The 72,089-nt window shown below is 35.8% G+C and overlaps 1 protein-coding gene across 2 annotated transcripts; it reads left to right on the top strand.

Moving 5' to 3' along the window:
- The first annotated feature begins 31,886 nt into the window (after positions 1-31,886).
- Positions 31,887-61,241, top strand: LOC149843268 (DNA repair protein recA homolog 3, mitochondrial-like). 2 transcript variants are annotated; one of them, XM_090001761.1, is made up of 8 exons: positions 31,887-32,082; positions 33,253-33,310; positions 33,406-33,623; positions 34,890-34,977; positions 35,217-35,389; positions 35,903-36,049; positions 58,798-58,932; positions 60,454-61,241. In XM_090001761.1, exons 1-8 carry the CDS (start codon positions 32,029-32,031, stop codon positions 60,835-60,837), a joined length of 1,257 nt encoding a protein of 418 aa, XP_089857887.1. In that variant the 5' UTR covers positions 31,887-32,028; the 3' UTR covers positions 60,838-61,241. The 2 variants fall into 2 exon arrangements, with proteins under 2 accessions (XP_089857887.1, XP_089857888.1); XM_090001762.1 differs by lacking the exon at positions 58,798-58,932.
- Positions 61,242-72,089: the final 10,848 nt, after the last annotated feature.

Genomic DNA, 72,089 nt, shown 5'->3' with positions numbered 1-72,089 from the left:
ATTTGGTATGTTTCCTTTGCCACTAAGCTCGGCTTTCAACCGGCTTAGCAGCAAAGAGGGGCATCTGTAAACACACCAAATTTTCACCCTCATCCAGTGTTTGTCCATTTCATAAGTCATTACAGATCATTGCATGTATTCTGCATAGCATTGCATGTCATTGCATCTCATTTTCGAGATTCAGCACTCCTATTTCAAAACATTCAATCCAGATTTGAATTTTAAAGCTTTTATTTCAAAATCAATTTCAAAACCTGGGTTTTTATTCAATACTCTGTCATTTTCCAACCCCAGGACTTTATATCTGGATTCATTTCAAATTCAAATTTTAATCGATTTCAATTTACAGATGAAACCCATTGAGGTGGTGTCGCTTCTGAATTCCTCTATTCATCAAATTCTCAAAATTTTGAAAGTTTCAGTCCGATCAGGACTCTGTCTCAGAGTCCTGATCCGGTCAGGAGTCTGTTTTGAAGTCTGTTTTACTTCCATTTTTAATCTTTTTCGTTTGTTTTCGAAATTTAGGTCATTTTACAAGAGTCCAGTTAGTTCAGGATTCTATTTTAGAGTTCGGTCGAGTTAGGAATCTAACCCTGACTGTGTTTTCTGACTTATTTCATCATTTCTTGATAAAATCTTTTGAAAATTCTTTCATTTGGATGTTAAAATTTAAAATTTCAGAGTCCTAAGAGTTTAGGACTCTAACCCGGAGTTCCAGTTCGCATGAGACCCTATTTTCTAAAAATCTTGAATTTCAAATGTCAATTTTAACCCTTTTTTAAAGCCATTTTCAGTGTTTATTTCAAAAATGTTCAAAATTCGATGTGGGCCCACTCAGTTGGCACCATATCCAGAGGAATTCTAACTCAGTTAGGACCTTATGCCATTTCAAAAATCCTAATTTTAAGTTTACTTTTGAAAATATTTTGAAAATCTTTTGAAAACTCCTTCAATTTCAAGTTTTAAAATCACTTTTTGAAAAACTCAAGTAGGGCCCACTCGGGGTGGCGCCATATTCGAGTAAGTCAGGGCTAGACTAGGGTTAGTCAATGTCTTGGTTAGTGTCAGCAGTTTAGAAGAGTCAAAACCATTTTGAAAACTCATTTTGAAAATTAGTTTTTAAAACTAGTGTTTTTAAATGTTTTTAAAGGTGTTTTAAAAACCCAAATGTGAAAGATGCCAAGTGGCATCACATTTGGGGGTTTTCTAGGTTTAGTTAGGGGCTAATTAGGGATTAATTAGAGTCCCACCTAGGCTAGAAAACCACAAAAAATCGTTGCCTTTAGTGGATTTATTAGAAAGAGTCCTAAAAAAATGAAAAACCTCTTAATTAACCCTAATTAAGTGACTTTTGAAAAACTATAAAAAGGGACCTAAGGGGGGCCAAAAGGAGGGCTCTTTTCTCTCAAATTTTCGTGGCCTCTCTCTCCTCTCCAGCACCTCCACCCTCCTCCATTGCAGCTGCAAGCACCAAGGTAATATTTTTAATATTTTTTAGTTTTATTTAATACTTTTTCATGTTTTAAATCAATTTTAGCCATTGGTGTCATCCCCTTCATGGATTAAACCATGGATTCAACCTCAAGAATCATCAAGAATCAGCAAGAACAATCCAATAAGGTGATCTAACCCTGTTTTGGATGATTTACAGAGATTTTAATCCATTAGAATTGATTTTAACATGATTCTTTGCATTATTAACCAATAAAATATATGATTTACCCTTTTTAATGGGTTAAATCTATGTTTTAAAGGTGATATCAAATTCCAGCCATTGATTCCCTGTTTTTAATTTATTTTCATGGTTTATTCATGTTTGTTTTACGTTCTATAGCATAGAAATAAGTTTTATTTACTGTTTTATGGTTTATTTTATTTATTTACATTAGTTAATGCATGGTTTTTCAAGTTTCTTAAATTTCTGTGTGTTCTGGGTTTAGAACAGTAAAGATGATGTTATTTCGGATTGAAGCACTCGTTGTTTATTTCTGATTTCTTTATATGTGATGCATGCATGAGTTATTGAGTTACTGTAGAAAAATCAGAGGTTTTGAATCTCGGGAACCCTGTCAAAAAAATCAGACATCAAATCGAGTTTTTAAAGCTTTAAAATCATGGTTAAAATCAAGAAGGTAACTTGATGTTATGATATTTCTCTCATCTTATATCCGATTTTAGATCTGTAAAGTGATATGGATTCACATTGAGTAGATCTGTCTTCTGTGAAATTTTCGGATTTTTTTATCACTGTTTAGTATTTTTCCCCTTTTAGAGAATATGTTTTTAAAGTTTAAACTCGTTAGGGTTTACCAAAACCCTAATCAGACTTGTATTAGTCATAAATCCCAAACCACAGATCCGATTTTAGATCTGTAAAAAGTGAGTATTATTATTTTTCTGTCTACGGTTCATCACTAAAATTTCAGAAATTTTTGTTTAGTATTGCTATTTATTCCTGTATTTTCAATCTGGAATAGCTGTTTTAATCCCTGTTAAGAGTGATATATTTTAGCTCAGATTGCCGGAAGGGTTTCTCCCTAACCGGAGATGATTTTTATGATCTGTAAATTGGGAAATCTCTATTTTCCTTCCTAGTTAGTTTCTGTAAAATTTCATAAATTTCCATGGAGATTTGACCCCTGGTTCAGGTCTTGGATTGAGACTGGTTGGTGAATTAGGTCAAAAATAGCATATTTTAGGGTTTAATGCAATTTTCGGATTAATTTAATGTCAAAAAATTATTTTTATAATTCCAATTCGACATTAGGGTTATAACAAGTGCAGGTACCAATTTTTATGGATTTTGGAATCCATTTGATGGCTGAATCAAGCAAATTGCAAAACCGGGTTCCTGAAAGATCCAAAAACACTGCAAAAATCACAAAATTTGTGATATTATTGGATTTTCGTGCATAAGCATATATTTTTAGGGTTTTATTATGTTCATAAGCATCTTAGGATACTTTAGGTTTAATTTTGTGCTCATTTTATTTCATTTAGTGCATAAAACCTAAGTTTTTACCAAAATCTCTTTTTGAAAACCCTGATTTCAAGGCCATAGTCTTGCTATCGGGGGCAATTTGGTCATTTGACCTAAATTTCGAAATCCCTAGCCCTAATTTCATATTTTTAATCATGTCATAGCATATTTGGTTTGAGTTTATTCCATTCAAATTTCAAAATTTGCATTTTATCAAAATATCTTTCTAAAAACCCTAATTTCAAGGCCATAGTCTTGTTATTAGGGGTATTTTGGTCATTTGGACCCCAATTTCGAAATTTCATATTTTATCTTCCTTATTTATTCAATTTTATTTCATACTTTATCATTTTTATTTAAGGGAATCAAGGAAGAGGCTTATATCTAGCAAAATCCAACAATTTCCTGATATTGTTGGATAAATCTAGAAAAGCCAACATATATTCATTAACCAAGTTTTCTAGTTTTGCAGGTACATTGAAGACTTTATTTTTCATGTATTTAAATTTCAATAGTGATGTAATTTGTAATTAAACTTTGGAATAAGAATTTACATTTCCTGCTTAGCTTAGGTTGCATTGCATATAGCTTATATTTTTTTTAATAATGTTAATGTGTGATGGATGATGATTCATGCATATTTTTACAAATTCACCATGGTCTACACGAATGGCACATGCACTAGCTTCTATGAAGTTTATAAACTTGGTGGAATTTGTATATATGGCCATAGTCAGAATATGAATGATACTTAGATTTATGATCTTCACATTAGCCACATTCAGCCTACACTCTTAGGCTAACTTCAAAATGCACTGCATTTCTCAAAAATACAAAAAAGTATTTCTCAATTCCTCAAATCCATATTCATTCATTTCATGCATTTTCCAATTCCCATTCAAATCTCAATTCAAAGAATTTCATTTTCTCAAAATTTTCTAAGTCATATGGAGAAATCGATTTTCTCAGAATATGAAAATCTCAAAGTATGTTTCAAGTGTTTCTCAAGTTCAAAATTCGAAATTTCAAGTTATATTTTCAATTTCAAAGTTGGAGTTCAGAGAAAACAAGTTTTCTCAGAATTGATTTTCATAAAATCTCAAGATTTACCCAGAAATCGATTTTTGCTTTCCTCATAAATATTTTTCAAGTTCTAATTCACGATTTTCCATGTGATATCATTTCCAAGATTTACAAAGCAAACATCATGTTTTCAAATGTGCATTTTTTGAAAATTCATAGCACATGCCTGATTCTATGTGCATTTAGAAATTAGAATATGATTTAGACAAGTTGAATAGAGTAGAGCATAAGATTGATCCTTGGTTCAATTACCCCTGTTAAAGGTGGCAGGAACGGTTGAATCTCGTACCGACAGGCGAGTCCCATTCTACGGAATTTTCCCGCATTTTAAAAACGGAGGCGAGTTATATTCAAAATCTTTTTCAAAGGTCAGTTTGATTTGCAAAAGCTAAAAATTTTGCGATGATAACAATGATGCTACCCACGCTGAGAGGAGCCCCCAAACCCTCCTCCTGTAAGGGTAAAAACTCTGAATCAGGCTCCACAACAGGTAATGTGCAGGTCAGTCGGTGCTTGATGGAGCAATGTATGATCTTCTAATGGATGTGCACAAAAGCAGAAATAGAAGGGAGAGAGAGAGAGAGAGAGTTGAATGATGCTACCCACGCTGGGATGAGCCCCCAAACCCTCCTCCTGTAAGGGTAAAAACTTTGAATCAGGCTCCACAACAGTCAATGTGCAGGTCAGTCGGTGCTTGATGGAGCAATGTAGGATCTTCTGATGGATGTGCACAGAAGCAGAAATAGAAGGGAGAGAGAGAGAGTAAGAGGGTTAATGTTCATGGCCTCCTCCAGGGGAGATTTCTTTTTCGGATAATCCTCCAGTACAGAGACTGGGTCTTAAATAATCATCTTCGGGGCACTTAAGTCTTTACAACCACTCCTTTTCAAGAACCGTCATTTTTTTTGCACCATTGGAAGAGAGGGTACTTAAGTTTTTGCAATCGCATCAAACTCCAACGCTAATTAATGCTGACAAACATGGGGATACGAGACGCACATGCTTACATACGTGGTGCTCTTTGGGACCCCCGATCATGAGATGTAGCTAACTGCCCTGTTCGGGGGGGAACATATAACCTGCTTCGGTCTAGAATGGTAGGCTCTGCTCACCCTTAGTCTCGCAGAAAAAGCTTACGCCGGCTTCTTGACACTTGTCATTTCAATGGCATCAATGTCCTTCAAAGGGACGGTCGAGTTTGAGACAACACAGACGAAAACGGGAGAACAATAGTGCGAAGTTTAGGGCGTAGTAAGGGGTCGCTTAACATGAGTGGGCATACTCGGACACAGACACGTATAAATAATATTTTAATATTATTTTAATACTTTTAAGTTTTAAATTATTATTTAAATAAAATTTTATTTTTTTAATATTAGAATATCAAAAAAATAAATTTTTATGAATTAAAATTTCATGTACTTGTGTTGTATTTTTTAAAAGAATTTCGAATTTGTGAGTTGAACCAGCGTCACTTGTCCTCGTGTGTTCAAGTATGACAGTTTGTGGGGTAGAACTCTTTTTGGAGACATGGAATAACATTGCATGCTTGCTTTGGATTGTCTAGCAATTGGTGAAATCCATGCCGGCTGTTTGACATCAAAGCAAGTCAATTATATCTTGGTTAGTTATTATAGGCAAAAGGCGTTAAGGGGTTTGAAAGGAGGTCGTTTTTTTTTATGCAGTGGCACCAAGCATGCAGCTTCGATACTGTTGTCATCCATCTTGACAAGATCTCGAGAAATGTCAAGATTTTTTTTTTTGGGGGGGGGGGTGGGGTGGGGGGAGGATTTATAAAAGAAATTGCACCCGACACAAAGACTGGTCGCGCTCCCTTAGCCTGATACCTACGGTTGTCGTGACGGCAGCGTAAACTTCTAGGCATGGACCCCTGCCTCTAGGGCCAATGCTGTGCATTGGCTTGCACAGAGGAGCGATGCCTATGGGAATTGAACCTTGGCTGCCAAGATGGATGGTTCCATAAGAAATTAGCTCGGTTGTTGTATGCCCACCATGCGGTGATGCTGCATACAATTTGAACATTTGAAAATGCCCCTTTTCTATCATGTTGAAAGTGTCACATGGACACGGCAAGAGGACACAAGGACTAACTATTCTGATGAGAGGCCACCAAGCTCAGTTCAGCAGCACGTGGCTGGCCCCACCTAAAGGTATGGTATCTTCATGTAGCATGGAGCCCACCAAAACATGTGGGCCATATACAATGACACTAAGGGCACATTCGAACATAAAATGTTAAGCTGTGAAAAAGTGAATCTCATTTGCCTTTGCATGATGATATTGTAAGAAATTGAACTCTACGACACCGGATTTGCAACGGGATGAAGACTTCGTAGTTACACTCGAAATTGCTAGAGAGTTCAAACTCTCAACTCATTTACAAACCAAAAATGCTTTTTTACTGTAATCGTGAATGCCTATATGATTTCTTGTATGTCATTCATACATTAATCATATCATTTAACTGCATTTTATACTTAGTGAAGAGTTCTAGTTTTGGGACATAACCCTTGAAAGAAATCCCTTTATCCCTCAAGAAACACGTCTCTTGAATTTGAATTTTGTAATTGTTGGAAAGCTCCTAACACTCACCTTATGGCCACACGATCTTACATCTCCCACTTGGCCATAAGAGATTTTCTCTGTTTATATGCTTGTTCTCAACCGGAACCTTGCATACACACTTCCTAAGTAATCTTTACTCTCATTGCATTTATATGTTTGTTCTCAACCAGAACCTTGCATATATACTTCCTGAGTAATCTTTGAAATTCCACTAGTGGGGGGGGGGGTGAATAGTGAAATAAAATAAAGATCGGTAATATAAAAATCAAAGGCAATCAGGCACAACACATAAAACACAAGATTTATACTGGTTCGGTCGAGTTACTGACCTACATTCAGTTCCCAAGCAAAACACTTGAGCCTTTCACTATAAAATCTGAGTTACCGGATAAATAATACAACACCCTCTTCCTCAGAGGTCTATTTCTCTCAACAGAGAAGGGAAACACCCTCTTTCCCAGAGGTCTACTTCTCTCAACAGAGAAGGGAAACACCCTCTTTCACAGAGGTCTACTTCTCTCAACAGAGAAGGAATACAGTAAATAACAGAAAGTTACAATACTTCCTATAGAACCTTTAGAATGATATGAATGCACGAATGAAGATTTACAGAATGTTTTTTTCTTTTCACACAGATGATTCTCTTTGTCAAAGAGCTTTTTTTGACTTTTTCTTTTTCTTTTTCTTTTCTCTTTTTTTTTCTAGGCTCTCTTTTTCAAATATTGAATAAGAATTTTTCTCTTTGTAAGCTCACTTGTTTTGTTATAAATATTATTTTGTTAGTGTATATATAGCCTCAAGAAAATAGTCGTTGTCTTTTTTAAATGAGTGTCCTTTTGAGATATGAGATGTCAAGTCATTTCAAAAACAACTTTGTGAAAAAAAGATATGTGTACTATATTTCTTTTTCGAAAAGCCTTCTTTCTATAAGTGTAGCATTTGGGGTACACTATTCGTTGTAGTATTTTAAATGTGACATAATTTGTAAAAGGTCTATTCTCATAATAAATGATTTGTAGTACAATGAACGTTGGAGTGTAAGTTATCATGTAGTTTTGTCTTTACTCAATTTAATGATTTGTAGTATATTAGTATTTTCTTACAAATCATCACTTCTTTGGTTAAATGCATGTAAGTACAATAAATGCTTTGTTGAGTATTTTATTTATAAATGGTCATTTCTCAAATGCTTTTTGAGGTGTCATTTAATGTTTACAGAAAGAATGATGACTTTAAGTAAGTCGACATTCTTGAGTGTATAAAGTCTTTCAAACACAATTGTCTTGTATAATAATATTTGTTTTGTCAATTCAAGATAGTCGATTATGTATTATGACTTAAATTCATTTTGTTTTTTGTTTATATTTGAAATCATTAGCTTTTGTTTCTTTTTAAGTTGTCTTTTTTATAAATGCATGTTAGAAGGTACAATTAATGCTTTTGAAATCATGAGCTATTATATCTTGTCAAAATACCTTTTTCATAAATACTTGTAAGAAAGTACAATGATTTGTTTCAAAAAAAAGGTGCTTTTTGAAATATCGTATCCTTTTATGAAGACATAGCTTTTTGTAAAATAGATGATTTGTATGATAAAGCATGTAATATGAAATATGCAATATGCATGCTTTTGAAGGTTCTATTACATATGACTCTAAAGAAGAAAAAAATCTTCATCTTGAAGTAGCCGATCTCCTTGGATGATCTTTAAGAATGTATGGCTCATCAAGCTTTTTCTTCAGAGAGTATGATTTCATCAAATAGTTGTACTTGAGCAGGTTGTCTCCATTCTTTTTAGGTGAAATAACCTTGCATCAAATACTCGTTAAATACATGACAAATCATATCTAGTCATAATATAACATTTTTCATGAAGGCATATCATCATATCATATTAAAGCATATATGACAATATATCATATTATGTGTCATCAAAACATAGTTTCTCGACATTCTCCCCTTTTTTGATGATGACAAAATATGCTCCCCCTGTCAAAAAGCCCTATGCATGATATCATAGAAATGCATAAAACATAAGCATAAAACAAAAAGTTTTAAGTATAAGGTATGATCAGAGTATTTTTCGCCAACAAGGGAGAATTAGAGTACTTTTCTCCAACAAAGGAGACATGTTTTTCTCCCCCTTTGTCATAGACAAAAAAGGAGGGGATCAGAATATAAAAAGTATTATTATTACAGCCTAAATAGAAAAGTTCAGTCGGAATCGGATGTGGGATTGAACTTCCGTAGTAAAGTGTCTTGGCCTATCTTCAAAGATTCAAAGGCTTGGTGCAAGGAAGCTTGGTTCCTTAGAAGGAGATCCTGGGTATTCTGGACGTTGACAAGTGCTGAGAAGATGTCTAGTTCAGAAGTTGCTGCTGGATCTGCTTCACCATGGCCTTCGTCGTCAAAGCAGTATTGAGGTGACCCTTCCTCAGGAAGGTAGGAGTCATCAAAGACTTGTATGGAATAGGAGACGACATCATTTCGAAGTGGCACTTGGAAATACTGAAGTATGTGTGTGATGAAATACTCGAATGGGAGAGAACGGAAGGTGCAAAAAGTAAACATGTTGTTGAAAATAATGTTGGACCAATTTATGGGGAAGTTAGAGAAGATCGCATAGAGGAGAAGAAAAAATTTGTTTGCGATGAATCCCTTGGATGGTGGTTTAGGGAAGACATTTGAGGATAGGATCTGTGACAACAGTAGAGCATGAGGTTTCAAATTGCTTGTATGCCACGGGAAGTGGGTTGAACGAGTGGAGTGGAGAATCTTCTTAAACACGCTACGATCTATAGGTACTATGTTGAGGAGTTCGATGTCATAAGAAGGAATGTTAAGAATACGTACTGCCTAATAAAGGAATGTCGAAAGAAAAAGTTTTTCCATGGACCATGGATGTGATAGTTGACTGGTCATGGTTGACTAAAAGGTTGGTGTAGAAAAATTTGATTAGCTGAGGATAAATGGATATGGGGTTGGATGATCCTAATATGCAAACAAAATCTTGAAGGGAGGTTTCTAAGTCGAAAGAAGGGAATGCCTCAAAGTGGACAAGCTTACCAGTTTGGATGGGCAGAGAGTTAATGGAGTTGAAGTGGTGAATGAGATCAGGATATCTCAATTCGGCAGCCTCAATCATGTTGACATCAGAAGTTCTTGAGGAGGATGCCATTGCAACTAATCCTGAGAGAATAAAGACTTGGAGAAAATGAGAAAATGGAGAGCATAAGAGCTTGTGGGATGATAGAGTTTTCAAATGAATTTAGTGATGAATGAATCATTTCATTAAATAGAGGAATGAAAATTATTATGATAGCAAGTGAATGACAATTGAAGTGAATGAAGGTTAGCTTTTAGTTGAATTGGAGGACTCGTGAGTTGTAGCTTAAGACTCTTGTGAATGATAGATCAAATCATTCTTTAGAAGATAATGTTTATGAGAGTATATTATATTAGGAAAGATGACAAGAAGAACATAGTTTCAAAAAAAAAATCTATAAAAAGAAATTTTAATATAGGAAGGTCTATCGTAAAGAGAAATATGTCATAGTTTGAGTATGGAGTGCTTATTGGAAGTAGTGTGTAATAAAAAATATGGATGAAATAAAAAAGGATAAAAGAGTAGAGTCAAAGATGTGTGTTTCACGATGTAAATTATGATCCATAGATTTTAAAGATTTTCATGTGAAGATGTGATGAGATGAAAAAGAAATGTGAAAGGAAGGTGAGTAAAAGAAATATCATGTGAGATGAATAATGGCCTAATAAAACAAACAAGTAAAAGAACTTTTTACTAAAAGAAGATAAAATCTAAATTCATATGGGATGCATAGAAGGAGACAAAAAAAAAAAGACTAATGAGAGAAGAGTGATGATTGCTTATATAAAAAGTAGTTTTTATGGATAGGCGTGGAAGGAGCAAGAGTAGACATAAAGAAAAGGTGATGTCATACATGGATTTTTGAATAAGATATGAATGGAGAATAGGACAAAAATAATTGATGATTGATATGAGATGAATGACATAAAGTAATGTCATGATTGTCTAGAATTAAAATATATTTGAAAGACATAGTTTTTAAGAAACTCGATATGAAAGAGTTCATAGTTTTAGAGAATAAAAAATGTGGTTTTCATATCTTGTCAAGGGGCCAAATTCGTGGTTTTGAGATGACAAAAAGGTGGATTCAGATTTCGTAGAAGAGAGAGAGAGAGAGAGAGAAAAGAGAAGGATGAGACCAATGAGAAGGACACTTAATAAAAAATATAAGAGGAAAGATAGTTTTGTCGAGAATGAGATTTTGTATGAGTTTTTACAAAGAGGTGTAAAAGATAATTGGTCATAGAGGTGAATGTACTTTGAGAGAAATGATATATGACATAAAGCATTAACTTTGAAAAAGGTGGTAGAAGGGAATGAAGACAAAATATGACAAGAAAGATAAACACTCGATTTTGTTGATAGTCTAAAAAGCAATTAGTAAATGAATGTAAGAAGACAAAAGATGATTTGACATAAAGTGTTTTTAACATTCTTACTTGTTAAGCTTTAAGATTTTGTTGAATAAAGTTTGTAGCTAAATTATATTTTATTATTTGAAAAAGGTGAACTCGTGTAGACTAATTTTACTTTGTCCTAATTGGTCATATGGATTTATAAATCACTTAATTTATAGATTCCTAACTCTCTTCTAATTCTTATAAAGTCTTCATTTTTTAAAGGTTTAGTGAAAATGTATGCTAATTGTTTATTAGTGGGTATAAATTTCAGTTTGATTATGTTGTTTAGGACTTGTTCTCTTAAAAAGTGGTGTCTAATTTGAATGTGCTTAGTTCGTGAGTGTAAAATAGGATTTTTAAATAAGTTTATAGCACTAGTATTATCACAGAAAATAATTGTATTTTCAAATTTTAAACCAAAATCTTTTAAGGTTTGTTTCATCCAGATGATCTGTGTATATGCTAGGCTTGCAGCTATGTATTCAGCTTCAGTAGTTGATAATGATACACAGTTTTTTTTCTTACTGAACCATGAAACTAGTAAGTGCCCTAGCATATGACATGTTCCACTTGTGCTTTTTCTGTCAGATTTACTTCCAGCGAAGTCAGCATCATTGTATGAGATTAAATCAAATGTAGATGATTTTGAATAAAATAACCCAAAATCAACTGTGCCTTTTAGATATCTCATTATTCTTTTTACAGCTTTAAGATGTGATTCTTTTGGGTTTGACTGAAATCTAGCACACAAGCAAACACTGAACATGATATCTGGACGACTAGCAGTTAAATAAAGTAGTGATCTTATCATACCTCTGTACAACTTTGTATCCACAGTCTTACCATCTTCATCTCTGTCCAATATAGTAGTTGTGCTCATAGGAGTATTCTTTGAAGCAGTTGAGTTCATGTTGAACCTCTTCAGAAGTTTATGAGCATATTTAGTCTAATTGATGAAGACTCTATCCTTGGTTTGCTTAGTATGAAGTCCAAGAAAGTAGGTGAGTTCTCCCATCATACGCATTTTGAATTCTTTCTGCATGGACTTAGAAAAATCTTCACAAAGACTGTTGTTAGTAGATCCAAAGATGATATCGTCCACATATATTTGAACGATTAGAGTATGATCATTCATTATTTTTATAAATAAGGTTGAATCTGCCTTGCCTACAAAAAATCCGGTTTTTAATAAAAAAGTTTTAAGTCTGTCATACAAAGCACGAGGTGCTTGTTTTAAACCATATAAAACACGTTTTAGTTTGAAAACATGATCCGGAAATTGTTCAGTTTCAAAACCTGGGGGTTGTTTTACATAAACTTCTTCATTTATAAAACCATTTAGAAAGGCACTTTTAACATCCATTTGATATAGTTTGAAATCCATATAGCTTTTATATGCTAAAAGCATTCTTATAGATTCAAGTCTAGCAACAGAAGCAAATGTTTCATCAAAATCAATACCTTCCTCCTGGTTGTATCCTTGAGTCACTAGCCTTGCCTTGTTTCTTACAACATTACCTGTTTCATCCAGTTTGTTTCTGAAGATCCATCTTGTCCCAATGATTTGATGATCTTTTGGTCTTGGTACAAGATCCCATACATCATTTCTTTGGAACTGATTTAGTTCTTCAGTCATGGCTAGCATCCAGAACTCGTCAATGATAGCTTCATCAATCTTCTTTGGTTCAAGTTGAGAGATGAATGGCATGTTTGCAATCCGTTCCAGCTGAGCTCTAGTTTGAACCCCCTTGGTCAGGTCTCCCAAAATCTGCTTTTGAGGATGATCTCTAATTTCAGCAAATGTTCTTTGAAGATCATCTTCATTTGGTTTAGCTGTGTTATCTAAGAAAAAATCTGTACTTTCAAGATCATCATCGTTAATCTGCTTATGAACAGATTGATTAATAGATTCACAAAAACTGACATGCATAGATTCTTCAATAGTATTTGAACTCTTATTAAAAACTCTGTATGCTTTACTATGACTTGAATATCCTAAGAATATGCCTTCAACAGATTTAGCATCAAATTTATCAAGGTTATCTTTTGTGTTAAGGATAAAGCATTTACACCTAAAGACTTTAAAGTAGTCTATCCTTGGAGTTCTGTCATAGAATAATTCATAAGGAGTTTTATTTAATAAGGGCCTGATAAGAACTCTATTTGAAATATAGCATGCAGTATTAACAACTTCTGCCTAAAAATATTTATCAAGATTATTATGTTGTAGCATAGTTCTAGCAAATTCCTGAAGGGTTCTATTCTTTCTTTCTACCACACCATTTTGAGGTGCAGCTCTAGGAAAGACAAAGTTATGTGAAATACCATGCAAGTTACAAAAAATTACAAAAAGATCATTATCGAATTCTCCTCCATGGTCACTACGAATTTTGATAATATAAGAAGATTTTTCATTTTGTAACTTTTTACATAAAATTTTAAATTCATAAAACGTATCACTTTTGTTTTTCAAAAATATTACCCAAGTAAATCTTGAGTAATCATCTACAATGACAAAAGCATATTTATTGTGATTAAGACTAGCTATTCTAGAAGGACAAAAAAGGTCCAGGTGGAGAAGCTCTAATGGTCTTTTACTTGTAACAATATTTTTTTATTTAAAAGTTGATTTTGACAATTTTCCTAGTTGACATGCATCACAAAAATAGTCTTTTTTAAATGATATTTTAGGTAACCCACATACCAAATTGTTCTTAGCTAATTTAGATATATATTTAGAGTTAACATGACCCATTCTCATGTGTCATAAATTTTGAGTCATTATCAGCTATAAGACAGTGTTCAGTAATATTTTCTAGGTATAATTCATATATATTATTTTTTTCTTATACCTTTTAAAATAATATTTTTGTTGGTGTCTGCTATGAGGCAAGCATCATGTTTAAAACTAACATTATAACCTGTGTCACACATTTGACTTATACTTAATAGGTTATATTTTAAACCTTTAACAAGGAGAACATCTTTGATAAGAGGTTTATCAATATTATCAATATTGTCAATACCAATTATCAACCCTTTGTTGTTATCTCCAAAGGTGACGGTTCCTCCTTCTTTATGATGAAGAACATCAAAAAGATCAGGATGTCCTGTCATATGTTTTGAACATCCACTATCTAGTATCCATCTGTTCTTCTTCTTTAGAGCCTGCAAAACATCAAGTAAAAATTCTTTGTGGTACCCGATCGGGTCCCTTTTTGTTAGACTTTGGTACCCATATCCATTTTGATTTGGGTTTGTCTACAAATTTAGAGTACATAGTATGAAAGTTGTGATACTCCTGCTTAGGTTCAGCAGAACCTTTGACAAAAACAGTCTTTTTATTCATACAAGAAGGTTTATTTATATGAGAGTAACCAATACCATTCTTGTAAAAAGAGAGTTTTTGAGAGGATAGGAGTTTATTCAGGTTCTCTTTCCCTTTGGTAAACTTGAAAACCGTTTTCATAAGGTTTTCAGTTTTGCTTTTCAATTCTGAAATTTCTACTTGAAGATTTTTTGTCTTGAAATTAGTAGAACTGATTTCAGAAGTAGGGATAAAAATTTTCTTTTTCAACTCAGAATTTTCAATACTGAGTTCTTTATTTTTCTAGAGAAGCTCTAGATTTTCAGATTTCAAACTTTTGTTTTTGAGAATCGTTTTTCTTTATTCTTCAAAAAGATCTTGAAAAGCATTTTGAAGTTCTTCAAAAGAAAAATCAAAGGATTCACTTACAGAGCTTTCTGCCATGAAGCACATGTTGGCGATTTCGGCTTCATCATCACTTGACTCTTCACTTGAGGATGGTTCTGAATCATCCCATTGAATATGCAGAGCCTTCTTCTTGAAAAACCTTTTCTTTGGTTCCTCAATTTTGGATTTTCTTTTTAGAATAGGACAGTCATGTCTCATGTGACCTGGCTTATTGCATTGATAGCACATGAAATCTTCCTTAGAATCTTTCTTTTCCTTGTGCTTATTTGACAGCCTATTCTTTCTTATGAAGCGCTGAAATTTTCGAGTAAGCAGCGCGATTTCAGATTCCTTTTATGAGTTCTTATTCTCAGAAAGGGCTGGGAAGGCTAGAGTTTTCTTTGTAGGTTGTTTCTCTTCCCTTCTTTCCTTCATATGGACTTCATAGGCCATAAGATTGTCTATTAAGTCATCAAGTGTAAGCTTGGATAAATCTTGAGCTTCTTCAATTGCTATTGTCTTTTTCTCCCAATCAGTTGTGAGAGATCTTAAGATTTTCTTCACCTTATCAGTCTGGGAATAGGTTTCTCCTAGAGATTTAAGGTCGTTGGCGATGTTTGTGAATCTTGTAAATATCTCTATGACGGGTTCATCTTTGTTCATTTTGAACAGCTCATATTTTCGAACCAGAGATAAGATCTTGGCTTCTTTCACTTTGTTGGTTCCTTCATGAATAACTTCCAGAGAATGCCAAATATCATAAACAGATTCACAAATAGATATTTTGTTGAATTCATTTTGATCAATGACACAATACAAAGCATTCGTAGCCTTTGTATTTAGATTGACCATCTTTTTTTCTTTATCAGACCTTAAGTTATAGTCTGAGGATGGAGATGTGTATGGATATTCAACAATTTTCCAGACAGCAAAATCTATAGACTTTAGAAATATAGCCATCCTGTATTTCTAGTATCCATAGTTGGAGCCGTTGAAGAAAGGAGGGCGAGATGCGTGTTGTTCTTCAATATCATGAGCATAAAAAGTAGATGTAATTTGTGCTGGAAGACTTGTTATGTCGAAACCAGCAAAACCTACTCTGATACCAAATAAAATTTCACTAGAGGGGGGGTGAATAGTGAAATAAAATAAAGATCGGTAATATAAAAATTAAAGGCAATCCGGCACAACACATAAAACACAAGATTTATACTGATTCGGTCGAGTTACTGACCTACATCCAGTCCCCAAGAAAAACACTTGAGCCTTTCACTATAAAATCTGAGTTACTGGATAAATAGTACACCCTCTTCCTCAGAGGTCTACTTCTCTCAATAGAGAAGGGAAACACTCTCTTTCTCAGAGGTCCACTTCTCTCAACAGAGAAGGGAAACACCCTCTTTCCCAGAGGTCTACTTCTCTCAACAGAGAAGGGAAACACCCTCTTTCACAGAGGTCTGCTTCTCTCAACAAAGAAGGAATATAGTGAATAACAGAAAGTTACAATACTTCCTATAGAACCTTCAGAATGGTATGAATGCACGAATGAAGATTCACAAAATGTTCTTTTCTTTTCACACAGATGATTCTCTTTGTCAAAGAGTTTTTCTTGACTTTTTCTCTTTCTTTTTCTAGGCTCTCTTTTTCAAATATTGAATAGTATTTTTTTTCTTTGTAAGCTCACTTGTCTTGTTCTAAATACTATTTTGTTAGTGTATATATAGCCTCAAGAAAATAGTCGTTGCCTTTTTTAAATGAGTGTCCTTTTGAGATATGAGATGTCAAGTCATTTAAAAAACAACTTTGTGAAAAAAAGATGTGTACTGTATTGCTTTTTCGAAAAGTTTTCTTTTCATAAGTGTAGCATTTGGGGTACACTATTTGTTGTAGTATTTTAAATGTGATATAATTTGTAAAAGGTCTATTCTCATAATAAATGATTTGTAGTACAATGAATGTTGGAGTGTAAGTTATCATGTAGTTTTGTCTTTACTCAATTTAATGATTTGTAGTATATTAGTATTTTTCTTACAAATCGTCACTTCTTTGGTTAAATGCATGTAAGTACAATAAATGCTTTGTTGAGTATTTTATTTATAAATGGTCATTTCTCAAATGCTTTTTGAGGTGTCATTTAATGTTTACAGAAAGAATGATGACTTTAAGTAAGTCGACATTCTTGAGTGTGTAAAGTCTTTTTCAAACACAATTGTCTTGTATAATAATATTTGTTTTGTCAATTCAAGCTAGTCGATTATGTATTATGACTTAAATTCATTTTGTATCTTTTTTTTTATACTTGAAATCATTAGCTTTTGTTTCTTTTTAAGTTGTCTTTTTCATAAATGCATGTTAGAAGGTACAATTAATGCTTTTGAAATCATGAGCTATTATATCTTGTCAAAATACCTTTTTCATAAATACTTGTAAGAAAGTACAATGATTTGTTTCAAAAAAAAGGTGTTTTTTGAAATATCGTATCCTTTTATGAAGACATAGCTTTTTGTAAAATAGATGGCTTGTATGATAAAGCATGTAATATGAAATATGCAGTATGCATGCTTCTGAAGGTTCTGTTACATATGACTTTAAAGAAGAAAAAAATCTTCATCTTGAAGTAGCCGATCTCCTTGGATGATCTTTAAGAATGTATGGCCCATCAAGTTTTTTCTTCAAAGAGTATGATTCCATCAAATAGTTGTACTTGAGCAGGTTGTCTCCATTCTTTTTAGGTGAAATAACCTTGCATCAAATTCTCGTTAAATACATGACAAATCATATCTAGTCATAATATAACATTTTTCACGAAGGCATATCATCATATCATATTAAAGCATATATGACAGTATATCATATTATGTGTCATCAAAACATAGTTTCTCAACAATCTTTACTCTCATTTTGTTTATATGCTTGTTCTCAAATGAAACTTTGCATACACACTTCCTGAGTAATCTTTACTCATTTACCACTTAGACATATCTGAGTTTCATCTGACTTACATGTCTACTGAAAACATCCTCAGTGATTGCCTTGGTTAGTGGGTTTGCTACCATGTCACTTGAAAGAATATAGTCCACTACTATTTCATTTTTCATAAGCATATCATGAATATATTGATATTTAACTTCAATATGCTTACTTTTAGAGCTCTCAGCTTCTGTTTATATTAGTTTTATAGCAACTTTATTGTCACAATATAGTTGAACTGGATCTTTTGGAATGTTCAATTTCAACTCATTTAAGAAACGATTTTATCCACACACCAATTGTGACTGTCATGTTACAGGCAATATACTCAACTTTTTGGGTATGTTTTGCCATACACCTTTGTTTTTTGCATGACCATACAATTGCCCCGCCTCCTAACATAAATAAATAACCAGATGTAGACTTTGCTTCATCTCTATCACCAGCAAAGTCAGCATCTGAGTAGCCTATAAGCTTTAAACTATCTGACTATTAGCATAGCTTAAGTTCCTTTATTCCCTTTAGATGTCGAAAAATTCTCTTCATTGCTTCTCAGTAAGAGAGCTCAGGATTACTTTGATATCTACTCACTAGACTTACAACAAAACTCAAATCAAGTCTAGTGCATAGCATTATATACATCATGCTTCCAATTGCTTGATCATAGGAAACATTCAACCTTTCTTGTTTATCTTTAGGCAGTCATTCTTAATTAGCTTCTGGTCTTTTACTATAGGAGTACCCTTTTCTTTGGTACTTTCCATTCTAAATTTTTTTGGAATGTGGTCAAGATACTTTTCTTGACTTAGACATAGCAATCTTGATTTTTTATCATTGTAAATTTTAATTTCAAGGATATATGAAGTTTCTCTCATATCTTTCATTTTAAATCGAGAACTTAACCATGATTTAGTCATATTTATCATATCTCCAAAGTTCAAACTCATTAGAAGCAATTGCATCTTCAAAACTCAAATTGTCAAGAGTTTCATCCAAATCTATGGAATAGCATAGTTCCTCACTCAAGAATGTGTAATAATCATTCAAATTGGATCGAGGAGTTCTTGTTATTTTCTATCCAGTTACTGGTTGTAAATTTTGTTCATTATTCACAATTGGATCGTTATACTCTAACTCTTGACTTGGTGCACCAAGATCATTTATGATATCTAGAAACACATCATCATCTTCAAGATGAAAAATGCTTTCTTGAGTTTTTAAGAATTTTATCTCTCTATTTTCTATAAATCTCTTTTTAAGATTATATAGTCGATATCCTTTTGATCTCTTTGGATATCTCATGAAGATGCATTTGATAGTCTTGCTATCTAACTTATCTCTCATTTGACTAGGAATCAACACATGAGCAGGTGACCCCCACTTTTGCAAATGACTCAAGTCTGGCTTCCTTCCAATCCATAATTCATGAGGAGTAAGCTCTACATCCTTAGAAGGAACCTTATTCAGGATATACATAGCAGTGAAAATTGCTTCTCTTCAGAATTTCTTGAGAAGATTTGTATGTGCCAACATGGATCTTGTAATATCCATTAAGGTTCTATAACTTCATTCTACTATACCATTTTATTGTGGTGTATAAGGCATAGTTATATGAGGAGTCATATTATTATCAATGCAAAAGTTTTTAAACTCATCAGAGTTATATTTACCTCCTCTATCAGATCTGATAACCTGGATTTTTCTTCCTAGTAATCCTTCAACTTCATGTTTGTATGCCTTAAACTTTTTTAGAGCTTTAAATTTCTTAGAAATTAGGTATATGTATTCATACCTAGAGTAATTATCTATAAATATGATGAAAATGATTTCCTTTCATGTTTCTATAGTTAAAGGTCTACAAATATCTATGTGTACCAGAACTAACAAGTCACATTACCTACTTTCCTTAGGAAAAGATTTTCTTATCATTTTTTCTGATATACATGGTTCACATTTTTCAAATTCTATATTTTTAAGAGAATGTAATAATCTCATGTGAATTATTCTTTTCATTTTATTGACATTTACATGCTCTAACCTTAAATGCCATAAATATGCATCAACATTAAATGCATAATCAATATAACCAAAAATATTTATTGTATTACTTGTAGAAGAAATTACATTAAGATGAAAAAGAGCATGGTCAACATCATAGCGACCCTTGAGCTTCACTTTTCCATCTTTTTCAATAGTGACATTGTCACCCCGAAAATGGATTTCGAAGCCCTTTTTAAAAAAATCTCTCACTGCTAAAAAATTTCTTCTCATGAAAGGTACATAAAGTATATTTGTTAGTAGGAAACTGGTCCATTCTACCTCAAGCCTGTAGGTCCTTATCCCGACCACATCACTACAGATGTTATTTCCCATATACACCTTATGATCGTGAGGCTTCAACTCTTTCATTTTCATAAGTCCTTTCTTTGTCTTAAACACATGTCGCGTCGTCCCTAAATCAATTCACTACCTTGAGAGATCGCTATCTGCGATCAATGATTCAGATACAATGCATACTAATTCTCGTTCTCCATTTACTTGCTTTTCTGGACTCTTTTTCTTGGTTCTATTTGGGCAATTATTTTTTAAATGCCTAATTTTTTCACAAGAGAAACATGCTCCCCGTATTGCAGTCTTGGAGTTTTTTGTTTGCACTGGATGCTTCTTGTTGAATTTATTCTTCTTAAATTTCTTGAAGAATATAACTTTAGACTTGAACTTGTGAGTGGTTGTCGGGAAAGACTCTTGAGTATTTATAACTTCTCCATTTTTGTCTTTTGACATGTGCTCTTGCTCAAGAGCTAATTGTAGAGGGAGCTCAGTTAGAGTCAGGTTTTTCCGGTTTAATCTCATGGCAATTGACGCCATTTTCATGTTGAACAAAGGCTATTTAATATAATAGAGATTTGTATGCGCTCAGGAATATCATTTCCTACTATGGATAAGTCTTTCACTATTACCAACATTCGATTCACATGATCAACTATGTTATCTAACTCTTTCATCCTGCAAGAATTGTATTATTTCAAAAGAAGTTGAATATGGGTCTCTAAAATCATATCTTACTTCTTCTTGACTTCATCCATCATTCTCTTTGCAGTATCAAAGTCCTTAAACACTCGGATGAGGTCATCTTGCATAAATGTTAGAAGAGTTGCTCGAGCAAGTTCATCGTCTTCAATAAACTTGTTATGAGCTTTCTTCTCTTCTTCAGTCTACTTATCAATTGGTGAAGATTCTATATTATTTAATATGTATAGAGTCTTGTTATGTGTCAATAGATATTTCATTTTTCTTCTTCATATTCCAAAATTCATCCCATTGAGTTTTTCGATTTTGAACAACTCAGCCGTGACTATTTGATTTTCTATTTTCTTAATTATAAATAAATATTAGAATTAATAAAGTTTTTTCACATAATATTTGTAAATATAACTAGTTTTGATCTTTTTAAGCTAATTTAGTATGCAATACGACCTTTAAGTATGCAGGAAATTCATAAAAAATGCTAAATTTAAGTACTTTTTGACAAAAATAAGTAGTAGGTGATTTTTCAAAACCCAAAACCATTTTTCTGCAATTTCAAAAAGTAATGTGAGAGGTTATTTTTAAATAAAAATCACAGAAACCTGTTTCTGCAACTTTCTAAGTTAATTAAAAAGTTTGGGCACTTTTCTGTAATATCAAAAAAGTTCTAAGACCCTGTTCTGCAAAAACTCAATAAAACAGAACACTTTCTAAAATTTCTAAGTTAATCAGAAAAGATAAACAACTTTTTTGTAATTTTCAAAAAATCAGGACTTATCTAAGTAAAAACTAAAAAATAGAAAGACTTTAAAAGAAATTGAGTTAAACATAAAAGAAAAAACACTTTTCTACAATATCAGAAAAGGCGTTATACCTCTAATCCCTTTTTATCAGAATTTTTACAAAAAATTGTGTCTAAATTGATTTTTTTTTAAGTAAAAGAAGTATACGATAAAAATGAAAGGGGAAAACCTGATTTAGGGTTCCCTATTTCGTTTTGTTCTGAAGGAGAGGAAAAACCTGCCGCCGGAGTAACGCCAGTTTATCTGACAGGAGACCTTCTGACGACCTCCTTCAGTTTATCTAGGGACACCCACACCTTCTTCACCCTTCTTTTCTATTTTTTTTTTATGTCTTTGCAGACGGAAAAGGGGGTTTATCAGTCGATGTTTCGGTGAGTGCACACAACATTCGACTGCACTCGGCTATCAACCGACGGCAGGATGCTGCATGGGATGAGGTGACCGGCGGTCATCGCACGTCGCTGCAGGTGGCCTGTCCAGTGGCACCTCTTATCAACGGAAATCAATCCAACCTCCGACCGTAAGGTGAGCAAAAAAAATTTTATGTATTCAGCTGATGCCTCTTTGGACGTCTTTCGTCTGGTTCGAGCCCCTTAGAAAAGAGAGAAGGAGGGAGCCAAACCCTCTTTTTCTTAAAATTTCTTTTTCTTAAATTTTTTTTCTCATTTTCTTTTTTGACACTATGACCATCAAAAATTGGATGGTCCAGTGCATAGAGGAAGACAGTCAAAAAGTTCGGGCCACCACCAGTATCCAATCATCACCAGTGGTGATTTTCCTTTCCTCTTTTCGAAAAAAACAATAATCTTGAAGAGGGCCAAACATGCTTCCCTTTTTTATGATTTTTTTTGCAAATCAGAAACATGATGGGTTTTTCAATTTGACTAAATAAAAGAAGATTGACCTCTCATTTTGTTTTTGATTTTCTCTATCTGTGCTCTTTTTCTGGCGATGAGTCATTGTCGTTTACCAGCGTTCAATTTTCTACGTCAATGAGTCTGTACACACAAGGGACTTTCGACGGTACCGTTAGAGATTTATCGAACCAGCTCTGATACCAATGTAAGAAATTGAACTCTACGACACTGGATTTGCAGCTGGATGAAGACTTTGTAGTTACACTCGAAATCGCCAGGGAGTCTGAACTCTCAACACATTCACAAACCAAAATTGCTTTTTCACTGTAACCGTGAATGCCTGTATGATTTATTGTATGTCATTCATATGTTAATCATATCCTTTCACTGCATTTTATAATTAGTGAAGAGTTCTAGTTTTAGGACATAACCCCTGAGAAAAATCCCTTCATCTCTCAAGAGACACATTTCTTGAATTTGAATATTGTGATTGTTGGAAAGCCCCCCAATAGTCACCTTATGGCCACACGACCTTACATATATTGTGCATCACATGAACTGTGCTCATAGGCACCTCATCTTAAAGAGGAAACAAAACAAGGAATGCCTGAGATGAATCATATACATTAATTTGGACATCTATTATCGTAGTTCTGATGGAATTAATAACTGGGAATGATAGTTTGTTTGCAAAACAAATTCAGATAATCAACTTGTAATCATTCTGAAAATCATTCTTTGTTTTTTTCTTTTTTCTATATTTAGAACACATTCATCTTGTGTGTGTGTGTGTGTTTTTGACTGGCACCATGAGAAGATGAGTGCTTATCTTTTTGAGTTCTTTTAGGGAATCTATATGCATGATGTTACCCATGACTCGGATAAGGCTTCATTTGTTTCACCCATTTCACACAAGAAAATAGGGGTTCACTTATGAAACCCCTCATTTTACACAAGAAAATGGGGGTTCGCCCATTTTTCATATCCACCTTGTCAGTAAAGTGAAATACTTTCCAATTTTCATTTATCTCACAACCTTTAGACCTTTCAAAATCATTTTGTTGAAAAAAGTTTCAAAATATACCTTCTCTTGTAAAGTTTTGGTGTTTTATAACTTCCCTCCAAAAGTGCTTTGAAATTGTTTATTCTCATATCTAAGAGGGAGAGATTTTTTTGGTGATTTAAATAGTCTTTGTTCTTTATTCTTTACTTTGGTAAACCTTGTGTGTTAGGGTGGCTTCAGACATTGTTGCACTTTGCGCAAGAACAGATGCGCTAATCGGTGTACGCTTGATGGCGCACTTTGCACACTTCACCCGCTCACAGTAGTGCGAGATGTCGAGTTCTGCTTTGACCTTAACCTTTGACCAAGCCATATTTGACTTTTTGTTTTCTCGAATGTTTTGGCAGAAAGACTTTAAAATTGCATTTATATAGTGTTTATGGGGCATTGTGATTGTTGGACGGTTTTGGAAGTCCTTGATCATTGATCAAAGGTGGGTGACCGTTCAAGGTCATTTTCGTTTAATTTTCAAATTGTTGGATTTATGACATTTTATTTCATTTATCAGAAAAAAATGTGTTGGCCTTCCAAAATTCTATAAATCTCTTTATTTTTGTCATTTGGTTCTTCAGATTTTCTGATTCTCAAGTTCTCTCATTTTATTATTTTGTCCTCATTTTGGCTTGCTAAGTTCATGTGTGGGAGAGGTCACCTGATCTTGCGAAGCAGTGACACTCTCGAGGTCCAAGCCTAGTTGTATCTTGAGAACTCAGTCGCAAACAAATCCTTTTTGCATCTTCAAAAATCTTGAAGTGGGGAGATTGAAATTATAACGATAGTGATTTTAAGAACTTGATGGTGCACTTTGCATACTTCGCACTTTGCATGCTTACAGCAGCGCGAGGCATGTGTGAGGCATCGAGGTCTGCTTTGACCTTAACCTTTGATCAAGTCGTCTTAGATTTTTTATTTTTTTGAACATTTTGGCTGTATAAAATACCTTAAAAACACATTTGTATAGTGTTTATGGGGCGTTGTGACTGTTGAATGGTTTTGGAGGTCCTTGATCATTGGTCAAAGGTAGGTAACCGTTTAGGATCATTTTTGTCTAATTTTTAAATCATTGGATTTATAGCATTTAATTTTATTTATCAAAAAAAAATGTTGGTCTTCCAAAATTCTATAAATCTCTTTATTTTCATCTTTTGGTTCATCAGATTTTTTGATTATTAAGCCTTCTCTCTTTTTATTATTTTGTTCTCGTTTTGGCTTGCTAAGTTCATGTGTGGGAGAGGTCACCTAATCTTACAAAACACTTGACGTCTAAGCCTAATTGTATCCTGAGAACTTAGTCTCAAACAAACCCTTTTTGCACCTTCAAAAATCTCGAAGTGGGGCAATTAAAGTTTTAAAGATAGCGATCTTAAGAACATGCCTCTAGGCTTGGGATCTTATTTTTTCTAAAATCTTGTTTTTGGCCACTGTTTATTACAATAATTTTAAAACTTCAATATAGCCTCTGGTTCGACATCCAATGCCATCAATTTGTTGAGCCGTGACCTTGAAAATCTCGATTGATTTGATGGATCAAACTTCAAGTAGTGAAAATTGAAGGTCTCCTTCATGTTGTATGAGTTGCATATCGAATATATCCTCAAAAAGTCTTGTTCCATTATTGTTGTTGGAGAAGTTGAGATAGAAGAACAAAAAAAAGAGCGAGAGAAGTAGCACACAAACAATTATCAATGCAAAGGGCATACCTTGAACACTTTTAGTTGATTCTCTGTTTGGCCTGTATTCTTCTTTGAAGTCGGCTAGAGAATTATGGAATGAGATCAAGTATAATGCCGAAGATGTTGGAAATAAACGGTTCCTCATAGACCAATATGTTAATTTTTTTTATTATTAATGATAAGTCTATACTTGCTCAAATTCATAAGATGCAAATATTAGCTTATAGGATTAAGAGAGAAGGTTTGTATCTTGATGATGACTTCTAAGTTGCAGTCATCATTGAGAAACTACCTGATTCTTGGAAAGAATATAGGAATCATAAAAATGATAAAATTACTTTAGATAGTCTTTTTAAGGACATCCGAATTGAGGAGGTGGCTCATGTTCATGACATAAAGAATTTGAGTCCTAAAGAGGGTTATCTTAAAGTAAATATTATTAGTAACAAAGGTAGCAAAATCATGAAAACCCAAATAAACAAAAAGAATTTTGCGAAAAGAAAAAGCTAACTGATAAAAAAAATCAACTGCTATGTTTGTAGCAAGTTGGGCCATTTTGCAAGAGAATGCAGAGAACAGAAGAGGACTGCTCCCAAGCTAAATGTCAGAGGAGACGCTTGTTGCTGTAATCTTTGAAACCTTCATGGTGGCTGTGAATAGGGACTGGTACCTGGATACTGGTAGCATTGTTCATGAGGCAAACAACAGAAACTTGTTCAAGTCGTATGAAGTAGTTGGTAGGGATGTAATATGTTTATAAAAAACTCTTCTTCAACTAAAGTGATGAGAAAAGGGAGTGTAAAAATTAAGTTCACATCTAAAAAAGTCCTAACACTTAAGAATATCCACTATGCTTCAAAAGTTCATAAGAAGTTGATCTCTGCAGATCTACCGTCATGAAATGGTTTCAAAATTGTTATTTAATTTGAGATTGTAACTTTGACCAAAGGCAAAATCTTTGTAGGCAAAGGGTTTGTCATTGGTGGTATGTTGAAGATGAACATAAATGAATCTGTTATTTCTTTTTACATGGTTGACTCCTATTTCATTTGGCATTCACGACTAGTTTGAGAATGTAACTTTGACAAAAAAAAATCTTTATAGACAAAGGGTTTGCCACTGGTGGTATGTTGAAGATGAGCATAAATAAATCTATTACTTCTGTTTACATGGTTGACTTCTATTTTATTTGGCATTCACGACTATGACATATTAATTCTCACACTATTCATAATATGAACAATTTTTGTCTACTTTATTGATATGTCAAAATAAAACATAATCATAATTGTGAGACACACATTCAAACTATGCTTATTAGATTCTCATTTTCTAGTGTAAAAAAAAATTATAAATTGCTTGAATTAGTGCATTTAGATATATGTACAATCAATAATATTATAAGTCGTATTGACAATAGGTATTTCATTACCTTTATAAATGACTTCTGAATTCTGTTATGTTTATTTGATGAATCATACATTTGAATCATTTTCTAAATTTTTTCAAGTATAAAAGAAATTTAAAACCAAAATTATACATTTAAGAATAGATAGAGGAGGTAAATACTTAGGTAAAAATTTTGATAAATTATGTAGAGATAATGGTATCATCATCAAATCTTTGCCTTTAAAACTCCTGAACAGAATGATGTAGCAGAAAGAAAAAACATAACACTTGTAGAAATGATGATTGCTATGCTTCTTAATAGGAGTCAACATCCCAACTTATGGGGAGAGTTTATACTTACTGCTTGCTATATTCTAAATTGTGTTCTTTACTCTAAATCTGATAAATCATCTTATGAATTATGTTTTGATAAACAACCTAATCTTATCTATTTTCGCATGTAGGATTGTTTAACATATGTTAAAATTTCAAAAAATAAAAGAAAAAAGGTTGGACCTAGAGCATTCAAATGCGTATTTGTTGGATATGTTAAATATAGTAAAGCATATAGATTTTTAGATACTGCTAATGATGTTATTATTGAATCTAGAGATGCATCTTTTATATAACATAAAAATGCCTTTGACTATCTTCTTGATGATAGTCGTACTGTAGTTTATGAACATCTGGTTAATGATATGATTGAATATTCTAATGATTGTGATGTTGAACCTAAAGCTGAAATTAGGCACAATAAACAGATTAAAAAACCAACTAATTTTGGTTCTAACTTTTATACATTTCTGATTGAGAATGATCTTGTATCTTTTTAAGAGGTTATATCTTCTCAAGATGTTGTCTTTTAGAGAAAAGCTATAAATGATGAAATTGATTCAATTATGTTTAATAATGTTTGGAAATTAGTAGATTTACTTACTGGTTGCAAAATTATTGGTTACAAATAGATTTTCAAAAGGAAGTTAAAAGCCAATGGTATAATTGATAAATTTAAAACTCGTTTGGTTGCAAAAGAATTTAAACAAAAAAGAAGGTGTTGATTATTTTGATACTTTTGCTCCTATAACCAAAACAACTAATATTATAATTCTAATTGTCATATTTGTCATATATAAGCTTAAAATTCATCAAATGAATGTGAAAACAACATTTTTGAATAGAGAATTAGATGAAGAGATATATATTGAGCAACCTAAAGGCTTTGTACTGCTAGGGTAGAAAAGCCAAGTTTGAATACTTGAAAAATCCTTATACAGATTAAAGCAAACCCCTAAGCAATGACATGAGAAATTTGATAGTTTTTTAGTAAATAATGATTTCAAAATACATGATGCTTATAAGTGTATTTACAGTAAAGTACATTGTAATTATATTATATGATTTGTTTATATATTGATGATATTATTATTTTAGTTTCTAATATTGAATGTGTAGGAATCAAAATTGTGAGAAATAATAATGGCATTGCATTATAAGAATAACATTGCATTGAGAAAATTCTTACAAAATATTGATATATTGATTGTTCACATGCATGTACTCTATATGATCCTAACATGAAATTGACTTCTAATGACAGTGTAAGTGTTCAACAATTAGAATATATGCAATGAATTGCACAAGACCTGATATAGCCTATGCAATAAGCAAGATGTGTAAATATACTAATAATCTTGGACATCAACATTAGAATATTGTGAACTGAATTCATAGATATCTTAAGCATACTTTAGACTACAGGATTCACTATACTGAGTTTTTTGCTTATATTGAAGGGTATAATGAAGCAAGTTGGACACTGAATTTCAAGATTTCAAATCAATGAGTAGCGAGTTTTTTACCCTTGGTAGAGGAACAATTGCATGGAGGTCTAAAAAATAAATCTGTATAAATTATTATATAATGAAATCTGAGTTTATTGCTTTGACATCTTCATGTAGAGAAGCTGAGTGGCTTAAGAATATGCTAGTGGATATTTTATTAGGTGATAAGTTCATACCTACTATTTCATGTTTTGTGATAACCAATTAGATATATGTAAAGTAGACAATTTGAAATACAATGAAAAGTCTAGACATATTAGTCAAAGATACAATTTTATAAGATAAATTATTGATGACAATATTATATCTTTGAAATATGTAAAGTTATGTCAAAATTTGGTAGACCCATTAACAAAAGACCTTTCAAGATATGTCATCATTAAAACATTGAGGAGAAAGAATCAATTAAGTCATCGTCCAAAGATACCCAATCTAGAGTGCTAGAGATCCCACATGCCTAGGTTCAATAGAAAACAAATTGATGATTAACAAGTATTAAACATATTCATGTGAGCCCATTCCTGATGTGTATTTGAACACCTTAAGGCTAGGATGTGTGTTACAGAACACCTCGACAAACTCACTTATGTGAGTGTAAAAGTGTGAGCCGCTTCTTATGAGAATTAGCAATTCTATAGAACACTCATAAATTCAGGCAAGTACAAGGCTTTAAATGTGCCAATTTGAAATCCACACAATTGAACTTTTAAAAACCTATGTGTAAATGAAAAATCAATTAATAATACAAAGAGCTAAGTTCAAGGTAAGTCCACTTAGCACTTTGATTAATTTAGGTTTTCTTTCACTAAGTGGCGGTTTAAGTCCCGTAGACACTCTCATTAATGCATAAGTTTTCTATGTAAGTCAAATATATTTTGAAACTAGTGGGGGATTGTTGGAAATAGTTTCAAAATATACTTTATTTTGTAAAGTTTTGGTGATTTATTGCTTCCCACCAAAAGTGCTTTGAAAATGTTTAGTCCCATATTTAAGAGGGAGAGATTTTTTTGGTGGTTTAAATAGTCTTTGTTTTCTATTATTTACTTTGGTAAACTTTGTGTGTTAAGGTGGCTTGAGGTCGTTATTGTGCTTTACGAAGGAACAGATGTGCCGTTCGTTCACACATATACGTGCGCGGGCACACGTGTGTATGCAAGGGTGCTTGAGGCACAATGTAGCATTTTGTTGGTGCACTTTGCTTCAGACGCTCACAACGACGCGAGGTGTCGAGGTTCGCTTTGACCTTAACCTTTGACTAAGCCATCTTTGTCTTTCTATTTTCTCAAATGTTTTGGCTGTTTGTAAGACTTTAAAAATGCATTTATATAGTGTTTATGGGGCATTGTGATTGTTGAATCGTTTTGAAGGTCCTTGATCGTTGGTCAAAGACGGGTGACCGTTTAGGGTCATTTTCATCTCATTTTTGAACCATTGGATTTATGACATTTAATTTCATTTATCAGAAAAAAATGTGTTGGCCTTCCAAAAGTTTGTAAATCTCTTTATTTTCGTCTTTTAGTTTATCTAATTTTCTAATTATCAAGCTTTCTCTCTTTCTATTCTTTTATTATCATTTTGGCTTGCTAAGTTTACATGTGGGAGAGGTCACCTAATCTTGTGAAGCAGTGACACGCTTGAGGTCCAAGCCTAGTTATATCTTGAAAACTGAGTCGCAAACAAATCTTTTTTGCATCTTTAAAAATCCTGAAGTGAGGTGATTGAAGTTCTATTCTTAAGAACATGCCTCTAGGCTTGGGATCTCATTTTTTTTAAAATTTTGTTATTGGCCACTGTTTGTTACAACACACTCTACATTATGGGGCATTTGCATGTTACAGAATGGGGTGCCACGACACCCCCCTTTTGTGGATTCCATTGATGCAAAAATGGAATCACACCCCCCCTCCCACGAAAAAAAATGAGATGCAACATATAAAATGGCACGCCCGTCAAGGGTTTTCTGCGAAAATGCACATTTTCAGTGATTGTGTTGTTACTATGGGCCTTGAAAAAATGCACGTCCATTGATGGATTTTCACGAAAAACAACCTACTTTTCGTGACACACAAGCATGCCCTTAGTTTTGCATGCCATCCATTTCTCTCTCATGTATTTTTTTTTTACAGGCAAACTGGGGTTAGGCAAATCCCTACCAATTATTATTATTCAACATATCACTAGGGTTTGAACATGCAATGTCCCACCACAAAGAGACATGCAATGATATCTCCTACCAACCACACGAAGCTAGCTCTTGGCAGTTGGTAGATCCGAGAGAGTTTTGTGTATCTCTTTCTTTCTCTCTTATAAGCTAAGGTCGACCTTTCCTTTTTTGAGTACAAGTTGGCTCAAAATAAGAGAGATATAAAATGTAACGATTTCTCAAGGGATTCACATTTTTTTGTTTTTCTAATTTTTTTTCATAAAAAAGCATCTAAATATTTAAAAAGTATGCATGGCTTGGTTATAGGGATGGGCATCGGGCTGGCCCGACTGAGCTTGCCTGCTAATGGATTGGGCCGACCGGGCCAGCCCGGTCAATGGCCTGACCCGTTTACTAACGGGCTGGGTTTTGGCTCGGTTCTTAATGAGCTCGGGTTTGAAGCGAAGCCCATGGCCCAACCCCAATATAAAGCGGGCCAGGCCTAGCCTGACCCAATCTTAAAATGCTTAAATGCTTGACTGAAATTATGAGTTAATGAGAGAATACCAAGTATTCATGCAACTAATTCCGGATTAGTGCAACTAATTAGGTAAATAGTAATAATTAACAAATAGCAAGTTCTCATGCAACTAATTAGATAAATAATTATAGTTATCCAAGATACTATGTAATAGTTAATTTTTAAAATTTGTATATTATTACAAAAATTAATAAATAACTTAAGCCCATTGGGTTGGCCCAAAGCCCGACCCACGTATGCAACGGGCTGGGTTTCGGCCTGGTACCTAATGGGCTCGGGCCTAAAATCATGGCCCAAATCTGGCCCATGGCGGGCCGGGTTGGCTTGGCCCATCAGGTGTTGGGCCCGTTGCCCACCCCTAGTTGGTTAGGTTTGATCCAACACTGGATCAGGTTCTTAAAGTTGGGTCCAGTACTGGATCCAAATCATTTTTGGATCTCACAATATGATAGAGGATCCAGCTGGGTAAAAATCCATGATTTTCAAGTGAAAAAGCCACATGGGTCTAAACTATCCTGGTCCTAACCGTACATGTTTATCCAATTTTGTCCCGGTTCCGAATATACCATAACATGCTTGTTCCTGATCCCACTCAGATTCGGACATACACTATCCGGATCAGACCTGTTATGGGTCGGATAGGCGTCCGAATTCCGATCCGTTTGCAGGCCCAACAAAGGGGATAAAAGCGAAGGAGCAAATTCAAATGCGAGTGACGCACGGAGGAGGAAGGACGAAACCCTAACCAGGCGAAGCGTTTCCCGCGCCAAAAGTCCGCGAGGGGAATCGTCTCCTCCTTCTCTTTGCGAGTCGATTCCCCCCTTCTCCTCCTTGGTTCTTGAGAGAGAGAGAGAGAGAGAGAGAGAGAGAGAATGGCGAGGATTCTGATGGGCGCCTCTCGCCTCTCCTCTCTGCTTCACACCAAGGTCTCTCTCTCTCTCTCTCTATATATATATATATATAGAGTCTCTCTCTCTCTCTCTCTCTCTATATATATATATATATATATATATATATATATATATATATATATATATATATATAGAGAGAGAGAGAGAGAGAGAGAGAGAGAGAGAGAGAGAACTACTAATATGGCCATTTCCAACACTTTTTTTGCAAATCCAACAATGTGGATGTGCTTGGCATGGTGAATTTGCTAGGAATCAACCACTGGATCATGTATTTTCGATGAAAAAAATGTGATTTTTGAATGCTTGATATTTATGAAGATTATGAGCCATTGATTTTAAAACCATAAAAAATCACGTTTATGCATCAAAATCGGATGATTCAACAGCGGGTTCTTATAAAACCAATCATGTAAATCACATCCATACGTTTAGATTCAAGAGAAAAGAAAAGAAATCCATGAAAATAGCGTTTTACACATTAGTTCTCATATATGGTTCTGCCTGTTCTTACTGGTGATGTATTGATGGATGTTGGATATCAAAGATGTTTTTGTTTTAACCTTTCTGTTCATTTCGGTTAGGCGTACTTGCTCGAACGAGTAGTTGAGAGCCGCCTATCTTTTTTCTTGGGCGTTTTGGTTACTTGAAACAGTTTTTACTTTTTAGTATTATTACTAAAGGGAATAGTTACAGGATGACCTCTTGGGGTTGTAAATTTCATGTTGGTTGGTGGGGGTTTTGGTGAAAGCTTGTTTTTGAAATCTTTTCTTGTTTATTTGTTCTTCTTCTTTTTCCTGTTTATTTTCACTGGTTTTCAGTGTTTAGGATGGTGATTTCTCTCATACTGCGTGAAAGTTCTCAATGCCATTTGTTAATGGATTCATTGGTTTTTACTGTGGTTTCTTGTTGTAAGAAATCTCGATAGCATTTGAAAATGTATTCAAGCAGTAGCATTTTAGTGTAATCAAACTGTATGTTTCGATTGAAGTTTGTTCCAATGATCTATGCCATTTTCTTCAATGAATTCCGTTAAAATACTTCACTTTTTATTATGGCAATGAAGGCAGAAACAGATACACATACATATACACACAGATGCATGTAAAGGCAATGCTTATGTACTCACCTATTAGCGGCAAATTTCAAATCTTGAAGCCTCTCATTTTGTGATTCTGTTGGTTGCAGGTATATAGACCAGGAATTTCCGTGTCTTCTTTTCAATTACGTAATTTTGCGAAATCTGGTTAGAAACTTCCCCTTGATATGGAGCCATTTACAGTAGGGCTAGACTATATTGTCATTTGGTTCAGTGAGCAAAGGTGCTTTTGTTGTTTCTAGGAAGGAGGAAATCCAGATCAGATGGAAGTGATTCTAGTGAAGATAAAATGAGTGAGAAAGAAGTGGCTCTGCGGCAGGCCTTGGACCAGATCACATCCTCATTAGGGAAGGAAACAATCATGTGGCTTGGTCGTCATGCTGGTCCTAGAGTTGTGCCTGTAATTTCAACTGGATCATTTGCTCTGGATGCGGCACTGGGGATTGGAGGACTTCCAAAGGTAGTCGTTATCATTATTGTTGCTGGTGCTCTTTTTACATGTAAACTTGTTATGTTCTCAAGTAGATACATTAATTTCTTTTTTGAGTGATGGGGTATGTGATACGATCGCTTGCTGTTCTTGTGCCTGTTATTCATCTTTTGGTTGTGTTCACCTTTGATTGAAGCAGCAAATTTCAGTTTGAGGTATGCACGCTTTGGATTGACGAATTCTATAGTTGGTTGTTTGCAAATTATTGATGTAGTGAACAGCTGTAGTCCCCCCCCCCCCCCCCCCCACACACACACACACACACACACCTTGTATGAATTTAGATTTTGATGCCTCCCATATGTTAGAGAAACAAAAGAACTAAAATCCATAAGACTCAGAAGAACCTTGTTGGATTGTGAATACAAGGGCTCAAAATCATTTGGACATTGAGTGTGGTCTACATGTTTTTTGTTAGTTATTTTGAGAGCAGCACCAAGAAATCAGTTTTTGAGGTGAGAATTAAGACCAAGGTTGCCAGATTATGAAGCGGAAGCGGGAAACGATACGGGAAGCGGAAGCGAGAAGCGATGCATTTTAAAATGTATAGGAAGCGGGAAGCGAGGAATAAAAAAATCAATATTAAAATTGAATGGAAATCAAAATGGAACACAAATAAAAACTGAAATAAAAGTGACTATTCTTAAATGTTATGATTTTTTAGTGTAAGAATTAAATTTGTAACAAAATCTAAAAATGGCGACTGCCAATTCAGATAAGGCACATGGAAGTGAGTGAGAAGCATGAGAGAAAACAAAAAAAAACACATGAAAAGTCGAGTGAGAGAACATATAAGAAGAATAGATTAAGCGTGTGAAAAGCATAGGAGAAGTGTGAGAGAATCGAGATTCTCATCAAGTTTCGGAAGCGAGGAGTATCGCGCTTTCAAAGTGACTTTCCCATAAGCGGGCTTCCCTCCTATCTAAGAAGCTTCCGGTAACTCTGATTAAGACTACTAAATGATACTCCTTTTGCTAGCAGCCATTTTCAGGGGATGAGTTGCTATTGTCTGTTGAAAAATAATGACTTAGAAGTGATAAATGAGATGCATACTTGTCACCGCTGTGCAGTTTCGGCATTGTTATTGCTGTATGATGGTTCTCTACATTTGAGTTTGTACTGTTTATTTTGGTCCTATGTTTGTCCTATTGCAAGCTGAGCTTCTTGTATTCATGATTTTAAGCCTTTTAATGTTTTTTTCTAACTAGGTATTTTGTTTGATGGCTTTATATATAGGGGCGTGTTGTTGAGATATATGGTCCAGAGGCATCTGGTAAAACAACCCTTGCTCTTCATGTGATTGCAGAAGCACAAAAGCGTGGAGGTAATTTTGAAAATTAAGTGCAATACAATGAGATTCCTTTTTGTTCTTTTTTCTTGCAGGAATCAACTGTGGAACATTCAATAACAAATTTTGTGTCACTCAATTGATTTGGAGTTCTTTTTAATTACATACAAGCAACAAACAAAAAAATTCACTCTGGCAAAGTTAAACCAATTACTTGTATTCTTATATGCGAATAATCAACTTATTGATCATGTATCTTACATTCCATTTTGCAGGTTATTGTGTTTTTGTTGATGCTGAGCATGCACTTGACCCAGCCTTGGCAGAGGCTATTGGTGTGAAAACAGAGAACTTATTGCTGTCACAACCAGATTGTGGAGAGCAGGCACTCAGCCTTGTAGATACTTTGATTCGTAGTGGTTCCATTGACGTTGTTGTCGTTGACAGTGTAAGTAGAAGTGCTCTGTATTATGTATCTGTTCAATAATTGGGTTATGTCTTTCATTCATTTATAGAGGCCCTGTCAGTTTGCTTGCTGTTGCTTGTGGGTGGAGAATATTGTACTTATATTTCATAAGTTCAACTTCTCTATTCATAAGTAGTGTAACTTTGTCAATGAATAGTTGAGTACCTAGCCTTCTAAAATTATTCTTATTAGATTCTGTTGCACAGAGTGGTTTCACAAGTTCTTTTAGGGGGTGTTTGTTACACTCCCACCCAAGGAAAGCCTCTTTCTTATCCTAAAAGGCTTACAACTTTTCCTCTCAAAAAACAGTTAGCAACTCTGTATGCATCCATTTCTTTGATTGCATTATGTAGGTCTGTTTTTTTCATTTGTGCTTATAAGTATGCTTTCTTGAGGATTGTCATAGAACTTATGTGCTAAGTTTGTATTGTTCTGAAACAAGTTTCAATTTCTTAGCTTTAGTTGTTTTTTATTAATGATCCAGTTTGAATCCAGGTGGCTGCTCTCGTGCCGAAGAGTGAGCTTGATGGTGAGATGGGTGATGCACATATGGCTGTGCAGGCAAGATTGATGAGCCAGGCTCTTCGCAAGTTGAGCCACTCATTATCTCTTTCGCAGACTATTTTGATTTTTATAAATCAGGTCAGCTACTCCATATGCCATAATGAAAAGCCGAAAGATGTCTGTCACTTTCTCTTGTATTTGTTAATAATGCTTCTTGATTTTCTCATTGAATTGCCTGCTGGATCAGATCATTGTTAGGCACACTATATCCCAGTATTTGGATTATAAAAATTCTGGTTGAATAACTTGTGGAAGATCCCCTTGTCTCTCAGCCATGTCAAGGTTGGAAACAACAGGGGAAGCTACCAACAAGCATGAATACCACTGCAGCATCCATTCTCTCCTGTTTTCTGCAATGATATGCTGTAATCCGAGGGTTGGAGAAACCCAGAAATGTTTCAGTTTTCAATGGTGTAATCAAAGGGTTGGGTGTAGTTAAATATATGTGTATATGTCCACATATGTATATATATATATATATTACTTAGTACATATATATACAATACACACACACACACACACACACACATATATATATATAATGTGTGTGTGTGTTTCTTTTGTAATAATGCCTTCTAGGAGCATTTTTGTACTTTTTGCATGTGTAATAGGTACTGCCCATTAGGGGCAGATTTGTTATTTTTTATTTTTTGTTGTACCATATAGCTGTTGGGGCCTCCTCAACAGTTATATTTCCAGCCTTTGGGGTCTCCCCAACAACTATAATGGTCTTCCTTTAGCCCTTTCTCTTGTCTATGTAAGGGACATCTTGTCCCCTTTTATGTATGCTTCACTTGAGCATTTGATAATATAATAAAATCTTCATAACTCTCTCTTTCTTGCCTCCATTTATGTCTTGCTCATCATGGAAAAGAACTCCGTGTTCGTCATGCCCATCAAATTAAATGGCTCCAACTATCGTACTTGGGCCTCTACTATGAAAAATCACATTCTATCAAAAGGCCTCATCAAGTACATCGAGGGAGATTGTTCGGAGCCTCAACTTTATTCACAAAGATTATTGATGGAAATGTGAAGTTCCTTGAGGAAGATGAAAATGTTATAGCCACTCTTGAATTCAAAAGAAGACATATAGAGTGGCAGATCGACAATGCCAAAATATTGGCATGGATTGCAAGTAGTGTAGATGCTTCCATTCTTGATAGTGTGGCCCAATTCAAAGTGGGAGACATACATTATGAAGGAGATGGTTCATTGGTGGAATCTTCACAAAAGAATGATGTCCTTGAAGCAAGGAGACAAAATCATCAGAAATTACTACGACGAAATGGCCCTCCTATGGAGGAAACTTGTCGTTTTAGAGCCAAAATGAGAGACCACCTGGGATCTATGCATTAGACAAAAACAACTAAAAAGGGAACAATTTTTTATGTTCCTTAATGGTCTAAGACCCGAATTTGAAGGGGGTAAAAATGATGTTACTCAACAAATCCAAAATTCCTTCTACATGAGACTCTTACCGAGTTGAGTATGAAGGAAGGAAGATTGAAAGAGGAGAAAGAAGACAAAGATGGTGACACCGTTCTTGCTGCTTCTAAACTCAGTGCCTTTACTAAGGCATATAGACCTCCATATTTTGAAAAACAAAACAATGGAGGATCTAGAAGGATCATTTGTCACTTTTGCAATGAGCCGGGACACATAAAACCGACTTGTCCCAAATTGAAGAAGGTGGCTTCTGTTGGAGCCTCCTTCAAGACAAGCAATGATGCTAACAAAGGAGGAGACCTCAAAGATATTTCTATTGACAATTGGCTACCACTAGTGTTGTGAAAAGCGTTGAGGCGTAGCGAGGCGCTCCACCAAAAACCGAGGCGAGGCGTAAGCCTCAAATATTTTTTTGAAAACTTTAAAAAATATTTAAAAATATAAATAAATAAAGAAATGCTTTATTGATGAAATAACAACCAATAAGAAATAGAAAATCTCAAATAAGTACTAAAAAATATGAGATTAACATATAAAAGTAACTAAAAACCGATTACATAACTGGAAAATATATGAGATTAACCCAAAAAAGTTAAAATATACTAAGAAACTGATTACATAACTGAAATAACTGGAAAATATATGAGATTAACCTACGAAAGTTAAAATATATGAGATTATTCTAAAAAATATGAGATTAACATATAAAAGTAACTAAAAACATGATTACATAACTGGAAAATATATGAAATTAACCAACAAAAGATAAAATATACTAAGAAACCAATTACATAACTAGAAAATATATGAGATTAACTAACAAAAGTTAAAATATATGAGATTATTCTAAAAAATATGAGATTAACATATAAAAGTAACTAAAAAACTGATTACATAATTGGAAAATATATGAGATTAACCAACAAAAGTTAAAATATACTAAGAAATTGATTACATAACTGAAATAACTGGAAAATATATGAGATTAACCTACAAAAGTTAAAATATATGAGATTATTCTAAAAAATAAGAGATTAACATATAAAAGTAACTAAAAACTGATTACATATCTGCAAAATATATGAGATTAACCAACAAAAGTTAAAATATACTAGGAAACTGATTACATAACTGAAATAACTGGAAAATATATGAGATTAACCTACAAAAGTTAAAATATATGAGATTATTCTAAAAAATATGAGATTAACATATAAAAGTAACTAAAAAACTGATTACATAACTGGAAAATATATGAGATTAACCAACAAAAGTTAAAATATATTAAGAAACTAATTATATAATTGAAATAACTGAAAAATATACGAGATTAACCAACAAAAGTTAAAATATAGTGTAATATACTTACAAACTGATTACATAACTGAAATAACTGGAAAATATATGAGATTAACCTACAAAAATCTTGTTGATCATGTCTTAGAAATCGTGTTGTAAAAAAAATTTCTTTTTTGCGCCTTGAGGCACAGAGGTCCGTTCCTCAAGGCGAGGCGCGGTGCATTTTTTATAACACTGGCTACCACTCTACAACAATATTTAAAGACATCCACTTCCACCTTGGGTGCCACGTTCTCATCCTCTTTTCCTTCGGGTATGTCACTTTGGATCCCTGACTCGGGGGGCTTCTTATCACATGCCACCTAATGGTTCTTTAATATCCAATTGTCGGACCCAATAAAGATTTTTCAAGTGTTTCGACTGTCGATGACACTTCTTTAGAAATCACATGTATTAGAGATTTCAAAAATGATTCTATTTTTTTTTGTTCTAAAAGTTAGATTTATTCCTAAATTGAATTTGAACTTACTGTATGTTTCTCAAATTTTTGAACATGGGTATGAATCTTCTTCTCATCTAAGGGTTGTTTCGTGCAAGATCGTCAGTCAGGGAAGTTGATTGGAGAAGGCCATAAAAGAGGAGATTTATACTACATGGACTTTTTATGTATTTCAAGAAATTCTTTTTGTAACTATGCCCAAGAAAAGGACATAGAAACTTGGCATAGAAGACTAGGTCATCCAAGTGTATCTAAACTTTCTTTTTTTCCTTTTTAAAAAAAAAAAATTGTAATGAAAAAGAATTTATATGCAAAGATTGCGTTCTTAAAAAAATGAAAACTTTTCATTTTTATTCTAAATCTTATGAAACCAAAAAATCTTTTGAATTGGTGCACTCAGATGTATGGGGACCTGCTTCGATCATGTCCAAAGGAGGATTTTCCTATTATGTCAAATTTATTTGTGACTATACTAGGTATACTTGGATTTATTTTCTTAGGCAAAAATCTAAAACATTCTTTTGTTTTAAAGAATTTCATAACTTAATCAAAAAATAATTTCAAATCAACATACAAATCTTTCATTCGGATTCATGAGGTGAATTTTTATCAAATGAGTTTAAGAGTTATCTAAATGAAAATGAGATTTTTGATCAAAGATCTTGCCCAAGAACCCCACAACAAAATGACCTTGTCGAAAGGAAACATTGACACATCATTGGCTATTAGAACATTACTTATTTCGAAAAATGTTCCAATTAGGCCGAAGCCGCTCTTACCTCTTCCGCTTTGAAAAACATTTCTCTGTTAGAAAAACTTTTTATAATTGTACCGATTATTAAAAAGCTAAGGGACTTTGGTTGTGAGCTTTGTGAAAGAAATGATAAATTGTCTCATAAGGCTATTAAATGTGCCTTTCTTGGTTATGGGGAAAATCAAAAGGGTTATAGGTGTTATGATTTAAAAAATAAAAAACTATATTTTAAGAAATGCAACCTTTCTTGAAAAAGAAAATGGTTTTGAAAAGGATATAACTAATAAAGATAATGACTATTCTTTCTTGTTTGATTTGTTGCCTAAGGAAGTAAATGAATCATCTAACATTGATGAAGTTTTTGTAAATGATGTTGATGATGACTACATCACTAATGAACCAAGTTAGGTTGGTGATTGTAATAATGATGGTGGTATTAATTCTCCCAACATGGTTGATACTAAAGACAACATTAACAAGACCAATGATGTTCAAGAGCTTAGGGTTTATTCCAGGGTTACCAGAAGCACTATAGGACCTGGGGAAGTGTGTTTTGGAAGCGTGAAACGTGGCGCTTCCGAAACGCACTGGGAAGCACCATAATTAAATGGGAACCACGCTTCCCCTTCTTTTTTCCTTTTTTTTCTTCTTATTTTTTCATTCTTGTCTTTTCTTTTTTTCTTCTTCTTCCTGTTTTTGCTATAGTTTATGTTTTTCAGTTATATTATATGTTTTGTATTTAAGTTATTATAATATGTATGTTATATATATTCTGTGTTCGTGTGTTTCATTTATATATATATATATATATATATATGTGTGTGTGTGTGTGTGTGTGTGTGTGTGTAATTCATATATAATTTGTTTGAATGTTTCTGAGTTATATAATTTATATTTCTGGTTGACTATTTTTGAGTTATATAACTTATATTTTTGGTTGTCAGTTTCTGAGTTATATTTCTGGTTGACTATTTATGAGTTATATAACTTATATTTTTGGTTAAAGGTTTCTGAGTTATATTTCTTGGGAGACTTTTAGTCTTATTTATATAATTTTTTCGCTTCCCTTTCTATTCCTACTCGCTTACCCTTTGAATCCTTGTTCGCTTCCTAGGTCGTTTCCGGTTCGCTTCTCTTCTCATTTTCGAGACGATTCCTGGTTCGCTTCTAAGTCATCCCGCGCTTCCCTCTTCCTAAAATTTTGGAAGTACCTCGCTTCTCGCTTTCGCTTCTCGAATCACTTCTTGGTCTTGCTTCCCCGATTGACAACTCTGATCTATTCTCTCCATAATATTAAGGAAAATCCATGCACACTAGATAAATCCATGCAAAATTAATCTATAGATGTAACAAATCAACCCATAAATGATACAAACATTAGGAGATTGGATCACATATCTAAATCTCCTAGTAGATTCATGTCATATGAGTCCTTTTCCCCTAGATATAAAGCTTGTCAACCATTTGCTGCATACAAAGAAGCCAAAGACTACTCTCATTGGGTAAAAGCTATGCAAGTTGAGTTATATGCCCTCTATAAAGCCAAAACTTTAGAAATTGTGAACCTTCCCTTAGGAAAGAAACCTATACGATGTAGATGGGTATTCAAAGTTAAAACCAAAGGTGATGAAACTTTAAAAAGGTATAAAGCTAGGTTTGTAGCTAAGGGGGGTATGCTTAGGAATATGTGATTGACTATGAAGAAACATTTGCACTTGTAACTAGAATGACCAGTGTTAGGACTCCTATAGCAGTAGCCTCAATTAAGAAATAAACAATTAATCAATTAGATATAAAAAATATTTTTTTTAATGAGAATCTCAATGAAGAAGTGTATATGGATCCTCTACCTAGATTTGACATTGAAAATGTAAGATTGTTAAACTTAAAAAAGCTTTCTATGGTATTAAACATATTCCAAAGGCTTGGTATGATCGTTTTAGTAAAGTTATTATTGACAATGAGTTTATTTATTGTTATACTGACACTACTCTCTTTATTAGAAATGCAAGGACATGTATAATTGTTTTATGATTATCATAGAAGTGATATAAAGGATATTGATGAATTTAAAAATGTTCTTAAAAGAACCTTTGATATGTTTGACCTTGGGTTTCTGATGTATTTTTTAGGTATTGAGGTTGCGTACTCCCCAAGAGGATATGTACTTTCTCAAATGAAACTGGCTTCTGACATAATTGTTAGGTCCGGATGAAAAGGTAGTTGATACTCCTAAAGTTCTCAACCTCAAGATGAGAGCCAATGATGCACTCCATTAAAGGATCCCACTCTTTTTCGCCAACTAATTGGGTTTCTCACATATTTATCCATCACTCGACCTAACATACCCCATGCAAGTTCACAACGCAAGCCAATTTCAACATGTGCCCACTTTAATCTACATGGCAGCTGTTACATGAATCATCATGTATTTGAGGGGCACTATAACTAAAGGGATTTTCTTATCATCTTTTTTATCTATTGATTTAATTGCTTATACTGATTTTGATTAGGGAAACAATCTTAATGATCGTATTTCCACTACAGGTTATTGCATGTTTCTTGGCGATTCACTTATATCTTGAAGGTGTAAGAAGCAACAAAAGATGTCTCTTTTTCTACGAAGCCGAGTATCGGTCAATGACAACTACCGCTACTGAGATTGCTTAGCTAAAAAGTCTATTGAAGGATATGTGTGTTAACATCTCTACTCCATCAAAGAGGTATTGCAACAACAAGAGCGCTATCTACATTGCTAGAAATCACACCTTTCATTAACGAACAAAGCATATATAGATAAATTGTCACTATGTTCGGGAGTTGTTTCTTGTTAAAATATAGTGTATATATATTTTATACCTAATCGATATATGTATATTTATACAATATACATATATTAGGGGCATTTTGGTCATTTAATGGCATGTAATATAGTACAGTCCAATAGGGTATGTAGAGTCTTTTTTATTTTTATTTATTTATTTTCAGTTTTTTGTGTGTCAGTCATATTGACTGCCTCCCTTTCATTATAATAGAGCCTCACCACTCTATAGAATGTAAGCTTTTCTAAGCTTATTGGTTGTATAAAAGTCATTTTTTACATTGTGCTTGTGTGGAAGTTGTGCCATTGTGCTCTTGTGGAATTCGTGTTTTTGTATATCTCTTTTATGAGATTGTTATTGTGATTGTGCACATCTTGTTTCATTACATGGTATTATAGCTTAGGGATCTTAAAGTGTTGAAAGTTATCTTGGGATTACTCTCTTTGTAGTGGTGCTCTTCAATCTTTAGTCTTAAAACACAAGCCTTCTTCATTATAGGAGAAAGATATTATGCCTTCGTCATCTCCTACAAGCTTAACGAAAGCAACTATTTGATGTGGGCTACTGCAATGAAAAATCACATCAAAGGTAAAAAGCATTGGGGGTTTGTTAGTGGAACCACTAATGAACCTCAACTTAAATTAACAAGAAGAGAAGTAAATCAAGTCAAAGCTCTATCTGAAGAAGAAAAGAAAGAGTCTTGCAAGAATACCGAAACAAGTTAAAGGATTGGGAAGCTAACAATGCTTAAATACTCTCATGGTTCATAAATACCATGGAGTTCATAATCACTGCCAACATCATCAAATTTAAAAAGGCATGTGATGCATGGATCTTCCTAAAAAGAACATTCATTCAAAAAGATATGACTAGGCTATATTATCTTTAAAACAAGGTACTTAATACCAAACAATAAGATAAAAGTGTAAGAGACTTTTATGGTATCTTATCTCCTATTTGGGATAAACTAGCTATGTTATAACCAAAATGGGAAGGTTCAACTATTGAGATGAGAAAATTACAAGTTGAAAGAAAAAAACTTTTCTCTTTTCTATATAGTTTTTTACCTTAATTTGAGCAAGTTAGGCCCTCCTTGCTTCATAGGACTTTAGCTCTTTCTATAAGTGAGGCTCTTGATCAAATTTGTCAAGAAGAAACAATACTTGAAATGCACAAGTCTAATGACGAGGTTATTGCCGTATTAAGACCCAAAATTTTTGTAAAAACTTATAAACCACCTCACTTTCAAAGAAAACTAAATAGAAAAAGACATAATGGGGGATGATACAAGGGTAAAATTACTTGTCATCATTGTAAAGAACCGGGGCATATAAGACTGGATTGTCCCAAGCTCAAAAAAGTGGCCGTTGTAAGTGAAGAACCTCAAGAATCAAAGAAAGGGGGCAACTTCAATGATTTAACAATTGCCCATATAGTGGAGGTCGTCTCACAAATTCTAAAAGCCACTCCTACGTCCGGTGACGCCATCTCCTCTTCTAGATTCGGGAACCTCTTTTCACTTCACTCATAATGAGTCTCTATTATCCGATTGCACTAATTCATATTTTTCATATGTGTCAACCGCCAATAGTACTTCTTTGAAAGTTAAAAGTATAGGAAACTTCAACAATATTTCAAATTTTTTTGTCCCAAATGTGAGGGTTATTTCAAAATTAGATTTAAACCTTTTTTTGGTATATCAAAATTTTGATTATGGGTATAAAGTATTCTTCTCATTTAAGGCTTGTTGGGTGCAAGATCTCCAGTCAGGGTAGCTAATTGGGTAAGGCTGTAAAAGAGATCTTTACTATATAGATTTCATATGTTTACCTAAAAACTCTTTTTGTAATCATATCAAAGAAATTAACTTAGATCTTTGGCATAAAAGATTAAGACACCGAGTATATCCAAATTATCTCATTTTCCATTTTTGAATTTTTTTTGCAAGGATAAAGAATTTGTATGTGAAGATTGCATACTTGAAAAAATGCAAACGATGTATTTTGGATCTAGTACTTCCTTGACTAATGAAATCTTTGAATTAGTGTCCGTTATGTCAAAAGGCGGTTATTCATATTATGTTATATTCATAGATGATTTTAGTAGACATACTTGGATCTACTTCCTTAAACTCAAATCCGAAGTTTTTCTGTGCTTTAAAATTTTTCATAATCTTGTTAAAAAATAATTTAAAACAAATATTAAAATCTTCAGCTTCGACTCAGGCGGAGAGTTCCTTTTAAATGAATTTCAATCATATTTAAAAACTCATGAAAATTTATACCAAAGATCTTGTCCTAGGACCCCCCAATAAAATGGTATTCTGAAAGAAAGCACCGCCATATTATTGAAACTACTAGGACCCTACTCATTTCAAAAGAAATTCTATTTTTTTTTAGCCGAAGCCGCTCTTATCGTGGTATATCTAATAAATAAAATGCCTTCTCAAACTTTGGAAAACAAATTTCTAATTGAAAAACTCTTTAAAATCTCTCATGATTTGAAAAAACCAAGGGTCTTCGGATGTAAATGCTTTGTGCTTCTTGAAAAATATAACAAACTCGCTCCTAAGGCTATAAAATGTGATTTTTTTTATATGCCAAAAATAAAAAAGGCTATCCATGCTATGATCCAAAAATGATAAACTTTATGTTTCTATAAATGTAACATTTCTTGAAAATGAAATTGGATTTGATTTTGAAAAACCCAAGGAAGAATCCGAGTATGCCTTCTTGTTTGATTTGTTACCTAAATCAAATGATGAAATTATTGATAATGATGATATTGATGATTTTGAGTCAAATAATGGACCAAGTGAAGAAAGGGAACCAACTCATAACCTCTTACAATACTCTAGACGAGATAATGCAGAGCATCCATGTACTTTTGAAAAGTATAGTCAACCAACAAATGTTGAAGGGTCTAGTGTTAGAAGAACTGAACGGATACATAAGCCTCCAAATAGGTTTGTCTCCCATGAATCCTTCTCTCCAAACTAAAGGACATGCCTTCTAACAATTAATTCATATCATGAACCATCTAACTGTAAAGAAGCTAAAAATATAAAAGAAATAGATACATAGGCCTTTAAATAGGTTTGTCTCCTATGAATCGACTTGCCTTCTAGCAATTCATTCATATTATGAATCGTTTATAACTATAAAGAAGCTAAAAACATAAAAGAATGGGTAGTAGCTATGAAAATAGAATTAGATGCATTACATAAGGCCCATACTTAGAAAGTCCAACATCTTCCTAAAAGAAAGAAGACAATAGGATGTAGATGGGTATTTAAAGTCAAAACAAAGAGTGACGGGTCTCTAGAAAGATATAAAGCAAGATTAGTTGTAAAAGGATATTCTCAAGAATATGGAATAGATTATAAAGAAACATTTGCTCCAGCAGCTCCTACGACTACAGTTAGGGCTCTAGTTGCAGTAACATCCATTAGAAAATAACCTATTATATATCAGTTAGATGTTAAAAATGTTTTCTTAAATAAAAAAGTTTACATGGATCCTCTCCCTAGTCTAACTATTGAAAATGGAATGGTTCTTCATCTTAAAAAAACTTTATATGGGCTTAAACAAGCTCCTAAAGCATGGTATGATCGGTTTAGTGAAACTGTGTTGAATCTTAGATTTAAATCCTATTACACTGACACTGTTCTTTTTGTAAAATCTGCAGGTACCTCCTTTATCATTCTGCTTTTGTATGTTGATATGATCATCATTGAGAATGTTCAGAAGAAAATTGAAGAATTCTTTTGATATGACTGGCCTTGGTTTTTTGAGATATTTTTTAGGAATTAAAGTAGCATACAAGCCAAGAGGGTACATTTTGTCTCAAATAAAGTTTGCAACTGATATTGTTGCGTGTTCAAGAATCACAAACACAAAATATGTTGATACTCCTAAAGTGATAAATGCTAAAGTGAGAGTTGAAAATAGAGTTTTATTAGATGATTTAACTCCTTATATGCAACTTATCAGATCATTAATGTACTTATCTATTACGAGGCCAGACATTGCACATGCAGTACAACATACTGCAAGTCAGTTTCAACATGCGCCTACATCAGTTCACATGAGTATCGTGTTAAGAATAGTTTGATACATCAAGAAAACTACATCTAAAAGGCTATTCTTATTGCTTATACTGATTCTGACTGAAGAGAAGATCCTAATAACCGTCACTCAACTACAAGTTTTTGTGTGTTTGGAGGTGATTCTCTCATTTCTTGGAGATGCAAAAAACAACAGAAAGTGTCTTTACTTTCCACGAAAACTGAATATAGGGCGATAACTACAACAACAATCGAGGTCGTGTGGATGAGATCATTACTTTCAGATATGGGTGTTGATGTTTTAGAACCTTTAAAATTATGCTTTGATAACAAAAGTGTCATATATATAGCCAACAATCACACATTTCATGAATGAACGGAACATATTGAGACTGATAAGGGGATGATTACTTTACCATATGTTTAGTCTGAGTTTCGTATTGCGGGCTTTTTCACCAAAGCTCTTCCTCTAACAAGATTTTTGTATCTTCTTAGCAAACTTTCGGTGATCTCACCGTAATTTTGAGGGAAGTGTTAATGTCACGGGCCTATTTCCTTCAATGGGCCAGCGCGGCGCGACGGTCCTGCCTCACCGCCGCAAGCCTACTCGTCAGCTCGCTTGCCGATCGTGGAAGCTTGTAATCAGAGTGCAAGAGAGCAAGAGAGAATAGAGGGAGAGAAATTGCAATCACAAGAAGCAATCACAACGAGGGTGAACAAAAGAAAGCTCAATGCATTTACTTCATTTACAATTTTGCCCGCATGCCATTACAGTTCAAGTATACGGGCTGCCCCTTTGGGGTATTGATTCACCTGAACCGGGCAGCTTACATCAGACTCAACAAAAGCAAGACAGACTCTAAGCGCAACTGTACATTGTAAGTCGCAAGGGAACATGCTCCCCCCTTCAAATCATGCGCCGTCCTCGGTGCCATCTGTTTCGTGGTAAGCCCTGACTTCAGCCGGGTAGCGGCTGTTCATTCGAAATGCAGGCTCCCACGTTGGTTCCGCTGTTTCCTCCCACTGCACCAAGTATTTCTTCGCTTGCCCCAAGTAGTTGACCTTGTGGCGAAGGATCTAACTGAGGTGCTTCTCGGCTCGTTGTGCTGCCGGGGCCCTCTGCATGATGGAAGCACGTTGTGGCATACTGCGTTCCGGGTCTCCATCATCTGGATGAAACTGCTTGAGGTTGCACACGTGGAACACCGGGTGCACCTTGAAGTCTGGGGGCAACTGCAACTTGTATGTCAGCTTGCCCACCTTCTTTGTGATGGTGAAGGGTCCCTCATACTTTCTGAGTAGTCCGCGGTGCCGCCCGCGGAAGATGCCTGTGCGACCAGGATATAACTTCACCAACACTTGGTCCCCAACTTGGAACCCTGCGGGCCAACGGTGTTTGTCCGCCCACTTCTTCATTCTTTTTGCTGCTTTGTGTAAGAATGCCTTCGCCAACTCATTCTGCTCGTGCCAGTCGCGAACAAACTGATAGGCGAAAGATGACCTTCCCTTTTCTTGTGCGGCAAGAGTGTGCGGGGTCAGTGGCTGCTGCCTCGTGGCTATCTCAAACGGACTGTGGCCTGAAGACTCGCTCTTCTACAGATTATAACAAAACCGTGTCACATCGAGGAGCTTCACCCAATTTTTCTGATTGGCACTAACAAAGTGCCTAAGGTACTGCTCTAGTATCCCGTTGATGCGCTTTGTCTGCCCATCTGTCTGTGGATGGAAGCTTGTTGAAAACAGCAAATCAGAGCCAAGTAGCCGAAATACTTCACGCCAGAACTTGCCCGTGAAGCGAGCATCGCGATCACTCACAATGCTCTTTGGTATGCCCCAGTGCTTCACCACATGCTTTACGAACAACTCTGCAGTCTTCTCTGCAGGGCACTCCTTGGAAGCTGGGATGAAGGTGACATACTTTGAGAAACAATCCACCACGACCAAAATAGAACTGAGGCCCTCTACCTTCGGCAGACTAACAATAAAGTCCATGGAGATGCTATCCCAAGGACGTTCTGGAATTGGTAGAGGCTCAAGGAGACCGGCAGCCTTCTGGTTTGTCCCCTTATCTTGCTAGCAGATGAGGCATGTCCGCACATACCCCTCAACGTCGTCTCTCATATGCGGCCAATAGTAGCCGCGCTCAAGGAGTGCTAAGGTCCGCTCCTGACCAGGATGGCCGGCCCATAGTGTATCATGGCACTCCTTAAGTAGCTCTCGGCGAAGGCTTCCCCACCGTGGTAAAAAGATGCGTCCCCCTTTTGTTACGAGGAGGCCATCCTGTAGCCAAAATCGTCGAGTCTTCTCTGCCTGCGCCAGAGAAACAATGTGTTGTGCGGTCGGATCCTGCTGCGTACCCTCGCGGATGCGGCTCAGCAATGCACCCTCCAAATGCACTTCAAAAGACTCCGCGCGCGCAGCTGCCAGTTCAGCCCTACGGCTCAAGGCATCCACCACAACATTGGTCTTTCCAACCTTGTACTCCAAGGCAAAGTTGAACTCAGCCAAAAACATCTGCCATCGAGCTTGTTTAGGCGTCAACTTCTTTTGTGTCTGAAAATAGCTCGTGGCCACATTGTCCGTCTTGACGACGAACTCGACACCCAAAAGGTAATGCCGCCAGGTCCTGAGGCAATACAATGACGGTCATCTCACGTTCATGCACTGTGTAACGCCTCTCTGCATCCTTCAGCTTACGACTCTCATATGCGATCAGATGACCATCTTGCATAATAACTCCGCCAATGACAAAGTCTGAGGCATCAGTGTGGACTTCAAAGGGTCTCGAATGATCAGGCAGTCGCAGCACTGACTTCCTCACTAAGGCTTTCTTCAAGCCATCGAAGGCATCTTGGCACACTCCTGTTCAGAGCCATACCCGATTCTTCTTTAACAAATCTATGAGAGGCACAACAATGAGGGAATAACCTTCGATGAAACGCCGATAATAGTTTGCCAAACCGAGGAATGACCGCAATTCTGGCACTTTACTTGGCGGAACCCATTCCTGGATGACCCTTATCTTCTGCCCATCCATACGCAGCACACCACGCCCCACAACGTGGCCAAGGAAGCTGATCTCCTCCTGCCCGAAGAGACACTTCTCTCGTTTGACACAGAGGTCATTCTCCTTCAACACCTGAAACACTGTTCGCAAGTGCCCGACATGTTCCTCTATGTTGCTGCTGTAGATCACGATATCATCCAGATAGACTACCACAAACTTGCCTAAGTAAGGGTAGAAGATCTGGTTCATTAAAGTCGTGAACGTGGCTGAAGCATTTGTCAACCCGAATGGCATTACTAGAAATTCGTAAGCACCATAGCGGGTGACGCAAGTTGTTTTCGGCTCATCACCTTCGGCAATCCTCACCTGCCAGTAACCCGATCGCAGATCTAGGTTGGAAAAGATACGGGCACTGCCTAGCTGATCGAACAAGTCCGCTATCAATGGCAATGGGTACCTGTTCTTCACCGTGACCTTGTTCAAAGCACGGCAATCCACACATAACCGTTTAAAGTCGTCATGTTTCATCTGAAAAAGGATCGGGGCACCAAATGGGGCTTTTGATGGACAAACAATGCCTGCGTCCAACATCTCGTCTAGCTGCCTGCGCAGCTCCTTCTGCTCAGCTGGCCCCATACGGTATGAAACCATTGCAGGAGGCTTCGCTCCCGGGGTCAACTCAATCTTGTGGTCGACCTCACGTCTTGGCGGAAGACGCTTTGGCAATTCCGGGGGCATCACCCCCCAAAACTCCACCAATAGTGGGGTTAGGGTCAGCGACACTGCTGCTTCTACCTTCCCTTCATCTGCACGCACTGCAACTAAGAATGTCTGCTCCCCATGCTTGACACCCTTCTTCAGTTGCATTGCCGATAACACAGAAGACTTGCCTTTCTGCGTAAGGCACTGTACTGTGTGTGACAGGTCTGACCTTATGATCGTCAACGTGTTAAACTTTGGCAACATCATAACATTCTGGCTTCGCAGAAACTCCATACCCAGAATCACCTTGAAATCGTCCAGGGGCGCCACAGAGAAGTTGACTTTGCCGACCCAACTCCCCACTTGAGTAGCCACATCTCTTGCTTCACCAAGGATGGGCTTGGCCTCAGAGTTTACTATTTTAATAGTCCTCTGCTTTGACCCAGTTTTCAAGCCCAACCGCTCTGCCTCTTCCCGCGAGACAAAGTTGTGTGTGACCCCCGAGTCTACCATTGCTGAAGTAGACTTTCCATTCATAATGACTTCTACGTACATAAGTTCCTTACTGACCTGCATGTTCTTAGTTGCACAACTTCTAGCTGCGTTAATCGATCGCATGGCCCCTATCCTTGGTTGCATGGTCTCAGTGTCACTGCATTCAGTATCGCTGCATTCTTCCCATGTAGCATTGACTTGCCCGTCGTCCTTTACAAGGCGCTTTGGGCACTGTCTGGCGATATGTCTATCGCCGCAGAACCAACATGTTACAACCGCACTCTTGTTGCTGTTGTTATGCTTCGTGAAGTTCTGTTTCTTTTCGGATTGATGGCGTGTCGACGCCTCACCTTTATCATTGCGCTGCTCATCCTTCTTGCCTCCGTGGTCAGGCTTCTTCCCAACTTTGGTTGATGGGGTGAAAGACTTGTGCTGAGTGTCAACTAAGCGCTCAGCCGCCATATATGCATCTTCCAAAATACGGGGGTTGCTCCTTTCCACTTCAGACTGTGCCCATGGCTGAAGTCCCACAATGAACCAGTTGAGTATGTCGTCTTCTGGCATGTTAGGTATCTCCAGCATAAGCTTCTGGAACGTTCAAACATAGTCTTGCAACGAACCAGTGTGTTTAAGCTCACGAACCATCCGGTAAGCCTGTCTCTGCGCATTTCTTGTCATGAAGTAGTTGCGCAACTCCATTTTGAAGTCATCAAAAGTGTCTATCACACATTGACCTATCTCCATGTCATTGCGCTTCCGCCTCCACCAAGCGATAGCGTCACCATCAAGTAAGGCCGCTGCAGCCTTAATCCTCAGATCTTCGAGGGTCACATTCTGGATATCCAAGTAGTCTTTTACTTGGAACAAGAAGTTCTCAATGTCCTTGCTGTCACGAGAACCATTGAATTTTGCGGGTCTTGGCACATCAATCCTTGATGACCTCTCACCATTTCCGCCATTTAAGGTCACCGTCCGCTGCAACGTACGGTTCTTCAACTGAAGCTCCCCTACTTCAGTCTGCAATTCGGCCACTGTAGTCGTCAACGAAGTGACCTGCCCCATTAATAAGGTTACCTGCTCTTGCAGGCTCGCCACCACATCATTTAGTCCATTGAATGATTCACATGCGCGTGAAATCGCTTCATTATGCGAAGTCACTTCTTCCACCAGCTTGTTAACAGTTGCAACCAACTCTTCTTGGCCCCGAGGTGAACCCATCTCCTCGGCTTCAGCAACTGCCTTGCCTTTGGTGTTGCGCAAGTTTTGATAAGGCGCCACGATGTCTTGCTCACAAATCGCAGTCTGTCGGCGTGTCTGTCGACACCGACTCCGGAGTCCCTTCCCCAGCACGAGAACGAGCTCTGGTACCACTTGTCACGGGCCTATTTCCTTCAATGGGCCAGCACGGCGCGACGGTCCTTCCTCACCGCCGCAAGCCTACTCGTCAGCTCGCTTGCCGATCGCGGAAGCTTGTAATCAGAGTGTAAGAGAGCAAGAGAGAATAGAGGGAGAGAAATTGCAATCACAAGAAGCAATCACAACGAGGGTGAACAAAAGAAAGCTCAACGCATTTACTTCATTCACAATTTTGCCCGCAGGCCATTACAGTTCAAGTATACGGGCTGCCCCTTCGGGGTATTGATTCACCTGAACCGGGCAGCTTACATCAGACTCAACAAAAGCAAGACAGACTCTAAGCGCAACTGTACACTGTAAGTCGCAAGGGAACAGTTAAAATATAGTGTATATATTTTTATACCTAACTGGTATATGTATATTTATACAATATACGTATATCATGGGTATTTTGGTTATTTAATGGCATGTAATATAGTACAGTCCAATAGGGACTGTAGAGTCTTTTTTTTTTGTTTTTTGGTTGTTATGTAACTGTTTAGTTATACACTGTCTGTCCCAAGCCCAGATACCGAAGGAGGGTTGCGGTAGGCCAGTGACAGCCAGCGTAAAAACGTAGTCACATCCTATGAATATGAACCAATATGCGAATTTCGTTGGGGCGTTCCCTACTAAGCGACGCTTTGTACTCTATAGGCCCGGAGGCAGTGATAAGTGGGCAAGGGTAGCTAGGACATTGCCCAGAAGCGACGCGTCAAACCGGCGCCTGGGGGTGGGGTCAAATAGGCAAGGGTTCCCGCACTTTGTTGGACGGGTGAGGGTAAAAAAGGTACTTCAAGACCATACAATTAGGTTAGCCACTTGGAACATAGGGTCTTTAACTGGTAAGTTGGTAGAGTTAGTAGATGTTATGTGTAGGAGAAAGATTGATATTTTATGTTTACAAGAGACCAAATGGGTAGGTGAGAAAGCAAAAGTGATACAACCTTGGGGATATAAGATTTAGTATACAGGAATACATAGGAATAGGAATGGAGTTGGGATTGTTATTAGGCGTGAGTTTATAGATAATGTAGTTGAGGTCCGTAGGAAGGGGGATAGGATTATACTTATTAGATTAGTAGTAGGTACAAATATTATTAATTTTATTAGTGTTTATGCACCTCAAGTCGGTTTAGACGATTCCATTAAGCGGCAATTTTGGGAAGATTTAGACGGAGTAGTACAAGGGATATCTCATAGAGAAAAGATTTTCATCGGCGGAGACCTTAATGGACATGTAGGCATTAGTAGGGATGAATTTGAGAGTATCCATGGAGGCTATGGTATAGGAGAAAGAAACGAAAGTGGAGAAAAGATTTTAGATTTTGGTTTGTCCTATGATTTGATCTTAGCCAACACGTGATTTAGGAAAATGGAGTCTCACCTAGTAACATTTAAAAGTGGGGTTAATAAGAGTCAGATAGATTTTTTCCTACTCAGAAAGAGAGATAGGGGTTGTTGCATCGATTGTAAGGTTATACCGGGAGAAAGTGTAGCTACACAGCATAGAGTCTTAATTTTAGATCTTAAAATTAGAAAATGCCACAAAAGGGATAGACATAGGATAAATCCTAGAATTAAGTGGTGGGCACTGAAAGGAGCTAAAGAAGGAATGTTTGTAGAACAGGTAGCTAAGGAAGCTAATTGGTGTCTCGAGGAGGATGCAAAATCAATGTGGAATAAGATAGCGGGTTGCAAAGGTGGCGAAAGAGGTTTTGTGTGAGTCTAAAGGCGGTGCACCGCTAGGTAAGGATACATTATGGTGAAACGAAGATGTCAAATTAGCTATTAAGGTTAAAAGCATGGTTGCCAGTTGAGGAACCGGGAGCGGGAAGCGATACGGGAAGCGGGAGCGAGAAGCGAGGCACTTTCAAAATTTTAGGAAGCGGGGAAGCGTGGGACCACTTAGGAGCGATTCGGGAAGTGTCTCGGAAGCGACCTAGGAAGCGTCTCGGAAGCGACCTAGGAAGCGTCTCGGAAGCGAGGAGGAAGCGAAAAAAATAAAAATAAAAAATAAAAACTAAAAAAAATTAAAAAAAAACAGGGGAAGCGTGGGGGAAGCGAGGGGGAAGCGTGATGGGAAGCGCGTCCCCCATTAAAGGGAAGCGCGTCCCCCCATTAAAGGGAAACGCGTCCCCCATTAAAGGGAAACGCGCTTCCCAAAAAAGGGGGACGCTTCCCCCCACGCTTCGGAAGCGCGAGGTTTCGCGCTTCCGAAGCGCGCTTCCCCTTTTAGCTAGGCGCTTCCGGTAACCCTGGTTAAAAGAGAGTGTTATAGGAATCTAAGTAAGAGTCGGGATAATGAGAATTTAGAGAAGTATATGGTAGCAAAGAAGGAAGCTGAAAATGTAGTTCGACACGCGAGGGATAAGGTATATAAGGAGGTCTATGACAAGTTGGATACCAAGGAGGGCGAAAAGGATAGTTATAGGCTTGCAAAGATGAGAGATATGAAATCGAAGGATCTGGGTATGGTTAGATGTATCAAAGATGAAGCGCAAAGGGTTTTAGTTAAAGATGAGGAGATTAAGGAGAGATGGAAAGATTATTTTGATAAGCTATTTAATGGAAGTCATGCCCAGGATCTTGGAGACTTCTCCATTCCTTTTCATGAGATGAATCGTGACTTCGTGCGCAAGATTTAAAAGAAAGAAATTGCAGAGGCTTTGAAGAATATGAAATCCAGAAAGGCAGTTGGCCCGGATGGTATACCTATCGAAGCTTGAAACTGCTTGGGTGAAAAAGGTTTAGTATGGTTGGCAAATCTTTTTAACAAGATTTGACAGACAAATAAGACTCCTAATGAGTGGAGGAAGAGTACTTTGGTGCCTCTCTATAAGAATAAGGGTGATATACAAGATTGCACAAACTATCGTGGTATAAAACTCATGAGTCATACTATGAAACTTTAGGAGAGGGTGATTGAGTATAGGTTGAGGAACGTTGGCATGATATCGGAGAATCAATTTGGTTTTATGCCTGGAAGATCAACTATAGAAGCTATACATCTTCTTAGACAACTTATTGAGAGATATAGAGAGACGAACAAAGATTTGCATATGGTTTTTATTGATTTAGAGAAGGCATACGATAGAGTACCTAGGGATGTTCTCTGGTGGACAATGATGAAGAAAGGTATTTCTCTCAAGTACATTAGTATAATTAAAGATATGTACGAAGGAGTAGTAACCAATGTCCGCACTTGTGGAGGGGTGACACACAATTTTTCTATAACGGTTGGGTTACATCAAGGATTTGCATTAAGCCCTTTCCTTTTTGCTATAGTGATAGCTGAACTTACAAGATCAATTCAAGAGAATGTGCCGTGGTGTATGTTGTTTGCTGATGATATTGTTTTGATTGATGAGTCTAGAGCTGGGGTTAATGCTAAATTAGAATTATGGAGACAGACTTTAGAAGCAAGAGGTTTTACGTTGAGTAAGAGTAAGACAGAATATATGGAATGTCAGTTTAGTAAGCAACGAAGTAGTGATGAGAGTGTAGTGAAGCTTGGTGAGCAAGAAATAACGATGGATGACTGTTTCAAATATTTGGGATCTATCATTCAAAATAATGGAGAAATTAATGGAGATGTAAATCATAGGATTAAGGTTGGGTGGATGAAATGGAAAAGTGCAACTGGAGTGTTGTGCGATCGTAAAATGCCATTGCGGTTGAAGGGGAAGTTTTATAGGACGACATTTATACCCGCTTTACTATATGGTACGGAATGTTGGGCTGCCAAGAAACATCATTTTCAAAAAATGAGTGTAATTGAGATGCGTATGCTTTGATGAATTATGTGGAAATACACTAAAAGATAAGATTCAGAATGAGGAAATATGAAGAAGGTAGGCGTTGCATCCATTGAAAATAAGATGAGTGAGAATCGTTTACGATGGTTTGGGCATATTCGGCAAAGGCCTAATGATGCTCCGGTTAGAAGGATGGAGAAATGGGAAAATATATTAGCTAAAAGAGGTCGGGGTAGGCCTAAGAAGACTTGGATGGAGCTGATAAGAAAGGATATGAATGCTTTGAACCTCACCGAGGACATGACATTGGATAGAAATGATTGGAGGAGAAGGATTCATGTGGAGGACCCACAATGATTTTCCTTTTGGTTCATATCGCCGACCCCAATTGTTTGGGATGAAGGCGTTGTTGTTGTTGTTGTTGTGTTGTTATGTAAAAATCAGTTTTTTACATTGTGATTGTGTGGAAGTTGTGCCATTGTGCTCTTGTGGAATTAGTGTTTTTGTATATCTCTTTTATGAGATTGTTATTGGTCCATTAGAGAATATATTGTATTTGTGCACTTTTGTAGCCCTTTGTTGGCATTGTGATTGTGCACATCTTGTTTCATTATATTTCTAGTGGGCACTATTGAACTCCCTTATGTCACATCTGAATATCAAATTCTGAACTTCTTTACCAAGGCTTTGCCAGTGCCTCATTTTTGTTTCTCCTTGAAAAACTTTCGGTGATTTCATCATCCGTTTGAGGGGGAGTGTTAAATATGTGTGTTCTTTTGTAACAAGTAATGCCTTCTAGGGGCATTTTTGTACTTTTGCACATGTAATAGGTACTACCAATTAGGGGCAGATTTGCTATTTTTTTATTTTTATTTTTTGTCTTTTATTTTTTGTTGTAAGGGCTTTATGGTCATTAGACCATATAGCTGTTGGGCCCTCCCCAACAACTATAATGTGCTTACTTTAGCCCTCGTCTCTTGATTATGTAGGGGACATCTTGCCCCCTTTTATGTATGCTTCACTTAAGCATTTGATAATATAAGAAAATCATATTTTGTATGTTTTCGTGTTATGCCCATTAGTGGCTTGTGAGCTCTTGAGTGTTTGTTCTAGCCTTTAGTGACTTATGTTTACTAGGGATGTTCAACGAGCCGAGCTAGCTTGAGCTCGACTCGTTTAAGCTCGGTCTGAGCTCGTCCATGAACATAAATGAATCGAGCTTGAACACAAGTCCAAGCTCGGTGTGCATAAACGTGCCGAGCTTGATCAAGTCGTCGATATGTAATAGGTACTGCCCGTTAGGGGCAGATTTGTTATTTTTATTTTTATTTTTTGTCTTTTATTTTTTGTTGTAAGGGCTTTATGATCATTAGACCATATAGCTGTTGGGGCCTCCCCACCAGCTATAATGGGCTTCCTTTAGCCCTAGTCTCTTGTCTATATAAGGGACATCTTGCCCCCTTTTATGTATGCTTCACTTGACCATTTTGATAATATAATAAAATCATATTTTGTATGTTTTCGTGTACAAGCCGTGCTAGCTCGAGCTCAACTCGTTTAAGCTTGGTCTGAGCTCGTTCGTGAACATAAATGAGCCGGGCTTGAACACAAGTCCAAGCTCGGTGTGCATAAACGTGCCGAGCTTGATCAAGTCGTTGAACTTGATTAAGCTTGAAAATCTCGATTAGGCTTGACTAAATATATATATATATATATATATATATATATATATATATATATATATATATATATAATATGTTTCCAATTTAATTCATAAGTGTTACAGTTAGCTTATTGGGTAGGGCGTTAGCCTATTCTACTGAAGGTGCTGAGATTTAATTCCGTGCCTCACTTTTTTTCACTGGACTCTAATCTAGGGGTTTTAGTATTTGTATAATTTTTTGGGTCACAGTAAACAAAAAACATGGTCTGGCGCAGTGGTCGGTTGTTTGTGCAATGATTGGTGAGGTCAGGGATCGAATCCCGCCTTCTCCATGTATTTATCTTTTTAGAATGCTGTTCAAGCTCAGCTCGGCTCGGCTCGAGGTCGGTTCCGAGCCGAGCCTGAACAATGCCGTTGAAGCTCGGCTCCGAGCTCGAGCCAAGCTTGAACAAGGGCATTTTGAAAAGAGCAGAGTTCGAACAGCTCTGGCTTGGTTTGTGTGCATCCCTAACGTGCACCATCCCATAGTGGATTTGTGTGTGTGCACCTCTTTCTACTTCATTACAGTAGTTCCTTGTTCTGTGTGTGGAACCGCTTTGTGACATTTTCTAGTTTTGCTGTAGCCACAGCCTTTTATAAACACTGTTCGTTATTCTTTTTTCTGCTGTTATCACTATGCTTTTTCTTTTTTCTAATTGAGCCCCAAAGGATAATTTCTTAAAACACTCGTCATGTCCCAGTATTTTCTAAAAACTGATTATCTCTTATTTACATCATTGAGACCAAGTTATCCACATTTCTACTCCCTCATTTTCAGAATATCTGAATTTTCTTTTGCACAATAAATGCATTGTTAATTTTTACTAAGAACAAGAGCCGTGTCTCCTTTGTTAAGTAAAGATGTTTTGTTATTTTAGGTGAGATCAAAGTTGAGCACATTTGGAGGATTTGGTGGACCTACTGAAGTAACTTCGGGAGGAAATGCCTTGAAGTTTTATGCATCTCTCCGCCTAAATATCAAAAGAATTGGCCTTATTAAAAAGGGGGAAGAGGTAACTGCCTTGTCTTGTTAACAGTTAGCTATCTATGCAGGTACCCTGTGTAGTTTAATCGATGTTAACCATAATGTTCATCTCTTTATGGGAGCATTTATATGATTTTTATTGTATCATTTAGCTTTTAAGAACCAAACTTATGGGCAACACTCCTGGCTGATGTGATTATCTCCTTTTTCTAAGATATCGTATGTACCAGAATGATACATTATTTGGTTTATACCAGAGTTACCGGAAGCGCCTAGGCAAAAGGGGAAGCGCGCTTCCCCGAAGCGCGCTTCGGAAGCGCGAAACGTCGCGCTTCCGAAGCATGATGGGAAGCGTCCCCCTTTTTTGGGAAGCGCGCTTCCCTTTTATGGGAAGTGCGTCCCCCTTTTATGGGAAACGCGCTTCCCATAAATGGGAAGCGCGCTTCCCCCACGTTTCCCCCACGCTTCCCCCTCGCTTCCCGCTCGCTTCCCCCATTTTTTTCATTTTTTCCGCTTCCCCCTCGCTTCCGGTTCGCTTCCTAGGTCGCTTCCGGTTCGCTTCCTAGGTCGTTTCCGAGACGGTTCGGAATTTTCTTCTAAGTGGTCCCACGCTTCCCCGCTTCCTAAATTTTTGAAAGTGCCTCGCTTCCCGCTCCCGCTTCCCGTATCGCTTCCCGCTCTCGCTTCCTCGACTGGTAACTCTGGTTTATACCAGTGTCACTGATATTGGCATTATTTTGAAAATATCGGGATAATATCACCAAAATTTACAAAATTTACGTAAGCCGATAATATCAGCAAAATATTGTGATATTTTCAAAGTATTGCCAGATATGAAAATATCGTGATTTTATCATGATATTTTCGCAATATTTTTTGTAAAAAAATTATTTTATGTATTATAAGCCAATTTTTGTATTTTTTGTTTCTTTTATATTTTAAAAACTTTTTGAACTTATTTCCTTATATTTTTGCAATAAAATTTATACTTAAGCTATTATTTTCTTATCTTTCTTATTATTTTTTATAAATTTTTAATATTTAAAACTCCCAAGATTTTCCCAGAAAATCAGTTTTTGAAAATCTCTCTGAGAAAAACCCTCAACAAGAAATTACCTTGAACGATATATGTGACTATGGTTTATACAAATAGAATCCTTGTTTTATGACATCAATGAGTGATATTGGTATCAGCATAATTGTACAAGGTAATTTCTTGGGAGATCTTAATAGATACAGGTAAAGTTTTTAGTGAAAAGAATCTATAAAGAATAAAAATGACATGATTTTCTCTTGAATCTCACTTTCTTATCGGGATAAATTTTAACTGATGATATTTTTGCGAATCTCCTGATTTGAGATTTTTGTATGAATTTCTAATGTACTGAAAACTCACAAAGTGGCCTCTTTGACTAGGCTTTATTTATGCTATCCATTCTGCAACTTGTTTTGTGTTTATATTCCAGCTGTTATAGTGGTGAAAGGATTGCTGCCTTTCCATTGATATTTGTTGAGCTAGGGTTCTTATAATAGTGTTGGCTCTTGACAGACCGTTGGAAGTGAAGTCCTGGTGAAGATTGTGAAGAATAAACATGCTCCTCCATTCAAAACTGCACAATTTGAGCTTGAATTTGGCAAGGGGATCAACCGTGACTCAGAAATTCTAGAATTAAGTTGCAAGTACAAGTTCATCAGAAAGGCTGGTGCATATTACACTGTCAATGATCAAACTTTCCATGGAAAAGATAGTCTGAAGCTCTACCTCACTGAGCATGAAGATGCTCGAGAAGAATTGTTGATGAAGCTAAGAGAGAAACTCCTACATTCGGATGTCGAGAAAAGAGAGGAAGTAGGTACTTCATATCAGACTGAGGAAGATGTTTCATTCGAGTCCACTGAAGATGAATCAGTTCCTGCAGTTGTTGAGGCATAATATTCATAGAGGCGATTCAGTCTAAGAACTCCCCCCTCTGATGTGTACTGAGGAGCTTTGCATTTAAAATTGGTTTTCTTTTTGGCATAACAATGCCAGAAGAGGGTGAACAATTCAGTAGATTTTGATCTTGATGGGGGTATGATTGGAGGCTGGTGTTTCAGGATTTCGTGGTTTTGCGCCCTCTTATCAGGATTTTGACATGGTAACTATGTCTGATGTTTTCTTATTGTTAACTGAGGATGGCGTTGAGAGGATTATCTTAACAATTCTGTTTGACACCATCTTCCCATATGGACAAGGAACCTATGCTGAGATGATGTGTAAATGGCGTGAGAGCATAGTGCTCTTTAGATTATCGCATCTGTATACTTGTGATATATACAGTTTAATTAATATAGTGATTCAGCTTTTCTGCTTTGCTAATGCTCTTGTAATGTTTTTGTTTTGAATGTGAAGCCTGTGTATAAGCACCTTATTTTGTAGCAGATTGATATGGCTGGCCCTATGGATTGATAGATTTGGTTGCAATAACAGGTGCTTCTCCAATCGAAACTTATAGTTGGGGTCGACTTTGTCTTGCCCCAGCTCCTTACCATCTTTTCACTGTTTGGTAGAAGATGCTTGTCTAGGTGAACCTGCTGATTTGGCTGCATTGACTGTTCATAGGAAGGTGCTTGATGGATGTTGGCAGTTGAAATTACTAAAGCCCATCCACTTGGGTTGGCTTTTCTAGCCTGACAGTAAAGTTGAGGTGCAAAGAAATTGGCACCTGTAGTCACCAGTCGGTCTTGGCAAATGAACGGTGATCTCTCTCTCTCTCTCTCTCTCTCTCTCTCTCCAGCGCGTACACACACATAAAACTAACAAACTTCAAACATGTTTTGAGCATTAATTATACCAAAAAGACACGTACAGTTATCATAAGGTTTACATATGAAACTCTCCATTTTGACCATTTTCCTGTTGGACCTACAAACATCATGAGGTTCTTTTCACATTAACCATGCATTTACTATGTAAATCTACACACACCTCCCCCCTATAAATGAATTTAAGCATGTATTTTTTTACACAGGGAACGGCCTTCCCATCATGGGATGCCTTTCCCATTTCTAATTGGTGGGAACGAAACAAAATGGCCCCTGAAGGTTACTCATAAACCACTGAAAAATCTCCAGTTAATATTTGGTGCTGGCATCTATACATGTCCAAACCTCTCTCTCTCTGTATCAAATCTTACTGAGAGATAGAAGGTAGGGGAGGCAGTTCAGGTCCTTGAAAGTCTTCCGAGCTCTTCATGGTTGTTGTTGAACCATCCCAACCTATATGAGCTATATGTTTTACATCTGTTGGAAGCCCTATCTCCATCTCCACAAACTCTTGTAAACTACAACAAAGAACAATCATCAATTTGGCAACCAGGCATCCTGAATTGGTTCTACAACATGCAGTAACAACGTGACCAGGTTGTAGATTTTTTTTCACTTATTACATGAAAAAACCGTTGTTGGGTTGGAAGACCACCACACTGGAAAGTCGTGCCAAATGGGGATGCAATTGGGTCAGATCCATGATGGAGGATTTGCAATTTTTGGTTGTTCTGGATCTGACCGGATCTGACTCTCCTATATATTTAGCTATTCTGGATCCGACCCATTTGCATCCCTATTGCCAAGCATGACCACCATGCTTGATGGCACAATCTGAGGCCGCCCCCTTGCTCATCAGGGGGACTGCTGCTTTGGCCTTGCAGCAAGGGATGCACACGTCAGGTATCGAACTCTTGATGTCCAGCTTGAATGTCTTAAGCCAACCCACCAAGCTATGGGTGACCAGGTTGTGATTTGGTGCCGAAGTGCACTAAGTCAAAATTTCTTAGTTGTTTCAATATGTTTTGACTGTCCAATGACCAGATAGAAATAACATATTATTGAGTAATAATCTCAGATATTATGATTACCAAAAAATTGAGATACTCCAAATCAATCTTTGCAATCCAGTGTAAAGTATGGATTTTGGAAGAGGCAGCAATCCAAATGAGTTTTTCATTTGATCAATAGAGATATAATCTTCCCTTTAAAAAAAGAAAAACAAATTTAAGAGATGGAAAAAGAAATCTGGTAACAGAGGGTACGGTACCTCGTAGATGGTGGCAGAGTTCCAATTTTGCCTTTTCGGGGTTCTGGAGTTTGACAGAAATACTGGATTCAGAAACACATCCAAATGGAAAAGGCAACACCGCCAATCTTTCCATTCGGTCTCTCATGATTCTTGCTCGAATGCAGCATCAAGCAGCAGCAGTGATTGTTTATACAGGAACATTTTGCTTGGAATGCAAGAGAGCATGATTTTAAAGCTTGGAAAGTGGGAGATCCACCAAACTCTCTTGCAGAGGGTATTTCAAGGAGTTGGTTGGTTTCTTTAGTGGGTAAAATGTGCCTCTTAACCTAATTTTCTTGCTTATTCTCAATTTGTAGTGTTGTCCCACTTTCCACAAACCATTTTTTAAAATGTTCAGTTGCACAATTTTGATATTCTGGGGTCATTGGTCCATCTGCATATCTTTCAGACCAAGTCATGAAACTGCCAACAATTTTTTTTTCCCTTAGTTTTGACTCCTCTTAGAGTACATTGAAAGATATGTAAAGGATTCACACATGAAGGAAGAAATCTTGAACTTCAGCTTGGCTTTTGAATTCGGAATAGCCTTCACATGATGCAGGCAATGTTCTCAAAAATGATAATGATAGATCTCTGTAGGGATTCTCTCTTTAATTTTCTTTGACAAGCATCCTTTGCAAATATATTCAAAGTAGCCAGAAACATGGGTACTAGTACTGGTACTTCATGGGTAAACGAGCTGGAGATGCACGAAAACACAACACAAACAACACATGACTTAACGTGGTTCAGATTTGAATGATCCTATACGTCCACAGAACCCCTCACTTCAACACTCAATTGTGAGGGGCGTCGTCCTATTGCTGTATTTATAGAGATTTACAATGGTGGCCATGTAGATCATGGCTCTTAGAAACAAGAGAGATAAGACCACATTTTGGGATGGTCTTTGGAGGATTCTCTATCAAAATCATGAGTTCCATTGGGATATTTTGGGAGAGTCCTTGGAGGATTCTTTTGTTGTTGTTTTTTACTCAAAACTACTTAAATATATCATCTATCCTTTCAATTTTTCCTAAGTATGTGGGTGTAGGGTTCCTTACAAAAGTTTAGTTCTATATTGAAGGTTATAGGAACTTTCTTTGTCCTTATATAGAAGAGTCATGCCTTAGAGGGCATGGCTCTCAAGGTCATTAGATTTTGGGCTTGAACAAACCATGGACCTTGGATCACATACAATTTATATTTGGATTTGGGTTTGAGTTTGGGGTTTCAAACCCAGACCCGGATTGACCTGACTCGGCTGGTCTAGCTTTGACCTTTTTGGCACTTGCACGGTTTTGATCTCAAGTCCATATATGTCCATTGACCTAACCATAATGCTATGCATGGCCTTTATGACTCGAACATTCTTAGATCCACCACCCTTATCCCTAGACCTGTTGACTTTTGACTCAGTCAAGGTTGACCTTGGACTTTTGAGGGTTGTTTTTATCCAATTTTTGTGCCCTCCTTAGGCTAGCCGTTTTGGGCATTCATGGCTAGCCGTTTGGCCTGTCATGGCTCATAATGGTTAGACGTTTTGGCTTATAACCCTTTAATGAGGCTTGGGGGTTGGAAGCCTATATAAACTCAGCTTCTCCTCCTCATTTCTCATCCCTCACTGCTCTTTCCTCTCTATCTCGAGCTCTACTCTCCTCTCTCTCGAGTTAAGAATTTCTCTCTCTCTCTCTAATTTTGGTGCTTCTCTCTCTCCTAGGTTAGACCCAAATTTAGGTAGAGATCCAGATTTGGTTTAGCCTAGATTCATCTTTGATTTGGATCCAGATCTAGTTGTGATCCAAATCTAGATCTAGTTACAGTTTGAATCCATATATGGTTCCATATTCAATCTTATGATCTAGATCTATTATAGTTTGAATCCTTATCCAGGATCTAGATCTGATTATAGTTTGGATCTCTATCCAAGATCCAGATCTAGTTCCTGATCAGACTCATATCCAGTTGTAGTTTTGATCCCAACCTAGTTACTATTAAAATCTAGATCCAAACCCAGGATCTATACCAGATTTAACCCTAGTCAAGAGGTTGTTCAAGGTGATCTGTATCGAGGTTGTTGGGCTCACCCAGTGTTGGGTGTGGTCTGATCATTCGCGAGAAGGCGAAAGCTCAATTGTATCCTGGGAGCATAGTTGCACGGATATCCATTGCACCGAGGACTTAATCCTAAGTGGGGCAATTATTGCTTGAAAGACAACACGTTTACGCGTGCCTTCGAGCTCAATGGTCCAATCTCAGTTGCATGACTCACTAAATAGGATAATAATTTTCAAATGATAGTTCTGCAAATGATGACTATGAAGGTTGAAAACCAGTAGCTGCCCAAGTTGTCATAGTTTGATGGCACCAATTTTAAACGATGACAATACAATGTGCTCATCTTGCCCTTGAAAGCAAGTACAAAACAGAGGATACAGAAAATCATAAGTTTTTGGTTAATAAGTCTATAGATTTCAAATTCTTTGATGATAAGTCACTGCTACCTAAAGTCCATGAGATACAAATCTTGTCTAATCAGATTAAGTCTAAGGGTATGAACCTTGATGAATCATTCCAAGTAGCTGTAATCATTAGGAGATTGCCCCCATCTTGAAAAGATTACCAAAATGGATTGAAACATAAGAACGAAGAGTTTACCTTATAACAACTTATTCAACATCTTAGAATCGATGAGGAAACTCAATCTCGAGATAAAAAAGATGGCATAAAAGAAGTTTGAACTAAGGTAAATATAGTTGAATGTAAATCAAGGTTTCAACTCAGACTTAAGAATAAGTACAAAAAATATAAATTCAATGCTAAAAAGAGAAAGACTGTTTTCTGCTATACTTGTGGAAAACTGGATCACCATGCTAGAGAATGCCAACATAAAAAATTCAAAGGCAGTAAAGCTAGTAACTCTGATGATGACCTGGTGGTTGTAGTTAGTGAGGTATTAATAATTAATTCGTATAAAGAGTGGTTCGTGGATTCTGGATTAACGATCCACTCATGCAATGATAGAAGTATGTTTAAAACATATGAAACCATAGGAGAAATCCATATTATATATATGGAAGATAAACATAAAGCTAAAGTTCATGAAAAAGGGAGTGTGAAACTTTACTTCACCTCTGGGAAATGTCTAACCCTCCAAAATGTGTATCACGTACCTACTATCACAAAAAATCTTGTATCTGCCTATTTTCTTGCAACTCATGGTTTCAAAGTTGTAATAGAATTCAATAGTATTATACTATAAAAAATCATAAGTTTGTAGGCAAATGCTACACCACCAATGGGTTGTTCAAACTTAATTTGAGTAATAAAGTTGGGTTTTCTTCTGTTTATATGCTTGACTCATATGATTTATAGCATATTAGATTAAGACATGTAAATTATAAATCTTTGAAGCATGGGTAACTTAGCACTGATTTATAAATGCAAAACTGAACATCTTAGAACATATGCCATTAAAGCAAATGTTTGCAAAAAAGCTATTTCCGAGTGTTGAAAGAACTTTTAAGTTATTAGATTTAATACATAATGATGTGTGTGATTTGAAAAATACTCCAACACATAGGGGTAACAATTATTTTATAACATTTATTGATGATTTCATAAAATATGTTTATCTCTATCTCATGAAAATAAAAGATAAATCATTTGAAAATTTTAAGATTTTTAATACAGATGTTAAAAACTTTCATAATTTAAAAATAAAGTCTTTTAGATCTGATAGAGGTGGTGAATATCTTTTAAATGAGTTTATTAAATTTTGTAAAATTCATAAAATATATAGACACAATATTGGTCTATATACTCTTCAACATAATGGTGTAGTTGAACATAAAAATATGACTCTAATTGACATGGTTAATTCAATGCTTATTAGTTATGGTATAGATTATAACATGTGGGGTGGTGCATTGCTTAGTTTATGTCATATCTTAAATAGAGTTTCATATTCTAAGTCAAACACTACACCTTATGAACTTTGAAAAAAAATTTAAAATTATTTAAAAGTTTAAGATTGTATTGCTTATGTAAAGCTTACTGAACCGAAATTAATCAAACTAAGTTAAAAAACCAGAACATGTGTCTTCATTGGATATTCTCAAAATAATAAGACATATAGATTTATAGATATTGAAACCAAAGTAATTTTAGAATTTATCCAAGCCGAATTTAGAAAAGATTTAACTTTAAAATCACTTGAAACTCCAAAAGTTATTGAAAATAATCCAAGAAAAAGAATTTATGAGCCTGAAAATCCTGAAATTCAAGAAAGTAAAAGATCAAGAAAACCAAAAGATTATGTTCCTGATTTTCATTTCTATATTATAGATAGAGATCTTGTTTCTTTTTTGGAAGCTATAATCTCTCTTGATGCTCCTTCTTGGAAATAAGCTATAGAGAGTGAATTAGATTCTATCATAAAATATAAAACTTGGGTTTTGGTTGATTTACCTCATGGTTTTAATCTTTTTGGATGCAAATTGATTTTCAAAAGGAAACTTCAAACCGATGGCTCTATTGAAAAATTTAAAGCTAGCCTTTTAGCTAAAGGTTTTAAACAAAAACTCAGACTTGATTATTTTGACATATATGCTCCTGTAAGTAAGATTGCATCTATTAGAACTATGGTTGCTTTGGCATCAATTTATAATTTTAAAATTCATCAAATGGATGTCAAAACAGCTTTTTTGAATAATGTCTTAGAAGAAAATATTTATATGAAATAACCTGAAGGTTATATCACACCAGAAGTTTGCAAATTGTTAAGGTTATTGTATGGTTTAAAATAATCACCTAAACAATGACATGAGAAAGTTGATGAAGTAATCATTTCATATAGTTTTAGAATTCATGACTTTAATAAATGCATATATATCAAAGTAGAAGATAGTCATGTTATGATTATTTGTCTCTATGTGGATGATATGTTATTCATGAGTAATAATGTAGAATGCATAAATAATACCAAAAGTTTTCTTTCAGCTAAATTTGACATGAAAGATATAGAATTAACTGATGTTATACTTGATATTAAACTGATTAGACATGAAAGTAGTTATGCATTAGCTCAATCCTATTACATTAAGAAAATATAATCATTATGATTGTAGTTTCATTGCTACTTTGATTGATTCTAGTGTTAAGCTATCGATTAACACTGAAATAAGTATGTCTCAATTAGAGTATGAATTATTATTGGTAGTCTCATGTATGCTATGAATGAAACTAGACCATACATAGCTTTCAGCATGAGCAAGTTTAGCCGATATATGAGTAATCTAGGACAAGAGCATTGAGATGCAATATATTGAATCCTGAAGAACTTGAGAGAAACTCTAGAATATAAAATATTCTATAAAAGAGAACTGTGATCATCGCAAAATTTTTCCTCTCGTAATATTCTCTTTCTTTCTCTTCCTTTCCTACCTCTATGTCCTCCTTTTGAAGGGAGAAAATAGAAGACGGAAAGTGAAGAGAGAAGAGAAAAGAAAAGAAGAGAAGAGAAGAGGAACTCTTTTGCGGGTCTCACTTGACCTTGATTTTGAAAATATTTTGAAATAACTCGCCTCCGTTTTTGAAATATTTGCGGGAAAACTGGGAGACGGGATCCGCTCGTCGGTACGAGGTTCGACCGTTCCTGACGCCTTTACCAGGGGTAATCGAACCAAGGGTCGAATTTATGCCTTTTGTTTTGCTAAGAAATCATCTAAGTATTTATCCTAAGTCTAAATGCACAAAGAATCATGCTTGTGAAATGCAAAGATGTATGCTCTTTTTGAAAAAATGTTTTTTGAAGAATTCCCGAGTGTTTATGAGATTAATCTGATAAAGTGAAGAAATGATTTCTAACTTAGAACTTAAGATTTAAAGTTCTAAGTTTTTAGAATAATCAAGAGCTTTGGGAAAATGAATTTGGATCTTGAGGGAAATGATCTTGAAATTGAGATAAAGAGAGAAGAAAGGACATTTCAAAGTCATAAATGGACTTTGAATTTGAAAATTTGAATTTGGATGAATATTTGGAATGAAATTGAATTCTAACTTTGAAGTTTTTGAAATTGGAAGAAAATGTGGGAAATCTAAAGGAATTGAGAAATGAAATTGATTTAAAAGTTGGAATTTCAAGATGAAATCCGAATCCAAGATCTGGATTCTGAATATAATTCAAAGTTGAAGTTTGAATTTAGGATGGGAACTTAATTTGAAATCTAGAATGAAAAAATGGAATTGGTTTTAAGGATTGAAATTAAAGTGGAATTTGGATTTGGAATTTTGAATGGAATTGGATTCAAGATTTGGAATCCAAGATGGTATTTGGATCTGAAATCTGAGATCCGAGATAGGGTTGGACTCTGGATCCTAAGATGGAATTGGATCTGAAATTTGAGATCCAAAATAGAATTGGATTCTAGATCCTAAAATGGATTTGGATCTGAGGTCTGAGATCCAAGGTGATATTGGATTCTGGATCCTATAAGGAAATTGGATCTGTAGTCTAAGATCCAAGGTGATATTGGATTCTGGATCCTATAAGGAAATTGGATCTGTAGTCTAAGATCCAAAGTGAAATTGGAGTCTGGATCCTAAGGAGAAATTGGATCTGAAAGTCTAAGATCCAGAGTGAGTGTTGAATCCTGGTTCCTAAAATGGATTTGGAGTTAAATTCAGAAGATGAATAAAAAATCTCAAAGTTAAATTGAACTTTGATTTTGATTGGAGTTTTGAAAAATGAATTTGGAATTTTAAAGTCAATTTTGAACTTTGAAATTTGATTTGAATTTGAATAAGAATGACTTTGAAATCTCAAAGTTAAATTGAACTTTGAGATTGAAAATGAAATTGAATTTGAAAATGAAAGGATGAATTGGATTTTATAAGAATTGAAGATAGATTGAGGAGGATATTTACATCACTTGAAGTTTTGAAAAAGGAATTTTGAAAATATGATGCAGTTCTATCCTAAATGATGAATGAATTTAAAAAATTTGAAATTGAATTTTTGAAAAGCTATCTTATTCTTTAAATGAATTAAAAATGAGGTTGAAGATATAATATATCCCTGACTATGGTCATTGGATATATTATATAATAACCACATTTAAACTCAAGTGAAGAATAAAATACATTTTTCTGTGCTTTTATATAATTTAAAATGAAATTAACTCTCAATATACCCTGACTATGGCCATTGGTATATATATTGAGTTAATTTTAGGTTAAATTCCGATAAAAGAAGAAAATATTTAAGGAAATATGATGAATTTTGAAAATGGATCCAGTGTGGATCCAGTGTTATTTTGTAAAAGATAAAAATGCTAAGTTTTGTCCACACCCTGACTATGGCCATTGATGTGGATCATCAACTTAGTATCAATTACCTCTTACGAAATGGTGCACGTGCCATTCGTGTTTCACCATTGTGAGAATAAAGGAAAAATGTATGAGAACAGGCAATTTATGATGTGTATACATGCTCGTACATTCTAATCTAATACCAAAATATAGAAATTTCATTGATGTTTAGCTATTACAAACTTGAAATTAATTTAAGATTATAAGAAAATAGCAATTTCTATATATTTCCTGCAAAACACTTAATTAGTCCAAAAGCACATGAAGAACAATTTACATGACAACATATTAGACTTAAGAGATTACTCCTGAAGCTATTAGGTATATACATCTTTACATTATTGAAAATGCAAGGTAAATGATGCAATCTATGTTAGAGTGATAGGTTCAAGTTAATTTACATATGGGAACCGATATAATGCATTAAGGTAACTAAAATAGACATTGAAATCCGTAAAAGATGTCCTAAACTATATGATATGGGCCAAATATCATGTATATAGGTATTGAAGGTGTTGTAGTGAGGTGAGGAGCAACATTGTAGGCTGCTGTGTAAGTGGGTAAGCTAAACCGCAGGGGTAGCTATGAGGGTAGGCTGGCAGTTGCAGCCAAGTGATGGTTAGTGTAATGGGAAATGCTAATGATGGAGATATGTTATGAAGGTGCTGATATGACTGTAATGAAAGTGCTCTTGGGGGACTGTAGCAATGTGCTACGAAAAAGGTAGTGTAAAGTGCTTGTAGATACTTGTGTAACAGCGGCTGAAGCACTATTGTTGTGAAATCAGTGGATACAGTGACTAAAGGCTGACTATGGACAATCATATTGCTATGGTTGCGGTTATGTTACTGCGGAACATGCTTACCTAAAATGATGTCCATATATTATCAAGGTAATGTCACCACCTATGACCCACAGGTGCTGCTGAGGAAGGTGGAACAATAAGTAATGTGCAGAGAATAAGGTGTATGGTGTATGAGGAGATGTATTGCATGACAACTGGAGATTCTAAGTGCTGAAAGGGGTGTAATGAAATAGAAGGATGGTGCGGTTGCACCATCAGCAGGTGGTATTGGGGGTGCTAGAGCAAGAAAGAGATAAAATCGACTGGGTATGAGCTGGAAATGGTGAAGTGCAGGGAGTTATTGTACAACGAAAGTGTAAATGCAACGATTATGGTTGTGAGGGGTGGACATATTAACCTAAATTTCACTATGCAACCAACACCCAAAGAGGACTGTGACAACAATGTACGGTGTTGTGTATGACATACAGAGATAACAGTGGATGCACCGCTGTGATAAATAGTATTATTTGCAAAAAAAAAAAAATGCTTGTACATGGAATAACAGCAATACATTATGGCAGGGAAGTAAATAGAGCATAGCACAGACAAACCTGGAGCCGAGTGTGATTTTGAAGCCTATTTACCTCATCCCCATAGCAGTTATCACCCAATTGTATACTAGATTCCACAAATTTGACGTAGCTCGACTAGCATCAATTTGAATCAGATCATGAGGTGATTCTTCAGATATATTCAGAAGCCTCTTTCAATAGCATAATCAACCTTAAAGGCAATAGCACCAAATTTCACAGTAAGGTTCATGTTTAGGAAGTTCGAAAATCCAGACCAGTAATGTCCATGGAGAAGAAAATAATAATAATAATAAAAAAATTTGTTGTCAGTCTGGATGCTTAGCAGATAAATAAAACAA

This window comes from Nuphar pumila, chromosome 3 (genome assembly GCF_984573655.1).
Source record: "Nuphar pumila chromosome 3, dmNupPumi1.hap1.1, whole genome shotgun sequence".
NCBI classification, from domain to species: domain Eukaryota; kingdom Viridiplantae; phylum Streptophyta; class Magnoliopsida; order Nymphaeales; family Nymphaeaceae; genus Nuphar; species Nuphar pumila.
Note: the sequence above shows the minus strand (reverse complement) of the source record. Positions and strands in the feature narration are given on the sequence as shown.

What these genes read in the sequence shown, in the direction of transcription:
- LOC149843268 (XM_090001761.1), top strand. Translation starts at nt 32,029, where the DNA reads ATGGCGAGGATTCTGATGGGCGCCTCTCGCCTCTCCTCTCTGCTTCAC. An exon ending in ACGTAATTTTGCGAAATCTG is followed by an intron (nt 33,311 to 33,405) that starts GTTAGAAACTTC and finishes TGTTGTTTCTAG; the next exon opens with GAAGGAGGAAATCCAGATCA. An exon ending in ACGTTGTTGTCGTTGACAGT is followed by an intron (nt 35,390 to 35,902) that starts GTAAGTAGAAGT and finishes GTTTGAATCCAG; the next exon opens with GTGGCTGCTCTCGTGCCGAA.